The sequence below is a fragment of the Astatotilapia calliptera genome, chromosome 7, assembly GCF_964374335.1.
Source record: "Astatotilapia calliptera chromosome 7, fAstCal68.1, whole genome shotgun sequence".
Lineage (NCBI taxonomy): Eukaryota > Metazoa > Chordata > Actinopteri > Cichliformes > Cichlidae > Astatotilapia > Astatotilapia calliptera.
This window is the reverse complement of record NC_137428.1, coordinates 10686319-10758407: the sequence shown is the minus strand read 5'-3', so window position 1 is coordinate 10758407 and position 72089 is coordinate 10686319. Positions and strand designations below refer to the sequence as shown.

At 39.7% G+C, this 72089-nt stretch overlaps 3 protein-coding genes and 1 long non-coding RNA gene across 7 annotated transcripts; 3 read left to right on the top strand and 1 right to left on the bottom strand.

The window, feature by feature from the left end:
• The first annotated feature begins 5206 nt into the window (after positions 1-5206).
• On the top strand, positions 5207-16122 carry pnp6 (purine nucleoside phosphorylase 6). Of its 2 annotated transcripts, none has more exons than XM_026172966.2 (6): positions 5207-5366; positions 7884-8047; positions 8137-8240; positions 11328-11503; positions 11595-11785; positions 14402-16122. In XM_026172966.2, exons 1-6 carry the CDS (start codon positions 5332-5334, stop codon positions 14632-14634), a joined length of 903 nt encoding a protein of 300 aa, XP_026028751.2. In that variant the 5' UTR covers positions 5207-5331; the 3' UTR covers positions 14635-16122. The 2 variants fall into 2 exon arrangements, with proteins under 2 accessions (XP_026028751.2, XP_026028753.2); XM_026172968.2 differs by having other exon boundaries at positions 11595-11703; positions 14402-14547.
• A 3768-nt stretch (positions 16123-19890) lies between these two features.
• On the top strand, positions 19891-40594 carry calb2a (calbindin 2a). The gene is made up of 11 exons (XM_026172969.2): positions 19891-20187; positions 24389-24465; positions 24550-24639; positions 26548-26628; positions 28678-28734; positions 32177-32254; positions 33618-33673; positions 33811-33850; positions 35306-35359; positions 38049-38120; positions 39789-40594. Exons 1-11 carry the CDS (start codon positions 20094-20096, stop codon positions 39903-39905), a joined length of 816 nt encoding a protein of 271 aa, XP_026028754.1. The 5' UTR covers positions 19891-20093; the 3' UTR covers positions 39906-40594.
• A 5542-nt stretch (positions 40595-46136) lies between these two features.
• LOC145429949 (uncharacterized) lies at positions 46137-49997 on the bottom strand. 3 transcript variants are annotated; one of them, XR_013910303.1, is made up of 4 exons: positions 49214-49997; positions 48693-48845; positions 48235-48325; positions 46137-47640 (listed from the first exon to the last, which is right to left on the bottom strand). It is a non-coding gene; the product is annotated as an uncharacterized LOC145429949 (long non-coding RNA). The 3 variants fall into 3 exon arrangements; XR_013910302.1 differs by having other exon boundaries at positions 48693-49997; XR_013910304.1 differs by having other exon boundaries at positions 48235-48320; positions 48693-49997.
• A 9451-nt stretch (positions 49998-59448) lies between these two features.
• Positions 59449-67215, top strand: LOC113025343 (C-signal). The gene is made up of 6 exons (XM_026172970.2): positions 59449-59680; positions 62894-62945; positions 63254-63441; positions 64639-64812; positions 65152-65262; positions 66299-67215. Exons 1-6 carry the CDS (start codon positions 59528-59530, stop codon positions 66410-66412), a joined length of 792 nt encoding a protein of 263 aa, XP_026028755.2. The 5' UTR covers positions 59449-59527; the 3' UTR covers positions 66413-67215.
• Positions 67216-72089: the final 4874 nt, after the last annotated feature.

Below are 72089 nucleotides of genomic sequence, written 5' to 3'. Positions count from 1 at the left end.
TCTCTATAACCCACAGATACAATAAAATAATTCTGATTATATGTCTTATACTATGTATTAAATACAAAATCCTGCTCTCTTACACACAGACACACAAGCAGTCACCACCACATCCATTAAAACCAAACATCAGCTGAGCACTCTGTGTTCAAGAGGGTCATTGTGCAGGCATATGAGACACAAAAGGAATTTGAAAGCCCAGTGAGCACGATTAAAGGGCAGGAAGCTCCAATTAAATCTGCAGGTCTACTTTATCCCCCCTGACTGATTACTCATGACTTACAGTACATATCTGAACTGATTTGGTAGATGAGACACTTTGATCATCTTCTTATTTTGTCATGGTACCAGCATTTCTAAGTCTTAGGCTTTTGCTTAAGTTTCCAGTTTAAACATTTCTATTTCTAGTTTTCTTAGTTACTATCTGCTCAGGTTATATTTATAGTTCTAGTCTTTAGGTTTTTGATACTGTTCCTCCCCCGTTTTCCTCATTTCATGTTTAGTCTCCCTTGTCTTCATGTTCGTTTATCTCCTGTGTCTGATTTCTGTGTTTCCTTTCTGTCTCCCCAGTTGGCTATGTCCCTATGTCTGTCTCATCCCCAGTCCCAGTGTCAACCCCACGTCTTAGTGTGTGTGCATGTTTCCTGTTTTATTTTGATAGTCCCATGTCCTGTGTTTATTGTATTCAGTTTTGCTTCCTCCCTGTCATGTCTCTTTCTATTTAGTCCACCGTCTTCCTCTGCCTGTTGTTGTGTTGTCTCACATTGCTGTGTATTCCCCTGCTGTCCTTGTGTCCCTCTCTTCTCTTAGCTTTCTCCCCAGTTCCTGATCCTGGTTTTGAGTTTTCAGTTCTCAGTTTCCAATCAATGTTAGGTTTTGTTTACATGTATAGCTTAGGATTTTGGCTGTTCCCTGACTCAGGCTAAGGAGGCACTGAGAGCTGGCCCAGGTCATTGGTCCTCCTCTTCTACAGCGCTGCAGCTTAATTCCTCCATTACTACCTCACCACAGCAGCAGGAGTCTCCTATATCACCACAGCTGCAGCGGCGGAAGAAATTTTCCATGTCTCTCCTCCTCCAGGTCCCAAGTTTTTTTTTAAAGACAAAGCTGTCCTGATCTGAGTGTTTAGATTCTAAAACTGTTTATTCTGACGCAGTTTCCTCCATTTAAAAAAAAAAAAAAAAGTTTTCATCATGCTCCTTCCAAGCCTGGAAGTATTACTACAGAGACTGGTAACTCCAGCTCAGAGAATTTAGAAGACTGTTTTCTTCACACTCCTCCCAAGCCTGGAAACTTTATAGCCCCTTTTCTGTCAGTACCTTCGCGCATTGACTCGGCACAGTTTACCACAGTTTTCCATTAGGTCATAGTACCTGGTACCTGGTACTTTTTCAGATCCAAACGATCCGAGCAGGTACTAAAATGTGATGTCGTCACACTGCATGACACTGATTGGCTGGTCAGTAGTGTCACTCAATGAGTCATGAGAGCTTCTCATTCACGAAAGTCAAAAACGTCATCTTTGAAACCCAGCAACGAGGGAAATAGCTCCCAAAAAAAAGAAATGCAGTGATCCTTGAGTCTGACGAAAAGCCACAGACCAAGCAGTAGGTATATTCTTGCCTGAATGTCCACCTTTAGTCTTCGTATCGCACATTATTGATGTCTTGGGACGTGCAGATGCATTGCTATGTTGACAAGCATGCACACAAGGTAGTACTAGGTTGTAATGGGAAACCAGTCAATCCAAGCCAAGTTGTGGTGATAAGGGGGTGAGTCGATCTGAGTAGCTGCTAATGGATAAGGGCCTTGAGATTGTTTATTCCAAGGCTTTGTTACCCAGTTCCGGATAATAACAGTTTTTCTGGAACTGTTGTGTAGCTAAACTGGGCCAATTACAAACTGAAACTTTACCCAGGCGGAATTCAGCAGTGTAGGGACTAACGCGTTATTAAGTAATGCGTTACAGTAACTACGTTATTATTGTGATAATGAGCACGGTAACTAGTTATTATGCCAAAATCAGGAACGCGTTAATCGTTACTGGGATTTAGATAGGCTCGTTATTCATTACTTCTTGTGGTGGCTATCGCGGAGCATCCACAGATTCATTAGCAAGTGGTGGAGGCCAGCAGGTGGACGAGGGAAAGGGGAGGCAGGAGGAGCAGAGACCCGAGGAGTCCGAGTGTCAGGTGAACTGAACTTCAGGTAAGAAGTTATGACCTGCAGTCTGTCTGGGTCAGATATAAACTAAGTTTAGGTGTAGTATACTTTCGTTATGCTGACTTTTTCTGTACTGCGTACTAGCTAGCATGACGAGTTTCTATACAGCTGGATGGGTGCTATGATGTTAATGATGTTGAACTTTATTTTGTTCATAAAGTTAGTTAGTAGAGTTTCCAACCGTCCTGTAAAAACAGAATCGTCTCATATTCAGAGAAAATATTATGCGTTTCGTATTGCGGTGAAAAGGAACAGTTTGTCCCGGACTTCAGCTACAATGAAAAAGGCACAAAGCTGAAGTTATTCTGTGTCTTTGCTACACAGCTGCCTCTTCTTCTCTCATTCTCTCCCCTCCCTCTTCTGTTTCTACTTCAATAATGAAACTGATCAATGATCAGCTGATCGGCTTTTCTGACGCAAGTCCCGTCTCTCTTGTTTGTTTATCGCCCACTTTGCGCCAGAAAGAAGAAACCAGCGGATGTCGCGCTAAACAACAGCAGCACGTTTAAGCTTGATCAGCTGTTGTTAGAATTGATTTAATATTGCTTTCTAGTATCAGCTGATGTTTGCTGGAGCCACAGCTGTAAAAGCTGCTGGTCATGATATCGGTTTGGTTATCTGGTGAGAGGGAAACATGAAGATGAAACCAGGAGATGTCCTTACTGAATCATCAGAGCTGAACAGGTGATAGAGAAACAGGTTTACCTTTTAGGTGACATGAATGAGTTGAAGGGAAGTTATGAACTGTTTCTGAGAGACAAATAACACCAGGATCCTTTTCTATGTAGCTGACAGCTGGTAACTGTGCAGGGGCGGGTCTAGCAAAGTTTTGCCAGGGGGGCAGGTAGGGCATTAACAGGGAGAGGGGGCACAAAGAAATACTTTCTTATTTTCATTTAAAATATCTAGCTTTAAAAAAATAATTATCTGAATCTTACAACAAACTATTGATAGATTGATACATATAAACCATCAAGACAGTGTACATCACAGTCAAAACAGGGTTTGTTTTCATTCAAAGGCTTTATGATTTTTCCTATAATGGCGGCTGTTGTCTAGTCAAAATGCCCGGGCCGATTTTTTGTCCCAGTCCAGCTCTGTATGCAGCTCATCTGCAGTCTGGTGTTACCTACATCTTCCTATTCGGAAGGCAGAATTTCCGAGTTCTGAGTACAATCGAAAGCACCACAACTGCAGTTTTCGTGTTGGATGTAAAAAGCGCACGTGACACTGTGACGTAGGCTAGAATCATGGCGGCGGTCAATGATGGTCCAGGCGTGGGATTTCACTCGTGGAAATATGCACATTATTTTTTCCTTTCTATTGGTAGGTGGCACAGTGCACTTGTGGCAAGTAAGCAAGCTAGAAGACTGGCAATCTCGCTGGGTATCCAGTTACGGAAGCAACACATTAACAAGAGAATTCTGAGTAAAACCAAAGTTACTTTCCCTAGTAACTAGTTACTTTGAAAGTAACGAGTAACTTGAAGTAACTGAGTTACTTTTGAGAGAAGTAACTAGTAATGTAACTAAGTTACTAATTTAAAGTAACTTACCCAACACTGGAATTCAGAGACTGAGTTTGAGGCCTTAGATTGTTCTGGTCCCCCGGAGGTTCTCGTTTCATTCTCTGCTGGGGGCTCAGCTGAGGCGTCCCAGTCATCTGTCTCCGCTGGGGGTCAGGCGAGCTTGCCCAGCTAGCCATGGTCTCCACATTGCAGCCTGAGCCTGCGAAGCCTCATGTGCTGTGTAGCCCTAGCCGCTGCACCCTTAACAGGCTGTGTACCCTGCACAGCTCCAGCTAGCCAGAGCTCTTTGCACTTTCTGGTTCTACTCCACCAGAGGTCCTTGCTCCATCTGGTTTATCTCTGCCTGAACCAGTGGTCACTGCACTGCCCAATCCTGCACTGCTCAAGGGTTCCCATCCCTGTCAATACCAGCCACCATTCAAGCCGCCCAAGGGCCTCCGTCCGATACTACCACCACGCCACACCACGCCAATACCAACGCTGGCCATTGACTTCTCCTTGCTTTCTCCCCAGTTCCTAGTTTTTTATTGTACGTTTCTAGTTTTCAGTTCTCAGTTTCCAATGTTAGGTTTTGTTTTCATGTATTTAGTTTAGTGCTTTGTTGCTGCAAATAAAAGCTGCCTCTTTCAGTAATCTCTTTTGTGTTCGAGTCTTGCATCTGGGTCCAACTCCAGCCTGCTACACAACACCACCATGACATGTTTTTGTTTCTAACTTGTCCCATGTGAATAAATGAAAAAAAAATAAATGCAAAGAAGTTGCATTAAATAGGAACTATTCATATTTAAGTTGAAATGTTATACTAAACTATTTTTCACTTTTTCTGGAATGTTTATGGTTTATGAGTTGTTGGCTTTAATCCATAACCAGACCTGTTAATTGTAAACTCGTGATTTTTTAAGATAAAATATTAAACAAATAAGCTTTGTATTTACCTTACTTTATCCTGTCTCTGTAATTACATGCAGTACATTGCCCCCCTTTTCTTATGCCTTGTGTCACTGCTTTGTATTAGGTTTTTGTGTGTTTTCACGTTCATTCTTTTCTACTAATCCCTGAGTCAGCACTTTGAATTGTTAGTCAGAGCCACTATTTGTACAGCATGCTTCAGACACATGCGGGATTTCCCCGAACTGGTGTTCAATGGAACATCTGAAATCTGAAATGTTTGTTTATATTTGTGGGGTAAAAAACAATAACAAAAAAAATCCACAACATTACTGTTTAGATTTTATCTTATTATTATTATTTCCTTATCTTTTCCTTTCCCTTCTTCTCTGTCGCCCTCTCACTGTTTCTCCCTCTGTTCCCGGTCTTGTCTCGTCATGAGAAACGGATCAGTAAATTGCCCAGTCGGCTGGAAAATTGGATTTTGTATTCTTCAAAGTGCGACCGGCACTCTGTGTAAGCCCCGCCCCATCCCCTACGAAATGTCTTGACGTCAACGCGCAACACCCCCTCCGCACTCCGTCCACCCAAGCAGAAGAGTCTCCATCGGCGGCTTTAACTGGCTTACCATACACGGGAAGCACCTGTGAAAATAAACACTAAACGGGACCTTATCGTCGCCATCGTCGGATATGGAAGCGGCAAACCCCTCCAGCAGTCACTGCAGGTAGGAATGACAAGGCTGGATGACAAGGCTGGATGTTAGTGAAAAGAGCCTAATGATTGTCAAGGCCACTACGCTGTCTAATTGGAATGTGGACGGTGTTGAAGGGGGTCTAAAGAATAAATCCTAAGATTTACATAAAGCATTTTGTGCGTTTTGAGAAACGTATAATGAAGGCAAAAGTGACAGGACGCTTATTTCTGAAGATTAGACCAGCCAATGAGGGTTTTCCTCTTATGAAGTGAGCTTGTCGTAATATGACAGGTGGAAGCCTTTACCTACAGCGTGAGGGAAGAATAACCTGCATTGTTAATATATAAAAATGCAAATGTCATTGCTATCTATCATAATGATCTAGTCAGACTGGTTGCATGTTCGCCTACTTTACAGGCCTGTCTTGTGTGTCTAATTCAAAGCCTGGGGCTTAGCAACTACCGCGACTAGTCAAGCTGCCTTTTGTGTTTTCGGGACTTTGTGTTCGGAATGCCAGAAATATGTGGCAGTCAGGCTTCAGAGCCTGAATACAAATTTCCCGCAGCACCACGGACAGCTCCACACGATACCAGCCCACCAGTTCAAGGGAAGGAGAGCCCTTACAAACTCACTTCCTGCTTGCTGTTGTATAATTGAACATAATCACAAAGTGAGCTCAAAGACAAACGTAACCTAGATAAACATTGAGCTCAATTGAAAGGCAGGTAGGAGAAAAATCGAAATAAAATGTACTGGCTTACCCATATATTACTCTATATGTTGCTAGGTAGCTGTGAAAAACTACTGCCACAGGACTAAAAAAGTAAATAACATCCAGGTGTTATTAGCTCTACAAAAGCAGAAGGCTTTATAGAGGTTCTGCTTTTAAGATTCTGCTCTGTAAAATTAGAAGCTACTGTAGAGGATGACACGGAAAACAGCTACTTTAACTTATTGCAACTAAATTTGGTTTAGCTAATGAAACATGGATTGTACTGAGTTTTTCACAGTTTTTTTACAAGCTGTCATTTTGACATGACTTTAAAATGCTAACACATAGTAGAAATTGTAAGGTTATTATGTAATTTAAAAAACAGGATAATCTAACAGATTAACACCATCATACAAAGATGGCTAAACATCAAGTTCTTATAATTGTTATTTGGTAAGTCTAGTTGGCTACTCAAAAGTAAATTCATCTTGTTTATGGGGAAAGTTTACTTCCCCTTAAATAAAAGGTTACAGCAGAATTACAGGAATGAGAGCTGTCATCATGTTCTTGCTGAATAAGAGATGGTTTTATTGCTATGCTACATATTATACACCCCTGCTGATGTCTCCATGTTTCCATTGCTTGGGTTTATAAATCACTGATAAAAAAAAACATGCAATGGTTAAATAACCTGACATGCTGTCATTTATTCTCCACCTTCTAATCCAGCAGACGTTTGTACAGCCATGTGTTAATCTTCCTGACTGGTGTTCTTGTACAAAGCTGAAAATTAGTTATTATTAGAAGAATTAGTTATAGAGCCACAATTGCAACTGACAGACTGGATAATGATTCAGTTACTTTCAGTTTCTTTCTTCTGGATAACATTTTTGATGCATAGGCCCCTGATATATTTGGCAGCTGGCCTACTTTCTTACTTCATGGAAATTTTATGACTTTGACTGAACTCTCCATCCTAGTTGCCAAAACTTCTACTGTTGCTAAAATAATTCCATGCTAGGTTTTTAGCAAAGAAACAGGTGGAATATGGAAAAGATAAGCCAGAACATCTAATTCTAATCAGATATAGCATATATCTTAGATGGGATTTCTAGAGTCTTTGGGCTTTCCCCTGCTTCAGCTTGATCTGGTAAAGGCCACGGCCTGAAGTGTCCCTGTATTTTAACAACAAGGCTTGACTTGAGGCATTGAGGGAACATTACCAAGGTTATAGCTTTACTACCACATTTATAACCAGAATTACAGACTGGTTCAGGCTTTATATAATGTAGTACCTTGGGGCATTCCCAATCAAATCAGCACCCCTGAATTATAATTTGCCTGGTGCACTCAAAATAGCAAAGTAAAAGCCCTTCAGTGTGTTGCACCCTGCATCATTGAATCATATTTTTACAGTGTTCATTTCTGTGGGCTTTTACTCCCACATTTCTCCTCCAGATGATCTTTTCACTTATTTTTAACATCGCTTTTGCTGAATAGTGGGTAACTCTACCAGTGCAATCAGTGAGACAATGAGCATTAGCTTTACATGAGTTGTGGAAACTTTGTCATCACAAAGGGACACACTTTAGCTGGATAGACAGGTCAGGCTAGTTGATCCACACAGAAAAGCCTTAACTGAACAAAACTCATTAATCTTTCTATTTTTTAGAGTTCTGACTTTTAATGATTGCCTATAGAAGTTAAAACAACTTTCAGTTGAAGCTGTTCTGCTGGTTCTTCTGTTTTCAACAATGTCTTACTTTTGTATTCTCAGTTAAAGCTGCACATGTTGACTTGATATTGTTTATGTTCCTTAACACTTTCATATACAGTTATGAAGACTATAAGGAGACAGCGGACTGGCTGCTTAACCGTACAAAGCAGCGTCCCAAAGTGGCCATCATCTGTGGTTCAGGCCTGGGCGGTCTAGCTGATCTGCTGGAGGAGAAGACAGTGTTCAAATATGAGGATATTCTACATTTTCCCACCAGCACTGGTAAGCGGTTTCCTAAAACTCATTATTACTGTCTGGACAGTGTGCATATTCATGCCAGCAATGGCTAATGCTACACGTGTGCTGTGCAGTGCAGGGTCATGCAGGGCAGCTGGTGTTTGGCAAGCTGAATGGCTGCGAGTGTGTCTGTATGCAGGGGAGATTCCATTTCTACGAGGGTTACAACATACAAACGGTAAGCAGCAGTATGTAGAGATAATCTACTGCTTGTGGTACCTTTTATTACCCAGATTAGACCATCTTTTTCTTTTCTGATGTCACATTGGCTACAGCCATCTTATATAGAGTGTATAGTTATTTCACAATAAAAATAAGTAATAAATTACCAATATTTAAACTGGCGTTGTGGGATTACAATTATAAATAGCTGCAGTTCTAAGAAAATGTTGGTTCCACACAAAGCAAAAGTTAAACTATTTCAGTCTGCAGTAAATACAGAGACATGACTGTTTTTAATCATCTAAATAGCAGTGAGGCTAGTATAGCTAAAAACAGTCATGTCTCTGATATGAGTTTTATATTTGTTACAGCCCTAGCAAGTCTGTGTGTTGTGTGGGTGCGTTTTTCTCATCCAGTAGTTTAGCTTCCACCCAGCTCGCCCGAGGAGCCAGTGGACAGCTGGCTTTATTCAGCAATCAGCCACCTAGCAGCATATAAGCAAGTGAAGAGCTGGTTAGTCAGTGTGTGGACCAGTCTTGTGTGGGGAGCTTTAGTTGCGTATTCTGCTTATGTTAAGAAAGCTTGGTGTTTTCTTTGAGCTACTGTGAGTAGCAGATACCTGGTGTTTACTCTTTGGGATGTAACCCATTAATTGTCCACTTCCATGCTCTGCTCTGCTGGGATTATATTTGATCTAACTGCATTTTGAATGGCCTCCATGTGAAAATGTGCAAAGATATACATTTATTTGTTATTGCTTTGCCTCATGAGCAGCTTTCTGTCACAATTTCTATCCCAAATTACAGAAGAAATCCAGTAACGAAAGAACAAGACAAATAAAAAGCAGTCATCATTCAGAGTTTTCATTAAAAAGGTTATTATATGCATATGGGACTGAGACTCTGGCTCGGCACACAGACGAAGTGGTGTACTCATTTCACATTCATATGGTGTAGTCGTTCCCTCAGCAGAACATTCAGGGTCTTCAAGACTGTATCAATCATGTTTCATAGAATAGTTTCATAACTCATGAATCAGCATTATTGTGCTGTGAAAAAACAAGCAACTCTGGAACAAATACAACATTTCCATTACACAACCCAACTCGCTTCTGTGTCTTGAGACCTTGCTGATGCAAACGATGCACTGTACTGTAGAATTCAGCCAGCAGTTTAAATTCTGACATAGTCAGTCACACTGAGAAAAACATGCAGTTCCAACTGCCGTCAAAATAGATTGTTGCTCTTTAAATTGATGAGTCAAAATCAGACTTTCTTCCACAAAGCTTATATTCTATGAGAGAAAGCTGTTCTCTGAGACAATTAACCCTCTCAGGCTCAAATTAAACTTTTTGTTGCTAATGCACAACCAAGTCCTGCAGTGGTACTTCTGAGTAAAAAAAAAACCTCATAAAATATGTATGTGGGGTAATCAGGTTGTTAGTTTTTAACTGTTGCAAATCGGCAACGCCTGCCTTGAGAGGGTTAAGACTTTCTCCCAAATAGCCTAGTGACTTTTAATAAGCACTTACATAGAATAGAATAGAATAGAATAGAATAGAATAGAATAGAATAGAATAATCCTTTAATTGTCCCACAAGGGGAAATTTGGGTGTATGACATCAAGGATCAAGGATAGGTACAACTTGAGGTAACAATTTACCAAGTTTGTAGAATGATCAGCTGAAGTGCTGAGATGACAACCAGTGTGTCACATTGGATTGCCCTTTGGCCTGTGGAGACTGTATCCTGGTTTGACTTTTATTACCCGCTTTCACATGCCATATCCACATAAAATTCTCCATATGACCCCCCTGAATCATAAAGACACATTTTTTTTATAGTAACAGAAGGTCAGATGCTTTATAGTCCTCTTATATCCAGTTAGAAGTATAGACAAACAACATTTTAAATGTCTCTAGATGAATCGTCTGCATATGCCACCCCCCACCTATGCCAGCTTAAGTAAAATTTTCTACTACAAATTTGCTTTTCTGGTAAATGGTAAAATGGTAAATGGCCTGTATTTATATAGCGCTTTACTAGTCCCTAAGGACCCCAAAGCGCTTTACATATCCAGTCATCCACCCATTCACACACACATTCACACACTGGTGATGGCAAGCTACATTGTAGCCACAGCCACCCTGGGGCGCACTGGCAGAATGTACTGGACTTTGTCCTGTGTTATGGTCCTTAAGTCCTACTTGGCAACCTGAAAAAAATAAAGCCAAGATAACATTAGATGGGATGTTTTTATTAACCATGTACAGTAACTGCATGGCTCAGTGTCACTCTGATGTTTGTCCGCACATTTTAATTGTTCCAGTACTTTGCTTAATGACAGAATATCTGCCAAATTAAAGACACGCTTATCACAACTGTCTTGTGGTTAGGCAGATCAGCTATTGTTACCATGGCAATACACTCATCTGAAACATTTAGTATAGTAAAGATTACACCAGCAATAATAAGTGCCTATAATTGATTACTTTGTCTTATACAATGAATATGTTTTTTTAGAAGAAGTATTCCACCAAACATTATATCATTCGTTTGCTTTTAGAGGTTCTGCAGTCCTGTTATTACACACGGCTCTGCTTAAATTTTGTCCATGGAACAAAGTTTGTTGTGGGCTTATAATATGCAAATCCTATATCAAGCATACCAATGTTCCAAAGTGACAGCACTGACCTTATCAAGATAGCAAGCTACTCGATAACATTTCTGCACTAACTAGCAGAGCACTTTCATAGGCAATTCAATCTCTAGGGGAATGTGAAATAGAAAAAAACAATTTCTAAATGTGACTGCAGTGAAAAGTAGCAACAGTCATTTATGGGCCATCAGTTGCCATATAAAGGTTAGCACAGAACCACCACTGTACCACACATGCGCAAAAACCTACAGTAATAAAAATCTTACTGACATCAGTACATAAAGAAGCTGGCACTTTTATAATGTTTGCTTCATATGATGAATTGTTTGCTTTGCTATTATTCCCAGGTTACCTGTAACTTCCTTCTGTAATTTACTGACAAACACTGAGACCATAAAAGAGTGACAGCTGCTGTCTCTGAAGCATACAATTTTTATCTTTCCAGGTGACTTACCCAGTGCGAGTCTTCTATCTGCTGGGTGTGAGCACTCTGATTGTGACAAATGCAGCAGGAGGACTCAATGACACCTACAGTGTGGGAGACATCATGCTCATTAAAGATCACATCAACATGCCCGGATTTGCAGGACAGAACCCTCTGTGTGGGCACAATGATGAGAGGTACAGAAACACTCGGGCAGGGCAGTGAAAGGAAAATCTGTATCTTATACATTACTCCTGTGTCTCATTCATGCATTAATTATCCCTGCAGGTTTGGAGTGCGGTTCCCATGCATGTCAGATGCATATGACCGTGACCTGAGAGCCCTGACCAGAAAAACAGCAAAGGAACTGGGCTATGACAGCTTCCTGCAGGAAGGGGTATACTGCATGTTGGCTGGCCCAACATATGAAACCATTGCTGAGTGCAAACTCTTGCAGAAGCTGGGGGCTGATGCTGTGGGTTAGTACAGCTCCTTCATCCTCAGTTCAGATAGTGTTCTTTTAAAAGGTACCATAAAGGGTTAAAACTTCATAACAGTACATCTACAAGAGCCACCATACAGACATTAAAAAAATATGAATACGGAGAGACGAATTACTTTGAAGATGTACCAACAGTTAAATTTCTGCAGTAATATTACCCCAACAGTTGGAACTAGTGGAAGCTAACCCATATGGAAAAGATATATATAAATCTTATAAAGTTTGTATCTGTCTTGAGTGAAAACAGATATAAGATCCCTTGAAAAAATTATCTAAATGAGACTTGTATGTTTTGGATACTTACTAAAACAATATATAAAAGTAATGAGAAAGTGGCCACTTTCATGAGTAAATCATATAAGCCTTATATGATTCACTGTATGAAGTAGGCCACATCTTATGCAAGTCTTTTACAAGTTTTTACTATTTCTTTTCCATATGGGAAAAAAGCATCAGTTTTCACCTGATTCACAGGACAGTGCAAAAACAAGCTTATGTGATACTACAGAGTTTTCCTGTCTGGTTCAATTGTCCGATATTGAACCCCAGACTTAAAGGTACACAAGATATGCTGGCTTAACTAAATTAAAGACCTAAAAATGACTTCAAAATCTATGCATGCAAAATGTTGTTTTGTATAAAGGATAGTATTTTTCATTTGGTCCTCCTAGTGATCTATTATGTATTATGTATGAGTCTGTATTTGTTACTTATTTGTTCAGATCATTGACAGACCAACTTGGCACCTGGCTCTCCTGTTATTATTACATAACCTCCAGTTTTTACAAAGTCATACAGTATGAATGACTTTGCAATTCTTCACTCTTGAAAACGCTTCTTCTAATTCCCCTGTTTCTTTCCCCCCACACTTGTTTTTGCACATTATGTGGTAGTATACAGTTACACACAATTATACTGCACAATACTTTTGTGTTTTTGAAGGTGAAGTTGGTTTAAATACAAGCTCTGTTTTCTTATTTAAATAATTCAGCTCTGTGGTTAAAATAATAATTTATACATGCAGAGTCTACAAGTCAACAGTAAATGGTTTGGATTCAGGCTATGACTGGAACAAATCAGAAAAACTATCTGAGTAGTGTTATTTGTGATTTGTTGTTATGACAATACAGAAGGAGGTTTATGTTACGTGATTGGACTTGCTTATTGTTTGCCTTCATTACAGTTTTATTCACTTGTGCTCTTTAGATCCATCCATGAATAAATTCTAATTCTAAATAATTTGGTGGAGATCAAACTGGGAGCCGTAACACTGCCTCCCAGTTTGCTGTGCTACTTCCTCTCAGTTTGTTCCCTCACTACAAGAGATATTACTGAACCAAGAACACATCATAGAGCTCATATGATTCATTTCCACCTGTGCACATGGATCGAGTACCCTGACTTTCTTTAATTTACACAGATAATAATGGCATTAAATTTTACTTTCAAATTCAAACCAATAACTCCTTTCCAACACTTACTGCTCCGCTTAAGGGGCACAACACAAGACACCTCATCACTAAATCAGTTTCACGTGCACCTTTTTCAGTACCAACTTGAAAAATCAGCTATCATCAGAGATCATTTTTTCATCCTTGTAACCACCGGTTCACATCATATACATCACAGCATACACCCTCTTACTCTTTTTTCACTGTATAGCAATTGATGTTTTGTTTGTGTTATTATGCATCATAATGTGATTTAGACTTTCATGTCCTACAAAGCAAGAACTTGATATAAACCAGTTTTAACTACATCAGATCAGTTGCAGTAAATGTAGCATGTTTAATGGTAAATATTTTCTGTGTAGTAAAATTGGCAGAAAAAGATGATACATTTTGAAAGTTGTTACCTGGGTTCATTATCTTTTTGAGTTTTACTATAGTTTACTTTTACATATGTCAGTTCACAGCCAGAGTAGTTGCTAAATTATAGGAAAATATGCCATTTATGACAGAATAGTTATTACAAGATAGCTAATAAAAATGAATGTCTAAGTTCATGAACTTTCACTGCCATAATCCTTTTAAAAAAATTCAACACTTTATGCTACAGACGCAGCAACAAATGGCAGACAAGTTAATTAGGATCTTAAATACATCATATAACGATAAGAAAATGACTCCAAATGAATTCTTAATAAGCAACTGTTTGCTAAAACATTGGATATACCTATGTTTATTTATGACTTTAATAATATAGTCATATTGGCTTGTTTTGCTGCTCAGAGGAGGGCCACTATCACAATTTTTTAAAACTATCTTAGTACTACTTTTACACTTAAGTTTAAGCCTACTTGTTATGGCATGTTCGTCATGTTCTGTGAGGTGTTAGCTTGATTTGGGTTGGTAACTACACATTTATAAGAGAAAGCCAAGCCATGGAGATTAATTAAGCAGGGATGATCTAATAGAAATTGCTATAAAGTTGCATTTTGTGAAATGAAGGATCCTGTGTGACCTATACCACAGTGCTGAAGTCAAACCACCTTTTCTTTTTAACGTGTCTCTTTCAAGGTTCAGTACTAACTGAGATGTAAAGGAATGTTTTTATGTACTCAATTAAATGTCAACCTCTACCCTCTGTCTAGGTATGAGCACAGTCCCGGAGGTGGTGGTGGCTCGTCACTGTGGCACACGTGCCCAGGAGGACGTGGCTCCTGACCGTCGCTTACGTGTCTTGGGCCTGTCCCTCATCACCAACAAGGTTGTGACAGATTATGAGAGCAATGAAAAAGCAAATCACACAGAAGTGCTGAAGACTACTGAGCGCAGGACTCAGGAGCTCCAGAATCTTGTGAGCCGCCTCATAGCCAACCTCTAGTAACATCATCTACTATCTGATGGACCAATTGAACATTTTAGGCCTTACAGTCAAATTTGTGGTGACAGAATAATCATAGCTTTGAACAAAAGGTAAAAATGGTGCTTTGTGGGATAGATTATTATTTGCTATTGGGTAAAGTGGACATTTAGGAGAAGTTATAAGGTTTAAGATTTTAAGGGATTTAGCACTACCTCAGCAAGAGCTGCACAAATCAACAAATGTGATCCAGGAAACGTAAGCCTGAATCCATGCATCCATTCCAGTGTTTCAACTTTCCACAGTCTCAGATATCACAGATAAATAACTGTAATAGTAATACTTTTACAACCACCGGTGTGCATTTCTCTCCTAATGTAAGTGCCGCAGGGTAGCTGGGGTTTTCCCTGTACTCCCTATTATTATCACAGTGGCAGCAAATTCTAATCTGGGTCCTTGTTGAAAACCAGACTTGAGTATCTGAGTGAATCCAAACCTTTAGGATTTGATGGTTAGTTTACGCCTTCCTTCCTCTCTCCCACTCATATTTTTGCTGCATGCATGCATGCTGCAGTTTGTCTTTAGCGAGAGCAATGCGAGCATCTACTACCTATGAATCCACCATTTATCTGTTTCAGGTGCATGTGGAAAACCCTGCTAGCTTATGGACTGGACTTATCAACTGGCATTATTTAGTGGTTTCTTCTTGTTAAGGATGCACTTTTAATAATTATTTTACCTGTAAATCAATGTGGGCATATTTATTATACACTTTAATCAAGAGTTTTATATTTCTAAGCAGGCAGATGACATATCTATCCAATGTATTTATCATATAATACTGGCCTACAAATAAATAGGCCAATCTCTGATATCATTCCTAATATTTAAAGAAGAAATCAATGAGTTTCTTAAAAGTTTGTCAAAAAATGAAAAGCACATGGTTTTAGTAATCTCTTACTGTAGATCAGCAGTTACAGTTATATATATATATATTTATACCATACATATATCATACATAGAGAGAAATCTAACTAATCACACAAAAAGCACACGGTATAGTCTGAAAGATATACCAGCAGTCTTGTTAAATGGTTGTGATGTGTGAGGGTTTTTTTCTTTAGTGGACTGCTTTATTTGCACACTGTGAGGCCTTAACACTGTAACATCAGAGAGGGCTGGAATACCTGCAGTTTTCAATCTTTTCTGTGCTCATCTGGAACAAGTTTGCCTGCCAGCTTGTCTTGACCATCTCATTCACTGGAAAGGCCGGAAAAATAGAAGCTCAGCAGTCCAAATTTGGCAATTTGTTTTATTCTCCGGTTTTCTGGTCTTTCTTGTGGTTGTACTTTATTGGATGAATTAACCCTTATGTGTTGTTTGTTGATCTTATTTAAAGTACTGAGGTCTCAGGTTAGAATTGTATTCACTTATATAACAATGCACTCTAGCAAAGCAATTATTTGCCACACCAGCTTTTGCTGCTATTAAATAAAAATTTGGAGATGACATCTGGGTAATTGCATTTTTTCTTTGCCATGGGTGACTGCACACATTGGTCATTGTTTGTGTGTGTGTGTGTGTGTGTGTGTGTGTGTGTGTGTGTGTGTGTGTGTGTGTGTGTGTGTGTGTGTGTGTGTGTGTGTGTGTGTGTGTGTGTGTGTGTAAGCAGGCTACTACAGGGGTACAGCCCAAAATCAATCAATATGGAAGTCAGTTTCAAGGAGAAAAGGACTTTCTTCCTCTTTCAACGATAATGAGGTTCAGTGAACAGCGAGATAAAGGCAAACATAGCCCCAAACAAAGCACACACCTCATCAACACATCTACACACTCTCTGTCTGCAGCGCCACACTCTTTCAATCCTTCACTCTAAACATACTTCAAACAGATGAGGTCAGAGTCAGATTGAGATAAAGCGAAAATGGCTGTTCCGTCCACCCCACCTCTCCACTCTCTTATATAATTCATCTACATACAGCGTGCAGCCGTCTGTGGAGCTGAAATATTAATACAAATGAGCCCAAGAGCCAAACAACACACCACTGAGCTTGATTGTATTTGCACATACTCGTAAAAAAGAGTCGCAACTTAACTGCACAGCAAAACACAAGACATCTTCAAAGATATGTAAGATTCAAATAGCTCTCTCTCTGCTTTGGGATGAGAGGAAGTGGAAACGGGACACAGAAAAGCATAGATGATGGGAGCGACTAAAAGAGAATAAGAGAGGAGAACAAAGTGCTTTGACTCTTCAGTCCCTACGGCTGCTGACAGGCTTCATCTGTAATGTAATGTTGATCTATCTATTGTTGCTGTGCCAACTGAGGCTGGGGCTCGTTATTGATTATTATAGGGTGAAAAGAGAAGCTGAGGAAATAGAGCGGGACAGCTCTGCTGAGTTGACACTTTTAAACACTGTCACACATTGTCACACACTCAGCCTTTGTCTCACTCACACACCCTGTGCCCTTATAGACTGTCATGTACCTGTGCTCATATCGGGGCAGCAGTGCCCCTCCTGTCCTGTTACTGAATGTGACTCTTACAAACCCGAGGAACAGCGTTAGTGAGGGAATGTCTCTGCTGACTTTCACACGCTGTCTCCAAATCGTGTCAGCTGCCAGCAGTGTGTCAGCACTGTACCAGTGTGCAGGGTGGAGCTGGAAAATTACTGCTCCAACTCTGTGGGGATGTGACAGGTCAAACTCAGCGCTGCAGCTAGTGGCGTGGTTTATCTCAGTTTATCTGGATTATCTCAATTATTTGCCTGCAGCTTCAAGTTGTGTACTGGTCTTGATTGATTGCAACAAAATTCAAACAAACAGCGCAGACAGCACTGTAATGTGCAAATTGTCCCACAAGGGCAAAACCTTGCAGAGCTCTACTAATAAAGCTGTCGATCAGAGAGTGAGAGAGAGAGACTATGAGTCTGGAATATGGTTTGAAGCGTTTGTGTAAAAGTAAACATGGATCCTTATTCACTGAATTTAATTTTCATAGAAAATAGGTCTACCCAGCCTGTGGACAAAAACACTTCAAATGTAGCACAAAAAATTGCAAACTGAATAACCCTGAAGACAACACCCTCTAAATTTGCATGGAATCATGTAAATATTTTTAAAAAGGTGAACCTACTAGCTATATATTCAACTACCAACACCTCTGGTATTCCCCTTTTACTACAGTGTGGGGATCATTATATCATATGAAGCTGCTAGGTACCTTGAACCAAATAATAAACAAATATATGCACTTTCCTTTGCCTACTTATGCCATAAATTAATTAAAAATGTTATTTAGTGCATTTTAAAATTATGATTAGGACTTATGTTCATGCTGCTGGATGAAATGACTTTAGACTCTAGAGAAAGACCAGTCAGGCCAGTTAATTCCACATGCACTACGCGGACAAAAGTGTTGGGCTCCAGCACTTTATCTTTGAATTCAGGCGTTTTCTAGCCCATTGCCACAGCTGTATCAAAAACCAAGTGCAGTCTGCCTGCACAAACACTTGTGAAAGACCTGAGCGTTGTAAAGAGCTCACTGAAATTCAAGTGTAGGACTGTAATACTATGCCCTCATTGTAACAAATCAGTGCGGGACATTTAATCCCTCCTAGATATCCCATATAAAGCAGCGTCTCCTACTTCCAAACCTGCTCTGACATTAACATCAGCACAAAAACTGTGTGCTCAGTGCTTCATGACATCAGATTCTGTAGCAGACATGAAGAATGTGATGTAATGCTTTTGTCCATTTATTATAACTCCAGTCTTTTTACTACACTCGACTAATTACTTCAATCACCAGCTCCCAGTCTGAAGCTCATAGCTACTGGACAGCTTCAAGCTTCTCAGCTGACTCTTAAAAAAGAGGATTAATAAGCTATAATATCAGTAGCCAGCAAACCTAATGCAGCATTTATGTGCTATGGAGACAAAACTTTCCGTTTGGAATCAGTGGAGACCAATGACTGTAGAAAACAGGGTTTTATCAATGTAAGGGTCATTTACCTTACATTATAAAGCATCGTCAGGTAACTGTTGTTGTGAATTGGCACTATAACAATAGCACTGACATGAATTGAACCAAACAGAAGAGCAAACAGAAGAGTGAATATGTAACAAAGTATCCAAAGGTGGCACAAAATGGGATGTTAGATGAATATTATTATTGTAATAAATCTGCTATCTGTTTAAATACTTCAGATACTGAAAGAGTGTTTATATATCAGTTTCCTGTTTGAAAAAGTCCTTAAGTGACCAAAAATAATAAATAATTAAGTTATTTTTTTAACTGATATGAAAAAGATCCTCATTCAAATTCAAATTTTCATTGAATCAGTGTTTAAAGAAGTTTTAGCAGGAAAAAGGAAAAGTTCCGTTAATCACTTAACTAGACTGCAGTCTTTTAAATTATTTCTGCCCCATAAGCTTTATTTTGTGCTTGCATATTGGCATGACTCACTTGGCAACAAGATGAAAAAGAGACATTGTTGATGCTGTAGTTACATCTACTGACTACTTTACAGTTTAAAAATAATAGCTGTTAAAGTATTGACTGACATCTGCCAGGAAGGCTCGAAGGACCCATGTCTTACAGGATTTCAAGCACAACTGAGTACAAAAGGGAAATATTCTTTACTTCATGTGCATAAGCTTTCTTCTTACACATTTCATCCAGCAGCATGAAGATGCTTCTGGGGATGCTTGCCCTCCTGCTCATTATGGTGTTATGAGTTCATTTTGAATATTATCCCCTTTTGCAGCAAATAGTTAAAGAAATATATAAGAGTCCATTTTTCCCTCCAAGCCTCATTCCGCTAATAGGATCTGTGGTCTTGCTTTGCACACAAGACTGGCCATTAATGAAAATCCCCCTTTTTTTTCCAGAATTTACATTTGTTATGGGGGCTAATCACCGCTGGCTGGAGGTGGTGTGGGAAATGTGATTAGTGTGTGAGTTCTAATTAAGTCTGTGAAGCCTCACGCGCTGACAGACAGGCTCGGGGAGCTGCACGCTGGGAAGGAGAACACACACACGTATGCCTTTCCCCTGCATACAGAAATGCGTGAGCTCGCATGTATGCATTGCAACAGATTAAACACACACATGGGATCTGAGATGAATGATGATACAATGGCGAAAAAGTCAATCTGCTCACTATCTGCATCTCTCTCCCCGCTCTCTCACACACATACACACACACTCATCAGCCTACTGCAGTGCCCAAGACGTCCTATCACACAGCTACATCAAGCTTGGAAGCACATACGCTGGGACGCTGAGTCAGATGTACACTGTCGGTGGCAGTGCGCCCCCAGTGGTCGTGCAGCGGTGCTACCGCTCCTGCGCCGAGGTTAAAAAGCGGCGGGCGGCGCACTGGGGCCACAGTGTGGGGCGTGTTTGAAGAAGACACAGAAAAGTTAGCGGATTTTTGTCGCGTCTGACTTGCAGCAGCATCGGTCGAGAGCATCATGGCAAACAAAGCTCAGCAGCCTCCTCACCTGCACCTGGCCGAGGTCACCGCGTCCCAGTTCCTCGACATTTGGAAACATTTCGACAGTGATGGTAGGATTTTATTTCCCCTCCTTAGAAATTAAAAGTTTATTTTTAACTCTAAATTAATGAAATATTAAATGATAGGCTGATTAGATACAACTGGTGTGTGAAGTCATCGATTTAATGACTGATGGAAAATGCGAAGAAAAGGTTGGAAATGCTTTTCAGCCTAAAACCGTTAAGCTTAGCAAAAAAAAAAAAAAAAGATTTTCGCGCAAAAGTTAGATTGTGCAGGCAGAACGACACTTAAGAGATGTGAAAGATTAAAAAAATTAAAAGAAGAAGAGGAAGAAGAAGAAGAAATTGAAATTCTTATGAGCCATCTTTGCAGCTCACAAAGTGAGATTTTAAGAATATGGGACTGTTTTTCATTTGGTCCCGAAGCTGTGGTCTATTCTTTGTCTTCGTCGTTTGCCTGTTTGATGGATAAAGCAGCTCAAAGGAGACTTTTTCTGGTTAGATCATGTTTAACAACTTCAGAATAGATTTTTTTTTAAATCAAGAAATACATTTTGGTTGCATGGATTTACAATGAATCTATTTATAGTCACAGTTATAGTTACGCACGGTTTTACGTTTTTGGTTCTCTGATAAATCTATCAATCTAAATGGTAGGTAAACTAACACCATGTGAAAGTCATTAAAGCGCAATTCTGGTGCATGCTGCACAGAGAAGTGCGCCGCTTTTTAGAAATGAAGGCATTTCATTTAAACGCCTGTGAAATTTTGCAGTCAGCAACTTGTGCTTCCATTGGTCCTTAAACTGCATTCATCTGTGAGCGATGCTGCTTCCACTGAGCTGTATCCGATCACAGCTGATGGACTGATGAACGTGCCATTCCTGAAAACTTCAAAATTGTTACTGACAATTTATTTTCCCATTAATATCCAACATACGCCCTTACGCATTTTTTGTCATCAAATGACTCAGTGCTGTCTTACCTTCTTGTCTCAGTGCTCTTTATATCACTCTTTGTCTGTGTGTGGATGTCTCTATGACAAATTCATCAGCATGTCACCACAGTAGTGAAAGTTTTATAAGCCTGATTAGAGATGCTTTCATTCCATTTGAAGGTCTGCAGACTCCTCAGCAGATTGAAGGCTTTCTGCAAACTGATGGATAGACTATACAGCAGTCTGATAAGAAGACCATCAGTTGCTGCCTGTAAAACCTATAAATTATTCTTTTATAGGTTTTTAGAGTCTTTTTTAGATTTTAAAATAGAGTCACTGTGTGCTTTAATGTGCCACATAACTGGGATCTAATATCAAACTGACAATATTACGAACCCTGTTGAAAATAGTAGTCAGGATCTGTCATCTCATTCACTTTTTCATGAATCTCTGGCAGTGATGTAAACATGATGAGGCTACAACTGGCCATTATTTTAAAAATATACAGTCTACTTCTCCAAGATGTCCATATCACACCTGCAGATGAGGCAAGTGTGCCACACCTATTTGCTTTAAACACATCCTCCCGAGAGTTTATTGTCACCATGATGTGTTTTGATGCTGGCACACTTGCTGAACTGCTTTCCATAGGGAAATCAAGGTGGAGGGACATTTCGGGTGGGGCAGAGAGGTTCCACAGCTGAGCTCCTCCATATGAGCCGCTGTGCAGAGAAGGTTGTTATGGCTCTTATTGCTCATCATGGTTTCAGCGTATGGATATTAGTCCAACCACCCAGGTACTTAAGTTCTTAAGCGGTGGTATTTTACATATTTTGCTCTGCAGTGAGCCACTTTGCAAATCAAATTTAACCAGTACGCTTCCACAGATTTGGCTACTGAGTCTGATTTCTGCACTCATTAATGGGAGTGTCTTCTGGCTCAGCAGAAAGAAACGAGAGCTAATTTGTTTGTTCAGGTTGAGTAAATATCTCTGAGTTCGAGATAAAAATACATGAGAGGCGATGCACCTAGAGATGATGAAACCACATATTCCCCTGGTTGGCCCAGGATCAAATCTCATCTGGATTGCGTCTCTTGCAGCTCCTCTGCTCAAGCGTCCCTCTCATCTTTCCCTGCTGTCTCCTTCGAGCCTTTTCAATTCAGTCACTTCAAAGCTGGAAAAGGAAACAACTGCAGTTTCGTTTGCTAATTATAGCAGATTTGCTGTCAATTATTTCTTATTGACCTGGATAAAAACAATTTGGAACACTAAGCAGAATCTACTTCCTGAATTGACCCAGCTGTGAGCTCAACACAAAATATTTGAATAGACAGGGCTCCACTTTCCTTTGAAAGGCAAATGCACTTTATATAAGCTTTAAATATGCACTTAGTTGGCACAACTGGCCCCTTTGAGAGTTTTTCCCGGTCGGGGTTGGATTATAGAATAAATAACCAGAAGTAAAATCACTTTACCAGCTTGTCCCAATGGTCTAGTGATGCATTAAATGTTTACTAGTGATGAAAAAGTGTTTATTTGGGTCTAAAGTGGTTTTTGTGAACCTTTTACAGTATCTGGGTGCTAGGTACAAACTTTAAGTGCGTGTGCAGAAATACAAAAGTACAAGTTGGCAGGAATGTTCTCATTGCGCTGTGCAAAGTATATATTTGACATTTGAGCAAAATTATCTGGGAGTAAGGTGAAATCAGCCATAAAATGTAGCTGCTGGCAATGATGCACATTCACATACTGCTATTTGGTCTAAATGTCTACACTGGAATTGGGACACTTCAATACAATCCGTACATACTGACGTTAGTCAGCAGCACACACAGCATTTCATACCTTAAACATACTGTTGTTATTTAAAGGCTGCTTGAAACAGAACTTGCTTATCCTGCTTTTGAATAAACAGAGTGTGAAAGCATTAACAGATGGTGGTTTGCACAAATGAATGGGTCTATTGCTGCATCTATTGAGCATATGAGCGCATCCCCAAACAATCATTTCATATATCTGTTTTTATTACATTTTTATGCCATTCGTGTTGTAGTTAATCACATCATACTTACTCTGTTTAATTACCAAGCGGGCCATTTCTCTCTACAGTGCTAAATGTCAAATAAGAGGCACAGGAGGGAGGCTCGACAGCAACAGAGCATTTCACTGTCCCACATTTTCATTAAAACAGCAGAGTTTGTATTCATGAGTTTTGATAACATCACTGAGGAATGCACACGCACGCACACACAATTTCCTTGGATAAAAGATGTTGTGAGTTTAGTTGAATAGAGAGAAGGAGTTAGATTGAAAATGACAGAGGGAGAAAAAGAGAGACAGAAAGTTAGAGAGAGGCGGAAGGAAGTGGATGGCATAATAATCTTTGTTAGCGTTTAATGAGGCAGCACTGCCTTCCAGGGTTTTATTGAAGCAGCTAGTCACATCGTTTGGAGCCATCTGTCCGGCCATTCAGCAGGAGTGTTGAAAGAATATTGGCACCGGTTCACATACTACCTGGGTGAAGCGGGCACCCTCATTTGTCCTCCGAATAGGAACTGTCAGGGCAACAGAACAACAGGAACAAGAATAAAATAGGATGAGAGAAAAATGAAAATCAACTCTGTGGCCACCGCAAGATAAATTTGTCATTAAAGAATCAAAAAAGTGTGATTGACACGATCACAGATTAAGCGCCGCCTGGCAAAAAATGACACTCATGCCATCAGTCATTATGACAGCTTGTCAAAATGACTGGTGGCACACAGCAAACCAAGGTTAAGATATTTTCTAAAGGATTGTAGAAAGCCACACTGTTCTTGGCAAAATATCACTTTCAGAGTTTAAGTTATCTCAAATAAAAAAGCATATATAGGCTAGAACTATATCTAAATTAACCATTTATTTTCGTCTGCTTAATATCTGCCAGATTGCCACTGAATGCAGTATTGATCACTACTGAATAACCGAAGTGGCCCATGAATCATCACCTTGAATATCAAAGAAAAGTTATTTCCCATATATAGCCTCTCCTGGCATCCAATCTTGTGAACACAAAGTCTTTTGAAGAGTGATCACTGTGGCAGTCAATAATGAAATCTTTTAGAAGGAGAGGAAGAGAGTTACTGTTGAAAGGCTCGTGTTTGAATCAATACCAGGGCAAACCCAGGCCACGTTGGGATCTGTTTGACACTGTGACCGTGTCTCTGTTTGGGAACTTTTTGCACATCAGCATTACTGGTAAAAAATAAAAAAACAGAAAAACAATGCCATTTGTGATGTTGCATTAACATGCAATTATGGTCTCTCTGTTCCAAGGTAATGGATACATCGAGGGGAAGGAGCTGGAGAACTTCTTCAAGGAGTTGGAGATGGCTCGGAGAGGAGCGGGGGTGGTGAGTTCAGGGGCCAGGAATTAATCACATATCTCCACACTGACAACTCAGGCTTCACTTATGTTGAGTAAAATTGTTTCCTAGGACCCTACAAATCCTACATTCAGAGAAAAGATGAAGGAGTTCATGCAGAAGTTCGACAAGAACAAAGATGGACGAATTGAGATGTCAGAGGTAAGGCCTCAGAGGACCTCTTTATTTTATAGATTTTATTTAACAGAACAGCTCGACTGCCTGGGAAATATGCATTTTTGCTTTCTTTCCCTGATTTGGATGAAAAGATTGATACAAAACGTTTATATGGAGCTTCACAGTTTAGCTTGGCATAAAGATTAGAAACAGCTAGGCTCCACCAAAGATTGGTTTGACTTTTTGAGAAATATACCATCACAACCTGGACTCAGATATGCAGCAGAAAATGGATAGATGTATGGGTTTTTTTCACATTCTTTACAATGATTAAGATAGAAGATCATTGCTCCCACATAAAACAAAAAGAAGTCGTTTATCTTAGCCTAGCTTAAAGATATAACTACCAGTAATGCAAAGAGGGTGGGTACCCACTTACAAGAAGAAGACAATGAGAACCTAGACTGTCCAATAATGAACGACTGTCAGCTCGGACGACAGGATGATTTCACATTCTCTTTTTTGACAAATTTACTGTAAATAGCCAAACACTGACTACGCTGACAGTTAGCTTAACTTAGCATAGAGTGCATGAGTAATTACTGGTCACTTAAATAGGATACACTAATCAGCCACAACATTTAAACCACCTACACAATATTATGCAGGTCTCCCTTCTGATGCCTAAAATGTTTAACCCAGAAAACCGAGGCCACAGAATCTCCATGAGTGTCCAGTGGTTTCTAGCACGGAATCATTTTGGTGTTGTGGCTCAGCTAGGTGGGGCTTCTTGTGAATTCTCGATCACAGTGGGCTCTGGGAATTTTGGAGCCAAGAAATTTTGGTGCCAAGTTAACAGCTCAAGGAGCTGTTCCTTGAACCATTCCTGAATAGTTTCTGTGGTGTGGTGGAGCACATTGTTCTGCTGGCAGTGGCTGCTGCTGACTGGGAGCGCCATATGGAGCGTTGCTTGGTTTGCAACAATGTTTAGTTGACTACTACTTGGCAAAGTAACATACGCATGCAGCACTTCTTGGACCCAGGGCCCAAAGTTTCCCAGCAGAACATTTCATTGTAATGACATAATTAATGTTTCTTGCTTCACCTGTCATTTTTTTTCAGTATGTAAAAATTCCGAAAACAACAATTTGTGGCGTTACATTTACATTGCATGTTTATTGTGATCACTTTTAGGCCTATTTCATGTGATCTTTTGAATTTTTAACTGATCTGGGAAACCTTTAGTTCAGATAGCACTGCCACAGTCAAAGGAGGATTGTTATTTCCAGTCATTTACATTTGGCAGAATGACTTTCTTGTGGAAGCTCACTGCCCTTACATGTGCAGACATGGAAAGCTGGGGGCAAGAAGCTCACATGACACACCGTATATGAGTCTTGTGCATTGGATATCAGACCATAAACAGACTGCAAAATAAAGGTGAAGGTTTTCTGCTCATTGTGAGTGATGAGAAAAGGTTCAAAAAGAGAGCTCAGATAACTCAGAGATCCAAAAATAAAGACCCCAGAAGTCTGGTCAATATTTAACTGCTTGCATAAATGCGGTCTTCGTGATGTTCTCTATGGACCATCAGTTTGGGATATTGGTTTTCCTCGATTTGACCACTTTCACAGTGATTTGACAAAGCTGTGAGAAATAGGGCTTCTGCAATATCAATAATCCACTGCTGCCAGAGAAGTAAATGAGTGTGCAGTCCACTTGGTTGTGTGAACATGCAGTTTATAGTCTTTGTCTGAACAGCTAAAAATATGTATTTTAATAAATATTTCTAACTTAGGCATAGTTGTGCTTCTGAGGTTGTGGCTCTCTATTATTTATGCTGAGTTGCCCATTTGAGGCCTTGCAGACAAAAAGCTTCCCCAGTCTCTCCCAGAATATCAACTGTACCATCTTGTGTTCTCACCACTCCCATTTCCCTGTCACTTTTCCTAGCTGGCCCAGATTCTTCCAACTGAAGAGAACTTCTTGCTCTGCTTCAGACAGTTTGTCAGCTCCAGCGCTGAGTTTATGGCGGTAAGAGTGTGTTCCTGAGAATATCTGTCATATATTTTTTTCATAAGAACCTGCCACTCCTCTTGACCAACTTAATTATTTGATCTCTTCTTTAAGGCACTTTTGAACTTTTTGCACAGGAGGTTCTTGTTCACCGTTAACATTGGCCAGGGCGTACTTACTTCACTCAACCATAAAGTTATAGGCCAGAGTCAGTCAGCCTCAGAGGGCTTTAGTAACTGGAAAAAGCTTTAGTAACTTCATGGTGAAAACCATGCCCAACAGGAAGGAAAACTATCACCCCCACAGTATGCAACTGAAATGCTAACAAAATTGAGCCGTAAAAGGCTAATACTAACTGTGGATTATTTTCTGGAGACACTTAAAAATAATAAACATACAACTTTTGCTTATCTTACAGAAACATATGAAGACATTGGATATTTGTCTTATCAGTGATGATGCTTGCTGCATCCCCATTCCTCCTGCTAATAGCATCTATTTAATTCAATTCAATTCAGTTTTATTTATATAGCGCCAAATCACAACAACAGTCGCCTCAAGGAACTTTATATTGTAAGGCAGACCCTACAATAATACATACAGAGAAAAAAACAACAATCATATGACCCCTGTGAGCAAGTACTTTCGCGACAGTGGGAAGGAAAAACTCCCTTTTAACAGGAAGAAACCTCCAGCAGAACCATCCATGGTGGGGTTGGGGCAGCCATCTGTCGCACCTGGCAGGGATGAGGAACTCTTGAGGAACCCAAGGGTGTAACTTCTGGCAGAACCATCTCATGTCTTATAGTCACAATCGATGTGTTTCTCCTGAAAAACTGCATTTTTTATTCAAAGTTCCTAAAAAAAATACTTCTTGCTTCCTTTTTGCTAACAGATAGAATTAACAGGAGGCACTTTCACACAGTCGAAATTCAATAGAGACCAGAAACAGAAATCAACATTTACCCAAATTTGTGGGAAACTTTTGTCTCACATTATTAAATGGTTAAGTGGAAAGTGGAGAAACTCTGCTACCATTTATACTAAACATTTTCTGAAGTTTAAGTGGCACTTTGAATTTTGGATAATAGGTGAAGAGAAGTAGCAAAGAACCCTCGAGACCGATATAGATTTATATCCTGAAAGGTAGCAGAAACAGAAAATAATCTATTCTACCAAATATCTCAAGAAGATGAGACAAAATGGCAGATTTCATGTTAGATCTGCTAAATGGAAAAAATGAAGCCAATTAGAAACCAATTACATGTGAGGAAGAGGCTGTCCTTGTCTCTTGTGTCATATTGAGAAGGAATAATGAAATGAGAGAAGGGAAACGAATGAAAGAGAAGGTGTGCAAAGAGAGAAGGATACAAAGGGCAAACGAGCGAAAGCAGGAGCAGAGGAGACGTAAATGAAATGTCGATGGGAAGTTGAGAGCCAAAGTTTGAGAGCATAAAACAAGAGAGGGGAGATTAATCAGTCTTTGCTGAAGGGTGCAGGGAGGAGGAAGGGGGCAGAGACGTTTTTAAAGGGTTAGAATGAGGAAGCGGAGCCTTCTATTTTCAGAGTCATATATAATGGATAACACCACTGTAGCTCCTCTCTGCAGAACCCAGAGGAGGAGAGGAGGAGCAGAGAGAGGGGAGGAGAAGGAGGAGAACAAGAAGGGGGAAGGCCATCCATCTTTGATAAGGAGCCCTTCTCTGGACAGGGACAGCTGCTAGATTAAAACATTCATTAAAATGACTTTCTCTCCCCTCTTTCCTCTCTTTGTCCACTGTTGCCCTTTGCTCTGTATGTGGGCAAATAGGATTGTATTGAAAACTGTATGATTACAGTGATGGTCCAGGCATTTGTGGTCGGCTGCTCTGGAATGATTTCTGCTGTGCACCAGAGAAAAAAGGCAAACCCTTGGCATAGTCAAAGAGTAAGCTGGGAGTTGATCAGAGAGGATTTATTCAAGGGGAAAGAATGTAAATCACTCTGGAGACGAGCTTCTCTGTGCTTTTGAGCTGAGAAAACGCTTTCAATCGATTGCTTCAGTTTGTTTCGTTGATTTCTTTTTAGGCATGGAGGCGATATGATACAGATCGCAGTGGCTACATTGAAGCAAATGAACTGAAGGTAAATTCTCAACAACATTAAATCAAATGTTAAGAAGCACTGACACATGTTTATTCATTTGATCATATGTGACCAGTAACATGCAGTGTCTCATTTATTACAAATATTGCTTTAACCTGTTGTCATACTTATTTTATGCATTTTCTTCTCTTTTCTCCCCCTACACACATTCATTTGCACATCAACACACACAATAACAGAGCACACCCCCTAAAATGTAATTATCAAATATTATGAACTAGGAAACTGCACATGTCCCGAAAATCTTTAATCTCTGTATTTTCTTACACCTTTCATTCCAACATTTTATTGACATTTTAAATATATACAATATATCTTTATGTGTACGCATACTTGTATGTATATTTCAATTTTGCGTTACACCTGCATGCTTTGTTTTTGGTATCAAATAAATCAAAGGGGGAAAAAAATTTGTGTCATTATCATAGACTGTATAGCAAAGATGGGCGTACCTAGCGTAACCCATTGTTTATGGAGTCTGGTTTTAGGCTTTGATTTTGGGATTATGGCTAGTTTTTAAACAGTCTATTAATGCTTTTTTGTTTTTTGTTTTCGAAGCTCGTAGCAACCAAATTTGGCTAACAAACCCCAAATACAAAGTTATGAGCTGATGCTAGCTTCATTATCAAGGTGCTTTTAGAGTATCACTCTTCAAAATTGCATCACAATCCAATTTAAAGAAACAATATAATTACATTTAAAACTGTTTCAAAAAGCAGCAGCACCATGAGCACAGTTTAAAATAATGAGAAATCCTGTTCAGTCACCTGAATTAACTTGAGTAAATAGCTAACAGCTACAGCCTGTCAGTATAAACATCTCTAACAAGATGAACTTTGATTTACCTGCATATATTTTGACAAAATTCATCTTTGTATAGTTTTGATCAAGGGGAAATAAGCTAAGAGACCAAAACAGTTTTTGATCAAACTGACTCACTTTTGGAGCCAGCCTCAAGTGGCCACAAGAGGAACTACAGCTTTTGGCTTAATTTTTTTTAAAGAAAAGGATACAGCCCTCGTTCTTGCACACTCACTGTGTCAAGGCTGAATGGCCGGTGAGTGGTGTGGACCCAAACGCAGACAAAACGAGGCGTGAAATGTGAATAACCAAAAGGGGAGCTGTTTCATATAGGCTGAACAGAGTAACGAAAAGGCTGAAGTGAGCTAAACTATAACTAAACCTGACAAAGAACGAATGACAACTCACACCATGAATACAGAACAGGGTAACGAGGGAAGAGGAAACACAAGGGGAAGACAGCTGGAGTGAATAAACATAATGGCACAGGATGAAGCAAAACCGAACACACTGAACACAGGATGCGACACTGTCAGAGTAAACAGGAAACATTACAAGTACGCAGCTTCACATAGGACCAGGAGGAAAGAACAGACAGGAGACCAAGACAGACAGGGGGAGGCAAAGGAAGGTGACACAAAAAGGGAAACACGGAAACAATTAAGGAAGACGAGACACAGAGGGAGAGAGAGAGAGACGAGACAGGTTGGGGAAAACATACATGACTGCACATGACAGACAGGGGAGAATGGAATGAAACATCAGGAGGGCACATGTAAACAGAAAAGGGAGACAAAACACAAAGACGTGACTTGGACCTGGGGAACAAGGAAATGAGACACAGAGAGAGGAGAGACGTAGATGACATGACAGACATAGAGGACACAGAGGAGAGACCAAGACACAAGGGGAACCTAACAGACAAGAAACTAAACTGGGAATACAAGGAACTCAGAACATAGAATAAACTCAAGACTAACCAATGAACCTTAAATCACCATAAAGCATATTCACCAAAACACAGGAAATTCAAAACGCTGGGTCAAATGGCCCAGAAGCTCGAACCGCCATCAGTTATTAATAATCAGTTTAGCATACATTTAGGAAGCAAACATAGGTACTGTTTGCCCAGCACATAACTTTAAATACCTGATAGAAGTAGAAATGTCACATTCATTTATGTTTTTCTTATAACTGAATGTGGCATTCTTTTGAGACGTATAAATTGTTTGCCACTGAATATTTTCAGTGTGTCATCTGTGAGCATATGGATGAGCCTTTTGACTCAGGAGAGATAAATGTCTGCTTCACAGGAAATTCCCCACTGACCTCAAGTGTTTTCTTTTTCTTTTTTATGTAGCGAGGATTCAGATACAAAAAAAGCTTTACTGATTACACAAAGGTTAGTCATTAAAACCCTTCTAGGAAATGTTTTGTCAAATTATATAAAGGAAAGTGCACCACAGTGGCAAGCTGCGGATTAATTGGGGTCAGTGATTACTCGTTGTATACAGATTTGGCTGCTCGGGTAGTTGTGGGAATAAGATCTCTTCCAGCTGACCAGGTGCAGATGAGTTACTCAGGTGTGGCTTTTTGAAAGCTTTAGAAAAAGTGCAGATGAGATCTCAGGAAGCAGACATGTGTCTCACCACATAATTGTGAGCAGGCGCGGAAAATATTGACTCAAGTAGCACATAACTGATACCTTTGGTCTAATGCTACTGGAGTACTTTATTTATAGAAGATGTTATACTGTGCTAAGTTCAGAAGGAATTGTAGTGTTTGCTGCTCTACATGTACTCTTCAATTCTAATTTCAAAACAAAACACCAGATAAACCAATAAATCAAAATATAATTTAATAATTCAGTGTCTCGTTTTTTTTCTTCCTTTTTTGTCCCGTTTTCGTCATTTCTTTCTCTTATTCTTGCATTTCTCTCCATACCTAATTTTCACATTTTTTCTTTGTCAAATATGGTAAAGAAAAAAACCCAGCCAGCCCAAACTTCAACACTCATGAATATAACTTTATTTTGCAAGTTTATGTTTTTTTGATATGTTAGGGTTATATTCTCCAGGGCTTATTGCAGATGTTTTGAGTGTTTTAAGTTTTTCAGATTGTTAGCATATGTTAAGTAAATGTAAATGCATCTTCATCTAAGATCTCTGTATTTGTTTTCTGGACATTTTGCCTCAGCTTAATGAAAGACCAGGCACAGCCGCTGGCTCTTTTTACTAATCCATGGGTGCTTTTCATTATGCCTCTTCGCTTCAGTCTCTCGTGTCTCTTTCTCGCTTCCTAGCTCCTCCTGGATATAAGAGAGAGATGAAAGGAAGAGATATAAAGGCGGAGGAGCTAAAGCTGCTGAATGCTTAGTTTTAGTGTAATTTCATGTCACGGCATTTGATAAAATTCTTCCATATAGGATGCGCATATGTTTAATTGCAAAAGCTTTTCCAAAAGCCTTCTCTCCAGTCACTCCTCATCACCCAGACTTGCATTTTAGGGCACTGCAAGATCCTCCATGATGGGCAATGATTTTTGGTTCATGGGAGGAGAGAGAATACAAGGAAGCACAAGTTAGCATAATGAAAAGCACCCTGTGTGTCTCTGTCCTCAGGGCTTTCTGTCAGACCTGCTGGAGAAAGCTAACAGACACTACGACGAGCAGAAGCTGCAGGAGTACACACAGACCATAGTAAGACTTGCTCTCTTGCACATTCGAACACTCAATCACACAAGCTCAGTTTAACTGGACAAACTTTACACTGGACAAACAAAAAGCTGACAAACTTTAGAAGTTGCTTCACTTGAAGAAAACTAAACTGTATACATTTCTGATAAAAGGCAAATGTCTAGCAATTTGTGGAGGTACTCAGTGGCCTGTTATAGTGGTGGCTGCAGCCCTGTGCGGCTCACTGGTTGTGACCCATCATGTCCTGCAGGTTGTGAGACTGCAGCCCAGATGTGCTAACATCTGCTTCTTCCTGGAAGCCCCAGAGCTGAGCTGACCTAATTTTCTGAAGCAGTTTCTTCATAGACAAATTTATTGTTACTTCATCTAGTGCAGAAGGACATATTAGAGATAAAGCAAAAAACAGAGGCTGAGATTAATGTAAAGAATGAGTCATTTTAATCAGCATACTGCTATGATGCAGGCAGTGTTGCTAATTTATGAAAAGTAAGGTGTAAACTAATGACTAAAATTAGTCTTGTAATGAAAAGGAAATAATACAGTACTGCCAGCAACAACGGGCATTATACCCATGCATGATCTCTACTTGTGCAATCAGATTCACACATCGCTGTTCACATCTGTGTCACCTTCAGTCTCCAAAGAATCAAGCTGACCAAATGTTCTTAGATTTTATGCACACACTTATTACATTTAGTTATGACATATGTACAGTCCAAATTTTGACCTCCAAAAGGGTCCAGGAAAAACACCAAACCTTCAATGGTGACATATTTTCCTCCTGTCTTGTTACTCAGAACAAATTAGACCACAGACATGTTGTCAAATGCATCCCACGCTACCTCTCGAAGTAGTTTGAGTGATCCGTCAGTTGTTTTTTGGGTTAATTGTTCAGCCAATAAAAATGCTCATCACTATTTGCATAGACCATAGTGGCATCAAGATGCCTTATTGCATGTGACAACAGTGCAAAACTTCTAGGCATTTTTTACTGTGTGTAGGTTTTCATTTAATAAATAATTTAACACTCTTCGATGTAAAAGAGTGGGTAAGTCTCCATTTTATTATTCTTTTCCTCCAGTGTAACTCTCTTCTAAACCTTCTGACTTATTGTATAAGGAAAACCTGCCATACTGGCTGAAAAACTGAAGCAAGGTTTATAGACCGCTGCTTTTAGTGTTCCTCTGTTAGACATGTAGTATTAAGGAGGAAAAAAAGAAGTGGTGAATATATCATAAATTTATGGCTACTCCTTCGGCGTCTCAGCCAATGAAATGCACGGAACCACGTGTACCTTTACTTTGACAGAGTATACCTATAAAAAGCTTCCTTTCACTTTCTCCTCTGTTCTACTTCTGCTTTGTAGCTCAAGATGTTTGATCTGAATGGAGATGGGAAGCTGGGCCTGTCAGAGATGGCAAGGTAATATGTAATTTTGCTTGTTTTTGCTCATTGTGTAAATGTTGAAGCACACTGCCCGCTGATGCTCATTCACTGTCAAAGAACGTGAATAATTTAACAACTATTGTGTCCACTAATGAAGTCCTTCTCTGCCGCAGGCTTCTTCCTGTACAGGAGAATTTCCTGCTGAAATTCCAGGTAGGGGACAAACATGGGGCTGAAATAAAAGCAAAACAGAAATGATATATTATACTCGGAGAACGCCACTGAATTACATAATACACTGTAACCATTTTATAAATTTATGATTCATAGTCCTGTTTTTGATGATGGTTAAAGTAGATATTCATTGACTCTTCAAGAGTAGCTTTGTATAATTCACAGTTTAAAATAATCCTTATATGTATTATAGTGGATCTTACTGCTTCATATCAATTCATCCACTGTCTGAAAGAAGCTGTTGTAGCACCTCCCACTTGAAGCCAACTTTCATCTGATTGGCTGCCCCTCATAACCGACGGGGTGGAAAAGGCTGTGGGCAGGGCTTCTCTGCTTAGAGACAGAGCTGTGTGCCAGACCATATTAGAGATATCCATCCTCAGCTGACATACAGAGTCAGATGTAGAGAAGACTTCTGTGTGAAATCAAGCTTGAGGTTTTGGCTAACAGCAATTAGTTGACTATAAACTGCCCTCCTTATTTGAAAATTTCACCATGTTTCATATGAGCATAAACCACAGCAGTGTTGGTCAAGTTACTTGAAAAAAGTAATCAGTAACTAATTACTGATTACTTCCCCAAAAAAGTAATCCCGTTACTTTATTTTCAAAAGTAATTAATTACTTAGTTACTTAGTTACTTTTTAAAAACACGATTTACAACCTGAATAGGTAATAAAGCAATAGATCTTTCAGCCCAATTCTACTTTTTCTGCATAATCCATCAGAAAAAGTAGAATCATAATCAAATGGAAACGTCTCTTTTTAAAACTTGTTTTATTAGTTTTAATCTTTTAACTTTATGCATCAAGCAAAAATTAAATTATATGCACCATATTATAAAAATATCAGTTAAAGAATCCGCGAGTTTCTCTGTGAGTTTCCCATCACGTCGTAGCGCACTCGGTGCTTGCTCGGAAGTTTAGGGGGTTTTTTCGCTGTAAAAAGAAGTTTTCTTCCCACGCACAATGGACACTAATGTCACTTTTTATGGAATCAAACTCAAAGTAAGGTCAGTACTTCCACACTTTAAACGCTGAATGCTCATACTCTCTCCCGCACTCGATATATGATCCATTGTTGATCTGCACACAGCTATTGTCACAAATGTCTTACTCGCTTACGTCACTGTCATGAGACATTCTCGCAAAGAAATCATGGTTTTAGTAACGCAGTAACACATCGTTTTTATGGGAAAGTAACGGTAATCTAATTACCATTTTTGCAATAGTAATCCCTTACTTTACTTGTTACTTGAAAAAAGTAATCGGATTACAGTAATGCGTTACTTGTAACGCGTGCCCATCTCTGCACCACAGTAGGAGTTCATAAGTGACAGAAAACAAAGTATACTGGGTCTGAGTTAGTTGCACATATACATGTCTTTATTGATTTTTTGTAGTCTTGTAATTAAAGTGAAACCTTGTGTTTACAGGGTGTCAAGATGACTTCTGAGCAGTTCAATGCCATCTTCACATACTATGACAAGGTAGGTGACATGTTATCAAAAGTGGTAAACTGAAATTCAATAAATGTGATTTTTTTTAAAGAAAAATCAAAAAAGAAAAAGAACCAAGACTGTGATGAAACTATTTGGCCTTCTTTTATTTAATCAAAAAACAGGTTTGATTTTTTATTTTTATTTTTAATGACTGATAATAATTGTGAGTTGTGGGGCATGTTTTCCAGTCTCAGAAGGATATGTCAGAAAAAGTTTCAGAACAACTGCTTTAGTGTACTTTGGCAAGAATGGATTCTTTGATCTGTCTTTCTGCAACGTTGGGAGCTCTCCCGGGGATTTCCTCCATGTGTTCTGAGCTAGATTGGCATCTGCAACAACAACACACGAGAACCTCATCATATCTAGTTATTTTGTTAGCGACAGCTCCGTCTCCCATGAGTCTTCCCTATGGGGAAACGTTTAAGGCTTCAGGCTGTTGTTACATGCTCGTGAAATCATTGTGAAAATAATTAATGGTTAGTCCACACAAAGACAGACAGAAAAACAGAATGGAAGTGTGTCTGAATAAGGGTGGGACTCTTTACAGTGTAAAAACACGCCAGCTTGAGTCAAGCTGTCTGGGTGACTCAGTGCTGTTTGTTTAGGAGATCCCTTTTTGTTAAAATCATGAATATGTAAATTCTGTCTTTTACCTTGGGCACTCTTCATTTACCTAGGGAAATGAGTCAGACTTGGCACACCTGTCCTTTTGTAAACAGCCCAGGGTGGCTGAGCAGTGGTTTGGTTAATGGGCATATTTTCCACATTAGCAGTAGAACGGTGGGGAGGGACTATGGTACAAGACGGGAGAGAGCAGCGCTCTGTGCATCTGTTATATCATTTTTCTTGTTTATGGTATCGTGTGTGTTTTGCACAGCTGAGGGACCAGCCATAATCTAAGTAGCTATAAGAAGGCTGACTCAGTTTTTTGCAGAAATAAACAATTCAGTTTGATGTAATACAGCGCTGGTGCCTTTTAGCCCAGTTGTTAGCATTACCTTAATGTTCAAAATGCTTTTCATTTTCCCCCGATTTATATTAGTGATGAAATAGAGTAGTGAAAGTAAATTAATTACAGTAAATTAAAGTATGCGCCTTACTGCTTTTTCAGCAACAGTGATTCAACTGCTGCCTGAAATTCATCCCCTTTGTAACCAAAAGATGGGCAATATCCTAATGTGAACTACATGAAACTACAAAATGCAAAACTTTGAAATGTAGCATGTATATTATAATTGCTTCATGTCTTCTATCCTATGACAGAACAGCTACACTGCTCACGTGCAGCCTTGCACACACGAGAAGACAGGATGCAGACACTCAGGGACTTTTTAGGTCAATAACAAAAAAATAAAAATTGGAAATAGTTTTCTGTGCCCTGCTGTAGCAACAAGTAGAAGGGCTGCAAAATGCCCGTTTATCTACTAAGTTCACTTTGAAGCACAAGGCCACACCATGTAAGTCCATGACCTTAAATCATGTCAGTGCACTGACGTTGTGATTAGAAAAAGAATAAAAACAAACAGCTATTCATGTTTTCAACCTCTGTGTTTTTGTGCTCTCTTTTTGTCCCATACTAAGTAGTATGGTTGGCAAATTTGTATAGAGCCGTCCATGGCAGCGATGGGAGGGGGGGGGGGGGGGGGGGGGGGTTGGAGGTTGCGTGCGTATTCATGACTTGAGTCAGACTGAAGGCTTGCACTCTCTTCACTCTCTCTAGTTCACTAGTAGAGGACAGGGTGGAATGTTTAATTATAGATTAGCCACTGCCGTCCATTCATGTAGTCCCCCCTCTGCATATGGAGCACTTGCATTTATGTGTGTAATTAGTTTCATCATTTTGTTATGAGCTCAAGCCCCTGCAGCAGAAACACAGGCATCTGCCGAGTGGCTGGGCAAAGTGTGGCCGGTCAGCTGAACACTAACGTGGCTCACAGTGCCATGGCCCCACACTGTGCAAGACTTGAAAATGTCTGAAAAGCAAGATGGCGTGGAGTGGAAGACAGACTGGCTCATACCTGATGTTGCTCTGCTTTCCCATAGCGCTGCAGAGTGCAGAGTCTTTTATCCTTAAAGGGAAAATAAATAGAATTTACACTTTATTCCCAAGATCTAGGACACTTCAGTCTGGCTTTGTGAACATCAAAGAGCATCTCCCAGAGTTAAAAAAAAATATAAGTAAATTGGCAAGACACTCAGCTCTGAAGTCATCTTGAGACCGAGCCTAGATGAACAGAACATGTTTTGTGCCATTTGCCAAGGGAAAATGTCCAATAATTTGGGCTTATTTTCTGGCCCTAAACTCTCTAAACACGGCTGTGAGACATAGCTCATTAATTAGCAAGGGGGCTCCGTATTAACTTAGCAACTAACCCCATACACAGAGTTTTGAATGGGAAGTCTTTTTTAAATGATTTGCTGATTGCTGCCACAAAATACTGAATGAATGAAGTCGAGCAGCAGCGAATGAATCAAAACATTGTTGACAAAAGGCTGCCTTTACTTTAAAGAATGAATTTCACGAAGGGAATGAAAATATATATGTGACATCTATATTTTCAAAAGCTGTGGTAAAATTTGGTACAGTATCATTATTATTAACGGTAATTACTTGCCTCCATTATGATTGTTTGTAAGTGAAAATTACAATCATGATGTTTTTGGTGACTCCTTCCAGGATGGAAATGGCTACATCGATGAGCAGGAGCTGGACGCTTTGCTACGAGACCTTTACCAAACAAACAAGAAGGTAAGACGGGTGTTCACTCAAGGTGATCAGACCTACAGCCTGCTAGTGCATACTGAAAAGAGCGCAATGGGGAGGTTTAAAAGATCCTATGATGTATGGTTTGGAGACAGGGGCACTAATAAAAAGAGAGGAGGCTGATCTGGAGGTGGCAGAGTTGAAGATGTTAAGAATTTTATTGGAGTGACTAAGATGTGCATGATTCATGAGAAAGAGTTGGAAAGGCAAGGCTGATTTGGACATGTGCAGAGGAGGGATAGTGGATAAGCTGGAGAAAGGATGTTGAATATAGAGCTGCCAGGAAGGAGGAAAAAAGTAAAACCTAAAAGGAGGTTCATGGATGTAGTATGTAGATGTAGATATGCAGAGGGTTGGTGTGAGAGATGCTAAGGATTGGGAAAGCAGATGATTTGCTGTGGTGACCCCTAAAGGGAGCAGCTGAAAGAAGAAGATTGGCGGATACTAAGATAAGCATATGTGTATGCACCACATGTGGCTTGCCTTTGAACTCCTTAGTTTTTATTTTGGGTTCTTCAATCCAACGTGTTTGCGGTCTAAAAAGGTATTTTAAACAGAGCATTCTGCTAGTCCATGGTATGCCTGGTGCTGATTTAAGGGTAATAATAGTTTATCGCCTCCCTCAACGATGTATTTATTAGGCTAATTAGAAGTGAGCGTATATTACTTTTTGGCTGACATCACAGTAAGGCATACATTAAATCAAACTAAATGTGGGTGGCACAGTGGTGCAGTGGTTAGTATTAATGTCTTAGAATTAAAAAATCCCTTCCTAAGCTGAACCTCTTGGTTGGCTTAAGCCTTTTTGTGCAGAGTTTGAATGTGCTGCCTGTGTCTGCGTGGACTTCTATCAAAACTGAGCACAGACTAAGGATGAGAATGTGGTAGTCCCGTGGAATACACCAGCGACTAGCAACCTGTCCAGGGTGAGACAGAAAAGTTTCAAGCTCTTACTTAGTGCATTTAGTATTCTAGCAAAATGAACTGCACATAACTGGAACATTTATAGTCTACAGAGTGTCTCAGCTCTTTTTAGCAAAAGGGCTGTATATCCATACAAAGCCTAGTAGGTTTTTCCTTCAACATTAGCTACCAAAGCTGTTTAAAGCACTCTTTGGAAAGATAAACACTTGAATTCAAGCCCAACAGAACCCCATTTAAATTATCCTGAGATATGTAGATTTTTTCTCCCCCTCGCCAGCAGTACTACAGAGTGATGTTTTGATGAGTGAGTGGCCATATGCTGAGCTCCGGCAAGCAAATGTGGATACTCTAAAAACTGGTCTTTGTAATATATTACAGAAATGCTCCATAAACAAAATGTTTTAGTGAGGAAAAAAGATGATTGCAATCATAAGTTCTTATGCTTAAAATACAACTCGGAATACTTTTCACTATTTTGTTCCAAACCTTTTAACTTCAAAGAGATAGAACAATCAAAACAAAAGAACTTGCCTTGGATTTACTTTTCTGTCATTCAGGTTTCTAGTCAGAAACATAATAACATTTTTTAGTTTCCTCAATATCTTGAAAATAATCAAAACCTAATGCTGGGAGGAGAGTAGGAGAATATTCATCAAAATGAGCTATAGGATCATAACATGTTGCTTTTTGGCCTCCTCAGTGTATCATATCACCCTGTCTCTCATTCAGGAGGTGGACCCCACAAATCTGTCGGGCTACAAGCAGAGCATCATGAGCCTATCTGACGGAGGGAAGCTCTACCGTGGCGAGTTGGAAATTGTCCTCTGCAGGGAGCCAATTGTGTGACTCTTCCTTCTTTCTGTTCGCATATCATCATTTGCTCTGCCTGCCCCACCCTCTTCCCCTAGACCACATCCACTTCCATCTGAGTGGCAACATATGTATATCAGGTGCATGTGCCAGACACCTCCCGCCCCAATCATTACCTAAGCCCCTCCCCTCTCTCAAAGTAACAGGTTCAGATTGAATGATAAGTGCACTGTCAGCACCAACAGCTCTTCTTCTCTAAACCTTGTTTTGTTTTTTGCTACCTTACCTCTAATAATCATGACCCATCTGAATCCCTGTAGCTCTCTCTAGTAACCCTCCCACATCTTCCATTTCTGACCTCATCCCTGCCCATGCTGTGCGTGACTTGCAACTGACCAAAAGTCTCCCTAATGCCACCAAAATGCCCTGATGATAACTGCTATACCTTAACCCCAGCTTTACTGACCCCTTCGTTCCCTTGCTTTTTCAACTTTGCATTAGATACAATATAGTCAAAGAAAACTGCAGACAGATGTGTTTGAATTGATTGCATTTATAATCTGTGATGGAGCTGATATTAATTTTCCATCTCTGTTTTTCCTGAAACTATCTTGTTCAATTAAAACTCTTGTGTATCATTGCCATGAAAGGATTTTGGTTTTCAGTGTTTGTTTTTTGGCTGATACTGTCAATTGAAAATATTAATAAAATATCTTAAGATAAAATCATCTTTGACATGATTTTGTGTGAGTGACTGAGAGTGGTACAATACCATGCAGACCTCCCCTTGCCTATTTCAGCTATGCAGTGTTTCGCTATTCTGTCAGTTGCTTGATACATCCTGTTGTGGTGACCTTTTGCGTACCAGCTTGGCCATTTTTATCAAGGACTCCCAGCTTTTCCTGCTCCCCCACCTTCAATCCGCAAGCCGAAGTGTAAGAAGGATTAACGATGGTTGCAAATCCCAACAAGAGTGAGACGGTGTGCAATTTAAGGCTTTAGTGAAGTTACTTTGGAGACATTCAAAAACTGGAATCAGTTGATGTTAGCCTGCAGTATTAGGCTAAAGCAAGCAAGGGGTCTAATGTTTTGTTTTTTTAACTGTAGCTTTAGTGGGCTAAAGATGATGAAGGGAACTTAGCTGCTGTTATTTACAGGATAACGTCTTTCCTCCATTTGCATAATGAAAATGACTGAAGAAATAGGTGGCAATAGGTAAAATAAAACAGCATTACAGAAATCCTCCACTCCATAGAGATGCAGAAGTAATTCTGGACTGTTGCACAAAACACAGCCTGACCTACGGTTCTCGCTGACATGAATTTAAAGTGAAAATGTAACTGGCTTTCAGCCTTATTCAGTTCTGTGGGAATTAAATGTCAACACCAAATAAAGGACTTTTGAAGTTTACTTAAGTCCAAATATACTGATAAAATATGTTGAGGATGGAATAGTTATTGTGGCTTGATTGAGGTTTATAAGTCACCGGCTAAATTATGTCATCAAGGAGAGCTAATAGGATTTGACTTGACTAAAAAAGTAACTGAAAAGCTTTAAATGTCAGTAGAAACATGTATGCGGAGCCTGTTACATAAGAGCTGCAATAAAATATAACTACAGAACTTAACCTTAACAATTATTTAAACTGACAGCCTTAAAATTTTGGCTGAATTCCAGTACAGGAAGCATTCAACTCCTCCAGTTGAATACAGGATAGGAGGTTTTCCCTGCAGCTGAGCTGACATGTTACTCCTGAGGTAGTAGGACAGTACAAGATATTTCTACTAAAACTCCTGTAATCGGTTTGACATGCTTTTAAAGCAATGTGAATAATACAGCAGCCACACAAGCGCCCCATCATACTGAGGAACTGGTGCAAATCCACATCAGTTAATCAGGAGCATTTAAATCTTTATACACACATCTGTACTAGAAAAGTGTGTAGATCACTGGCCATAAGTAGCAATCATAGGAAAATGTTAAATTAATCACAAATTAATCAAATCCTAAATAAAGTCACCTGTACAGAAGGTACACCTTACTAGTAGCAGGTTGGAAGCCCTTTTTGCCTTCAAAATGTCTTTAATTCTTCACAGTATATATTTGACCAGGTACTGGAACCAACCCTCTTAGATGATGGTCCATATTGGTATGATAGTATCACACAGCTACTGAAGACTTGTCAGCTGCATGTCCAGGATGCCTGTCTAGTTCCATGCAGAGTGCCATCAAACCCCAAAGGGAGATCCACAATTTTTAATTATTTGAATATATATGAGTGCTTGTGTATAAATACACAAACAATACACACATGCTTTCAATTGTGTAATTTAAGTGATCAAGTAGCTCTGTTTTGGAAGTTCAGTTAACGCTAGAAATGCGTTTTGGAGTTTGTACGTGTTTTGTCTCTGGGGGCCACCACATATATTTATATATAAACATATATAAATAAAACCACTTTTAACATTAGTAATTCCTTTTGTGCATATTTTATATTATTGTTAATAATAAATCAATTAAAGCAACAAAACAACCTGAAGATCCGGTTCGGAGTCGAAAGAGCCGGCTCTTTTTAGTGAGCCAAGCCGAAAGATCCGAAAGTGTCATGAATCGCTGTGCGGCAGGCAGGAGTTGGACCCAAAGCGCAGGACTCACAGACTCAGGGAGGTGAACTCAAAACTCAGCTTTATTTACTGGCAGGGAAAAAAACATACAAACTAATCTAAACTGGGAACTTGGAAAACTCACAGAGAGACACACAGGGAGATCCACACGCGAGGGACGACGCGACACTGGCTCAGAGAAACACAGGGTTTAAATACACTGGGAAGTAACGAGGGGAATGAGACACAGGAGGGCACAGCTGGGAGAAATCAGGACTGACGAGACAAGCAAAGCAGGACGCATTCACATGAGACACGGACCATCAAAGTAAAACAGGAAGTATCACACAGAGACGCGAACTTGACACAGTGGAGACAGCAACTAAGAAATACAGAGACATAAACCATAAGACAGAGGTCTAAGAACCAAAATACACAGGGAAATACTCAGCTGGGAACACAAGAGACTAGACTAGAGAGAGTAACAAAAAACCAACCATGAGAACATAATGCACAATGCAGAGTGACAGAAAACAAGAAACTCAAACATGCAAAGACACACAATTACACAGAACAGAGGGGACACAGAGAGACATGAAGGGCAAGGGATCAAAACTAGAAGCCATAGAATAAATCACACACAAGTACAATAATACAAAAATCACAAAGAACTAAAAACGCTGGGTCAGGAGACCCAGGACCGTGACAGAAAGAGCCGGTTCTCTAAGAAGAGTAAGAAAATAAATATACGCTTTAGGACGAGGGGTAAACGGATCAATAACAATTTAAAAATTATAATTTACAGTTTGTTGATTTAAAGTCTCACACACAAGCCGTTGAAAGGGGGGGAGAGCTGCTTCCAAATAGAGCACATTTCATTCATAATGTTGTAAATCCAAGCCCATTATGGATTCATGATTTGAATCCTGGGTTGTGTGAAATCCCAGAAATACACCTTAGACAAAGTGAATCTGTGAACTAAGGTGTAGGTCTATTAGGTTATGTTGTGGTGATCCTTGGGTTGGGGGATGGGTGTTCATACTGGAGTGCAAAATTAAAACCAAGATGGACTAGAAAAGTTCAAAGCCATCAGCTCCTCAGTTTAGAAAAACGAGAAAAGAGAAGGAGGAGAAACGAGCAAAAGAAACAGGTAAGCAGATTTGTTATTGGATAATGGCAGAGGAGGTTTTCGCCCAGGGCGCCAAACAGGCTAAGACCGCCACTGCACACAGGTGTATCCCTGCAGTCCTCACAAAAGCTGAAAGCAGCACATTTCTCTCCTTAAATTCCTTTGCACTAGTCTTTAACTTGGAAGCCCTATCTAATTAAAATCACAACTTCAGGAAGATGAAAGGTTGAACAACATAAGTCCCTTGCCAGGATTGTGTAAATAATCCAAAACAAAGACATCATCTTTGCGTTTTTTGGTACCTTTTGCCTAAACACTGGAATTTAGTTTAAACCTGCAGGAAGAGACTGAGCTGAAGACAACGCAGAAGGCAGGATGTATCTACAATCCCTGGGTACAGTCTCTAAGTACTTCCTTCTGCCACCATCTGGGAGTAGATTTTACATCTAAAATCAGACTGTTCTCAGGCACACGCAGAATGAACTTTACTCTTCAGCTAAAAAAGAGATGAAAACGAAATTGCAAATTAAAATGACACAACCTTCTTATCTGACAACAAAAGGTAAATGTAAATATATATTTTTGTGATGAGAATATGATTTCTGGCCGTTCAGCTCATTGTTTTATAAAGGTTTTACTTTACAGTGTGTTGCATTATAGTTTCTACCATGACGTCTTCTTACTTTTCCACTTGTTTTTAATCATATCAGTGCATCATCAGTCATTTGTAATTCCCAGAGAGGCAACCCAGGTGCTAGTTAAAGCTGAGCTTAAATAGTAGATTTACAAGAATAGCTACATGACATCACCATAAAGAGCATATAACAGATTGCCACTGTGGCATGACCTTTTATTTTGTTTACTCCTTTTACATAGGTTTTTTGGGGGTTTTTTGTTTTTTTGTCACAGCTTTAAATCCCATCTTCATCGTAAGATGGGGTTTGTGTGCCTTGATGAGATTTACATAACAACTTTTCTCCCAAGGACCATGAGATAATGTTGACAGTTTTGGGAGAGCTATCTGCTAATTGGTCCATCTGTATCATATTTCAGTGAGAAAAATTAAATGATTTCTGTGTACAAATACCGTAACAGTAATAAAAACTTTTCAGAGGTAGACCTGCTGGTGTGTTTCAGATTAATATAATGTTAAAATGATTAGTATAATATAATGTCTGACTGTTGGTATGATGTGCTTTTTATGAAATGCTGTTTCAGGTTTATGCCAGATATAACATGGCATAAACCTTCCAAAAAGCAAACATTTTCTCTCCTCGGTCCACAGAATATTTTCCCCCAAACTCTTTTGGATCATCAAGATATTTTTGGGCAAATGTGAGACGAGCATTTGTGTTCTTTTGGTCAGGAGTCCCCGTGGATGTCATTTTTACCCTGTGTCTTTCTAACTGTTGAATCATGAACACTGACCTTAAATGAGACAAGTGAGGCTGGGAGTTCTTCAGATGTTGTTCTGGGTTCTTTTGTAATCTCCTGGATGAGTCACTGATGTGCTTCTGGAGTAATTTTAGAAGACACTGTCATTTTCTCCATTAGTGTATACTGGCTCTCACTGTGGTTCACAGAAGTCCCAAAGTCTTAGAAATTGCCTTGTAACCCTCTCTAGACTGATAGATTTAAATGCCATTGTTTCTCAGCTGTTTCTTTAGATTGTAGAATGTAGAATTTGTTTTTTGATATCTTTAGCTTACTTCACCTAGGCCTGGGTGTAGCTCGTGAAATTGACCTTCACTTTCCAAAAAATGAATCACAGTTAATTCATGATTTAACCAGGAGGCGGAATTACTTAATTTCATGTAAGACCAGGTAGGCTTGGATAGCTTTATTCCCAATAATGAATAAAATCACGATTTAAAAAATGCATTTTGTATTTATTTGTTGTACAATTGACTAATATAAAAAAATTCTAATGATATTAAAGATTTAAGTTTAACAAATATGCAAAAAACTGAGAAATGAGATAATAGGCAAATAGTTTAACATTGATATCTAGTAACAAAAGTAATATTAAAGTTGTGTGAAAGAGCCAATCTATGGAAAGCAACTTCAGTGCTTTGCCTTAACCCATATGTTTAATTTCAGTCAGAGAGCACACTGGTGCTGTCAGTGTGAGATAAAACATGATACTCCATCTTAGATGGGAGACTTTATTGAGCCATACATTTTTAAATCAAATGGATAATTCCAAATTATAAATTCATCAGTCCATTTGTTAATATTCTCATTTGGGAACATGATATATAACATGATTTCCTAAAATGCCGGGATTTCTTTTGTTTCAGAATCATAACATGTTGTTCGGTAACCTGCACTATTTTCTGCCTTGTTCTAGCCAAGTGCATTTCCCTCAGGATACTAAACACTGCTGAATCTTGTGTCATGTTTAGTCCTTTGAATGCAAGGGAGAATGCCATTTTTTCCAGCTACTGAACAAACTCAATAAGTGAACAGCTGAGCAGACTGAATAACAAAAGGATACTGCAGTGCATGTAAACACACTCTTTCATACGTCTACACTGAAAAAAATATGTTGTTGGATTTACTTAATTCAATGGTGGACATTTGTTGCACACAGATGTTTTGCTTTGGCAGCAACTTAAACAATTGAGTTAAATTAACACAATTTATTCATGTTCAATAAACTTGTGCAATTTGTGTTGATAAAATGTGATTTAAACATGTTTTGATGAAGTAATTTGAGCTCTTGGAATATTTTAATCCTTCACAATTTTCTCACGTTATCCCAACACGATTCAATAACTTTTACCCAATACTACTTGGTCACTTAAATACTACATGTTATCTTCAAATTACATTTTGCTATTATATTCTAGTATCAAATACACAATTTTCAAATGGAGGCCTTATAACAGATTGTATTGTTCTCTTCCAAGATGGTTGCTGGCATCCACCAGTAACCTTTCAAAACAAAATGTCTAATTTCACTGCAGTAGGTAAAGAATTAAACTGACATTACTCCTCTACTGAATCTATATAAACCAACAGTTAAATAATGTCAGTTCTTCCGTGTTCTCTGGAATCAATCACAGTAAAGAAATTAGACTGTTTCTTTTGAAAAATGTTGGGAAAGAACAAATCAAAACATTCTATTTAAGGCCTCTGACATCAAGATTCAGTTAAACAACAATTATAACTAAACAATTTGAGGTAATGTTAGTTTCCATTAACATTAAATTAGGTTACTGAATTGGCAAACACCTTCCTATTAACACTACCCATTTTACCCCAATAACTAAAGAAATTAGCACTTGCAGGTCAAAACCTTTATTCAAGAGATGCAAAAATAACATTGATACAGTGACTGTCAAAAAATACAGCACTGATCATACTGTGACATCTTGGTTCAAAACAGCACACTTAGAAATATTCAACGTTCTTTACTTCAACTGAATGAAACTGAAAATACCATTTCACACGACCCATATGGGATATTTAGACTGTATAACTGTTCACGCTACATCTCTTCACTAGTAAAAGAAAGAAAAAATACAAAGAGAAATTTAAAAATGCTGCCAAACAGACAAACAGAACTTGTACAGAGCAAAAGGAAAAACAAACAACAACAAAAAACAGCTCGTCCTCATGGCAGTTGCAGTGTATATAAAAATGAACCCTGCGATCTGTTCCTGGAATTGAGCTTCAAAAATGCAGCAGAACAAGTGTGAGATTTAAATGTCCTCTCACCTAGAGCTGGTCACCTCACATGCATAACAGTGAGCTTCGTTGCAGGAGCAGTTTTGTCTTAGTTGTGAGCTTTTCTTGAGAGCTGAGTTGCATCCAACTCCATTACCACCCATTGAATCACCTCAAAAGTGTAGCAGAGTTGTGATGGGTAACTCATGTTGAAGGAATAAAAAAGGTCCAAACAGCATGGCTACTGCAAAGGTCACGTTATCCAGATCTTGAAGAACAACATCAGAAAAGTCATTGCCTGCCGCATCCTCTGGAGACAGATGTTCATTGTGGTTTTCTCAATCTGTGCAGTGGCCTCAGTCAAGTCCTGGTTAAACACAAAACATTTCTTTAAGATTCCTTTTTAAACTCATCTCTTTTGAATCTACCAGTTCTAATGTTAGAGTAATTTAAACCAATGCAAGCAACATAGTAAATAGCTATAGCCAAAGAGTGGCCTGCCATGCTGCCATTCATGGTCTAACAGAGTTTCTAAGAGAGGGTGAAAAACATAATAATTTCAAATGCTTTACATTAGTTTTTGTTAGAAAGACACCGGCCCATCAGAAATCCAGGTTATGTCACTCAGAAGATGTTAGAATTTAGACTTTCAGCCCCACAATTTGGTTAGCTGTTGGTCAGTTGGTCATTTTTTCAAACAAAAGCTAATATAAATATTGGTGGGATTTTCCTTTGTTCATTAGAATGACAAATTTAAAGTTTTTTCACACTGATGTGACCCCTAATACAGGGGTGGGGATGGGGCCTCAAGGGCCGGCGGCCGAGTTCACTACTAGGCCTCATGTGAACTTCAAATTATTAAAGAGGACTACTGGTCCTAACCAGTCCAATGAGGATCAAGTGGATAACTAAATGCATTTTTAAATGTTGCAAAGCCACAATCTACTCATAAAACACTCACCATGAACTCCTGCACCAAGATGTTACAATTGTCTTTCACACAGATGCGGAGCACTTTGATGAGGGACTCCGAGCATTAATGTCATCCTTGACTATTATAACAAAGAAAACAGAGATTTGTGAACTTTTCAGTAGCACAGAAGAAAATGATCCCAGACAAAAACTCTTGACTTTTTAAACCAGTCAACATGCAACACCAGCATCTACAAAGCAATATCAAAAGTTCCTGTTTGACATCAACTTTATGGATATATAGTTTCCAGAACATTTATTTTTTAAAAAAAGATAAATTTTTCTCAGTGGGCCAGTAAATGCATGACGAAAATTATGGCATCCTTTTAGTGGAATCATTACTCACAGGTAATAGTTGACTGTTTCAATGGATGCAGCATAAAAATCTTTTACTGACCTAATGCAATACATATACACTTTGTAGTTAAAGAATTTTAAAGTTCTTACTGTCATTATGGCAGCTACATCCTTTAGCTTTGTGCCCTGTTCCCCCGATCACTTTGCAAACACTTTCAGCAGACTGTCAGAGAGAAACTCAGCTCCGTCAGAAACCTTGACTGTAAAGGCATGGTTGGGATGCACTGGAATGCTGCATTTTATCTGAAATGACATAAAATTATTTTGAAATAACAGCAGGCACTGTGCTTGGTTAATCAGTAATGTTTTGTTGAATAAAAACTGTGTTTCCAGATCTTATGGGATTAAAAAAAATCCAAAGATGTTTGTTTCTGATTTGCAACCCAACAACCCACAAGTTACAACCTCATTTCAGTTCAAGTGTGCATTAATGCGAGTCCAGTAATCACCTTTCTGACAATACATACAGGTTAAACCTATGGCAGATTTTGGATTTCTCAGTTGTATTAATAGGGTGGTCTATTTGAGTATGCATGCACCTAATAATTATAAAAAACCTATTATAATTAAGTTACAGAAACCTTAAGCGAAAATAGAATATACTTTCTTACCATAACACCTTGAACCCACAATCCATCAGCTGACTCCTGGTGAAATGCAGAATAGCGGTCGTCTCTCAATGTGCAGCAAAAAAAACAAAAACAAAAACAAAAGGACAGCAGGTGAGGGCAGGAGGGGTAGGGATGTAAGCTAGCATAATACCGCTGATGATATTAGCTAAAGCTGTTCAATGTCCAAAATCTCACTAACACCACGGTGCAGTAAATACACAATGTAACTGAAGAGTCAGTTGACAAATCTATTCACACAGAAAACCAAATTATGTTATGAGTGCCTCGTAATTAGGTTTAATGTGATATTACGGCTCTTGTGCCAAAGACAAATTCAAATGAAAAAGCGCCAATTCTTTGATAACAGATAAAACAGCAAATAAGCTAACGGCTCTTTTTTAGCATGTTACATGGCGACACTCTAGACGTTTAACTACATTTGGCTGAAATATGGTAAAAATGAATTCAAAAAATCAAGACATACCAAAAACGTAGAGTTGGCTGCTCGACTTGACTGAGATGGATGCCTTTTTTAAACCACGATCCAAAGCCCGCGAGATGAAATCACGCGTGGTTTCACGAGATTTAACGTTGCTATCTTATTGACTTACTTCACCTGAACATGATATGAACAATTTAATACACCCTTTCTGCATATCATGTAGTTTTTACACTATATAGTTACATTTAACTTTAAAACATGAGGCAATTGTGTTAAATGCATGCAAGATGCTTACATAAATCCAAGAGATGGCCAGTCCCTTTTTTTCAGTGTAGCCGACTGTGATAAACCATTGTAATGAAGACCAAGGCAGCCAACTATGTTTTACAGAAGAGTAAGAAATAGGAAAATATAGGAGGATAAAAGTCATGATTTATTCATTGATGAAAGAAACCCTGTTATTTTATTTATGATGTCTTTAAATATAGCTCATGTGAATTAAATAAGTGATTGAGAATGGATGTTCCAACCTAGACTCTTGTGTTACACCCAGGCACTAGCATGATTGGAGTCATCTATTGTGTGCACATAAACACATCAATCACACATGCACACATTCAAAAACAGACATAAGTTACTGATGGGAGATACACTCCTGAGCCATGCGTCAGCTCTTTACTGGCTGACTCACCAACTGGGGGGAAAACTGCTACAAAATGTTATAATGATGTTACAATAAAGTTATAATTATGATAAGTGGTTACTGCTCTTTATGATTAAATAGGCAATTTCTCATTGGGGGAAAAATGTGCAGGTTTTGGTCTGTAGGATTCAAATTATTATCAAAAGCAGGCTGGTGAAATGACATGCAGCTACATGTCACTGGGAGAATTGTCCTTTCACATTCATTTCTCAGTTCATTAAACCCAGTTTTGTGCTGAGCTGACATGTTAGTCTTTATATAGATGAGTGTTTTCAAATAAATTATTAACAAAAGCCAGAGGTCTTATTGTTTTCTTTTGTTTATTTTCAATTTTATTTATCATTATTGTGGTTTTTTACATTGTTAACATGATATTGTAGCTGTAAAACAGCCGGGTGCACCCTGAACAGATTTCTTGTCTATGCAGGGTTAACAAATCAGTATGTGCCAACTACAGTGTAGTGCCTCATGTTAAAGGATTTTATTGATTTACACCAATTAGTTATACTGATGATCCAATTTACTTAATAGGATGCAGCAACTTAATTCTGAGGCTCAAACAGAGATTTATTTGGTAAAAATAGCTCATGAATGTCTCTCCTGAAAGTAATGTTCCCAACACCTGACACACATCTGTATGATAAATGTGGAGCTTCTCCTATAACTGTAAATAAGTAAGATTTTGGCTTAAAAGATTTAAATCCAACTAACCATGCTAGAGGTCACAGATAAAGATGTTATAGGTTTTTTAAATCAAAAGCAAAACTCAATCAATCAAAACTATAAATAATCTGTGAATAGAAAATACATGTGTTATCATTCCTTTTGACTGTTTCAGAGGTTCGTTTATTTTATATTTTTTAGCTTTGTTTATTTTCAACTTTAGCTTTAGTTTTTTTGTTTCTACCAAATCCTTATTTGTAATATATGCAGCTCTTTAGCCCACTGTGTCTGTTGTTAACGTGGAAATTAATGCTGTTCAGCCCCTTTTTACATGCTGACATTTCATTCGATACAGTCATGTGAAAGTAGACTTTATGATTTGGTAGTTAGTAGAACCACATTTAGCAGCAAGAACTTGAAGTAATTGCTCTCTGTATAATGTTATCAATCTCTCACGTCATTGTACAGACATTTGAGTTCACCCTTTTCTACAGTGTTGCTTTCCTGAGGCATTACCTAATTTTGGACAAGCTTTAGCTGTTGGACAGATGATCTCACATTCACCTCTAGAATACTTTGGTGCTGTTTCTGATTTTTTGCATCACATGCTGCACTCCATTTTGGTCTTGAATGTCCAAAGACATTGTTCCAGACGTCCCGTTGTTTGTCCTGTTGTCAGATGCAACTTTGCAAACCTATGCTTCTATACTTCTTAGATATAAGAGCCTTTAGTAAACAGCCTGAGCACTGCATGTCACGGAGCTTTCAAAAGAGTTATAAATGCCACCTGTATCGGATGATTCAAAATACCTGACCTGCGTTTTGTCAGAAATTTCACGGTGAATTAAACTGTAGATTGAGTTGAAAAGTTTGACTACATTAAGGTTTTTCTTTTCATGCTCAGATTCTTGAACATATTAAAGTCTAAAACTTTAAAGAGAGCCTTGCACTGAGCTATTGGCCCTAAAGCCACACGGCCAGGTTATCACATTCACATCCAGTGCCTTTGTGTCACTTTGCCATCTTTTTTTTTAATGAAATTAAAACACTCTGATGCATTTCTGATGAGGGTTTTGAGGGTGGTCCTAAATTTTTTATTTTTCAATATTTGAAGTCCACTAACTATAATTAGAGTACTGTCTGGTCATTCATATAGTCAGCATAGCTCAGAGGCAGCTGTTTTAAGTAATACAACTCTGGTGGACATGGACTGTGTCATTCATTACCAGAGGTTTTTTCTTAGAGTCTGTAAATGTGTAAAGTTGCAGTAGAACCAGAAAAATGGAAACACCATGTTCTGCATGTCCCTCTGCTTTGTCCCTGATTACCAGGCAGACCAACTGCAATATAAGCCATTAACTTGCTGTTGTCTTGTCTTTAGCACTATTGTGTGTGCTTAGGCAAGCCACTTAACACTCTCCAGTTCCACGAGCAAATCTCTGCACCACACATTGTACCACTACCTCATCACTTGCACTGTGCGCTTGGTGCCAAAGTAATGTGTCTGTAAATGGAGGCATAGCAGCCAAATTCCAAATTAACTGACCCTGGAGCAGACCCAGAGTATCTGCCGCTCCCAAGCACCAGAAGCTTTAAGAAAATCTGGACTTAGGAAGCTGCCAGAGAAACCATCTGTGTGCTGTGACTGCATAAGCTCCATCAGCTGTGCTGTCACCCTTATCGCTGCGCCTCCATCTTAGCTTCAATATTTGAAAACGAAATGAATGCAAAGAGTAAGTCCCCTTTATAAATTTAGTATTCATGAAGGCCAGACTATCTAATCATATATTTTGACTGCATCAGTAGAATCAAATTCCCTTAAATGTGATTAATATTAGCTTCTTAGATGGTACTCCTTTCACCTTGTGTAGATTCCAGTAAATTTGAGAAAGTAGAAGGAAACACATTAACAGCTACTGGCTTTAATAAGCATTCAAGTGTGAATGCATGTTCATCAGAGCAAATTAATGCATATGCTAGGCAGTGTCTTTTTTTGCTTTGTCACTATTTCTTTTATAAAGGCACTAGTTATTGTACTGTAGGTAATTCAATTCAATTTTATTCATATAGCGCCAAATCACAACAACGGTCGCCTCAAGGTGCTTTATTTTGTAAGGTAGACCCTACAATAATACATACAGAGAAAAAACCAACAATCATATGACCCCCTATGAGCAAGCACTTTGGCGACAGTGGGAAGGAAAAACTCCCTTTTAACAGGAAGAAAGAACCAGGCACAGGGAGGGGCGGAGCCATCTGCTCCGACCGGTTGGAGTGAGAGAAGGAAAACAGGAGGCATGCGATGGAAGAGAGAGAGATCAATGACAAGTACGATTGAATGCAGAGAAGTCTATTAACACATAGTGAGTGAGAACGGTGAGTGAAAAGGAAAAACTCAATGCATGATGGGAGTCCCCCAGCAGCCTACACCTATTGCAGCATAACTAAGGGAGGATTCAGGGTCACCTGATCCATCTCTAACAATATACTTTAGCAAAAAAGAAAGTTTTCGCCTAATCTTAAAAGTAGAGATAGTGTCTGTCTCCCAAATCCAAACTGGAAGCTGGTTCCATACAGGGAGTCCAGAATTATTAGGCAAGTTGTATTTTTGAGGAATAATTTTATTATTGAATAACAACCATGTTCTCAATGAACCCAAAAAACTCATTAATATCAAAGCTGAATGTTTGTGGAAGTAGTTTTTAGTTTGTTTTTAGTTTTAGCTATTTTAGGGGGATATCTGTGTGTGCAGGTGACTATTACTGTGCATAATTATTAGGCAACTTAACAAAAAACAAATATATACCCATTTCAATTATTTATTTTTACCAGTGAAACCAATATAACATCTCCACATTCACAAATATACATTTCTGACATTCAAAAACAAAACAAAAACAAATCAGCGACCAATATAGCCACCTTTCTTTGCAAGGACACTCAAAAGCCTGCCATCCATGGATTCTGTCAGTGTTTTGATCTGTTCACCATCAACATTGGGTGCAGCAGCAACCACAGCCTCCCAGACACTGTTCAGAGAGGTGTACTGTTTTCCCTCCTTGTAAATCTCACATTTGATGATGGACCACAGGTTCTCAATGGGGTTCAGATCAGGTGAACAAGGTGGCCATGTCATTAGTTTTTCTTCTTTTATACCCTTTCTTGCCAGCCACGCTGTGGAGTACTTGGACGTGTGTGATGGAGCATTGTCCTGCATGAAAATCATGTTTTTCTTGAAGGATGCAGACTTCTTCCTGTACCACTGCTTGAAGAAGGTGTCTTCCAGAAACTGGCAGTAGGACTGGGAGTTGAGCTTGACTCCATCCTCAACCCGAAAAGGCTCCACAAGCTCATCTTTGATGATACCAGCCCAAACCAGTACTCCACCTCCACCTTGCTGGCGTTTGAGTCGGACTGGAGCTCTCTGCCCTTTACCAATCCAGCCACGGGCCCATCCATCTGGCCCATCAAGACTCACTCTCATTTCATCAGTCCATAAAACCTTAGAAAAACCAGTCTTGAGATATTTCTTGGCCCAGTCTTGACGTTTCAGCTTGTGTGTCTTGTTCAGTGGTGGTCGTCTTTCAGCCTTTCTTACCTTGGCCATGTCTCTGAGTATTGCACACCTTGTGCTTTTGGGCACTCCAGTGATGTTGCAGCTTTGAAATATGGCCAAACTGGTGGCAAGTGGCATCTTGGCAGCTGCACGCTCGACTTTTCTCAGTTCATGGGCAGTTATTTTGCGCCTTGGTTTTTCCACACGCTTCTTGCGACCCTGTTGACTATTTTGAATGAAACGCTTGATTGTTCGATGATCACGCTTCAGAAGCTTTGCAATGTTGAGACTGCTGCATCCCTCTGCAAGATATCTCACTATTTTTGACTTTTCTGAGCCTGTCAAGTCCTTCTTTTGACCCATTTTGCCAAAGGAAAGGAAGTTGCCTAATAATTATGCACACCTGATATAGGGTGTTGATGTCATTAGACCACACCCCTTCTCATTACAGAGATGCACATCACCTAATATGCTTAATTGGTAGTAGGCTTTCGAGCCTATACAGCTTGGAGTAAGACAACATGCATGAAGAGGATGATGTGGACAAAATACTCATTTGCCTAATAATTCTGCACTCCCTGTAGAAGAGGGGCCTGAAAACTGAAGGCTCTCCCTCCCTCCCCTCCCAGCTTCACATCAAACTAATGAAAAACTATTGGTAGTTCTGAGAGAAAACTAATTTACCTTCATTTTAGCTTCAGTGTTGTTGTAAATAATTTAGTATAAACTAGGCAGACATGTAAGTGTTTGCAAAATGTTGCACATTTTTCTTATTTTTGAATGTGCTTCAGCACTTTCAGTTCGAAATATAGTAATGGGTTATAAAGTATGAACCAGATAAGATCTTTTCTACTGACACTGAATGTAATCCAGTGTGTATTCTACTTGGAATGGCGAATGACAAAATCAGAGGGAAGTTTGGAAAGCAGCTCTACAGGCTTTTAATGTTCTGTGTAAGGAAGTGTGTCCTTTAGGATCACGGATATGGCCCCATCTAAAACTCAATGGCAGCAGACGGAATTACTCACTGGAATATGTGTCATTAGACCACCTAGCAGGCAAGTTACATAGCAGGGACAATGTGTTTGTATGGTGTACGCAAGTTTGGATATTTCTGCTATTCTCTCATGGGCCCTGGTCTACAATGTAATCAGAATCAGAAACACTTTATTTATCCCCAAGGGGCAATTAACAAATGTAAGCATGTCATTGCTACTTTACATATGAGTATTGCTAACTTTATCTCATAACCAGAGTCTCTGGACTTTCTTTGCCTTTTCTTGGGTTTCTATCACTGCACATAAGTGAAATACAGCCCTTCTGCCTAGCAGAAGTAATTTGGCACTTGTTATGTTTGGTTATTGGGTGTTTTTTTGCCGGTGTGTGTGGTTCAAGTACAAAAATGATGTCCAAAAGTTTTCATTTAGGTGTAGCAGTCTTATCAATATGAGAAGAAAAGAGGTGAACAAACCAAATGTAAATGAGAATATGATTCTTATAAGATAAAAAAAAAAAAAAAAAAAAAACTGGTAATAGTAAAACTCCTGTCATGAAACTAATATATTATAGGTGAGTTTACCAGGAAAGAATATGACCAGTTTCACCAAAATATGACAAGCCAGAAAAAGAAACCAGCAGATTTCTGCGACAAAGTTCTTTGAACTGATTACACAGAACCTGTGTGCCATAAATGGGTGAGTCTACTCCCCTTACACAGAGCAAAACTGAAGGCAAAGGATCGCAGGGAAGATACAAAGATTTTAGATATGTGTGGATCAAAAAGGTAGTGACTGATTGCAATACATTTTCCTAAAACATTTAACCAGCATTAATTATTTTATGCTTTTACCTGCACTTCTGTCTATTATAACAATCAAAATAAAGCAGAGACTTGGGACAAACTCTTATTTCCTCCCCACTCCTGCACCTTGATTTCCATAGTTTAATATTCTTGCTCTTTTTTTAACTTAAAAATTATTAAATAAAACCCAGAACTCTGTTTGTTTTTCCTCTATGATCCCTGAACTTATGGATTATTAGCTTTCATTGAGAAATGCACTTTGCTGCTTAAGTAAAGATGACTCTGCTGCAAACACAGCTGTTTGGGGCTTTCTGCACAGTGAATTGTGGAACTGTTCAATCCAGAGCTTCATAGCAATGAAAGTTAAAGGGGCCCCCCTATTTATTAATTTCATTGTCTGCAGTGTTGACGCCTCTATTTTATTTTTCCAACTACTACCAGACTCTGTTTGTGAGGTTATTCTTGGTCAAAGTCTCAGGTATTGTACACAGTGGCCACACTGGCATTTCAGAATCAGAATCAGAAAGGGTTTTATTGCCAAATGTTGAGCAGGTTTACAACATTAGGAAATTGCTGCGGTACTTAGTGCAAACATACTGTCATATAACGCTTAAATAGACATAAAAATAAGAATTAAAAGTGCTAAGTAGATAGTTATATACATGACTGCAGGTGGTGATCAGTGCCAAACATGGAATGATGCAGTGACACAGCGTAGGGTCATGTGTTAGTGGTGGGAACAGTCGTACGTTTATTGTTCATGTGTCCAACAGCAGAGGGGAAGAAACTGTTCTTATGGCGAGAGGTTCTGGTGCGAATGGACCGGAGCCTCCTGCCTGAGGGGAGCAGGTCAAACAGACTGTGTCCAGGGTGAGAAGGGTCAGCTGTGATCCGAGCTGCACACCCCAGTGTCCTGGAGGTGTACAGGTCCTGCAGAGATGGGAGTCTGCAGCCAATCACCTTCTCAGCAGAGCGCACAACACGCTGCAGTCTCTGTTTGTCCCTGATAGTGGCTCCAGCGTACCACACGGTGATGGAGGAGGTGAGGATGGACTCGATGATTGCAGTGTAAAATTGCATCATTGTCCGTGTTGGCAGGTTGAATTTCTTCAGCTGCCTCAGGAAGTACATCCTCTGCTGGGCTTTCTTAATGACGGAGGTGATGGTGGGCTCCCACTTCAGGTCCTGGGAGATGGTGGTACCCAGGAAGTGGAATGAGTCCACAGAGGTGATGGGGGTGTCAGTCAGGATGATGGGGGGGAGTGGAGCTGTGTGCTTCCTGAAGTCCACAATAATCTCCACTGTCTTCTGGGCATTCAGCACCAGGTTGTTGTGGCTGCACCAGGACACCAGACGTTCAACCTCCCTCCTGTAGGCAGACTCATCCCCGTCCGAGATGAGTCCTATAACGGTGGTGTTTTATGCAAACTTGATTAGCTTGACAGACTGGTGGGTGGAGGTGCAGCAGTTGGTGTACAGGGAGAAGAGCAGAGGAGAAAGAACACAGCCCTGAGGGGAGCCGGTGCTGATGGTCCGGGAGTCCGAGACATTCTTTCCCAGCCTCACATGCTGCTTCCTGTCCGTCAGGAAGTCAGTGATCCACCGGCAGATGGGATCAGGCACATTCACCTGGGAAAGCTTGCCTTGGAGATGGTCTGGAAGGATGGTGTTGAAGGCAGAGCTGAAGTCCACAAACAGGATCCTGCCGTAGGTTCCTGGGGAGTCCAGATGCTGCAGGATGAAGTGTAGAGCCATGTTGATGGCGTCATCTACAGACCTGTTGGCTCTGTATGCAAACTGCAGGGGGTCCAAGAGGGGGGCCGTGAGGGTCTTGAGGTAGGAGAGAACCAGGCACTCAAATGACTTCATGACCACAGATGTCAGAGCCACGGGTCTGTAGTCATTTAGTTCAGTGATCCTTGGTTTCTTGGGGACAGGGATCATGGTAGAGGACTTGAAGCAGGCAGGCATTTGTAGGAGAATATCAGCTTATTTGAGTGTTTGTGCTGTTAAGCTATATACATTCCTGCTACCATTATAGGGTAGAAAAGCAGAAGAAAATGAAATACTCTGTGGAATGAGTCACTGTTAGCACTGTCAACCATTACAACAGCCAGGAATTAATTCAGGGAAGACATCACATTTTTAGTTGCCAGAGATTTACATACAGTGAGGGAAATAATTATTTGTTGCCCCTGCTGAATTTGGAAGTTTTCTCACTTACAAAGAAATAAATCATCTCATTTTAATGGAGAGAGACAAAACATCAACCCCAAATCTCAAAGCTATAAATTGATTTGCATGTCAATACGTGAAATAAGTATTTGATCCCCTACAACCCAAACAGAATTCTAGCTCCCACAGATTAGTGATTGCAGTCAGTTAATCAATTACAGATATTCCTGATCTCAATTTGTTATGTGTATAAAGCACACCTGTCTACAGAATCAATTTCTTCTTTTCCACCCTCTCCTACACCATGGGCAAGACCAAAGAGCTGTCATCAGAGGACACCAGGAACAAAATCGTAGACCTGCACAAAGCTGTCTGTCACCCTTGATCTGGAGCTCCTACAAAAGGATCTTGGCTCATGGATGAAAATGATCATGAGAAAGTTGGCGAATCACCCCAAAACTACACGGGAGAGCTTGTTAATGATCTGAACCGGAGAATGAACCGGTTTTGATTTGTGTTTGAGATCATTGTCCTGGCAGAACACCAAACTGTGTCCAACTTTCAGCTGTCTAACTGCTGATTTGAGGTGATGTTGAAGAACTGGGGTAGAGTAGAAAATAGTCAGTCATTAAAAGTTTACAAATAATTACAGTAACTTACAGGTTTAGAGAAATATCCAGTGTCCAAAAACTGTGGGCAGAGAAGAGAGTGGAGCCATGCGTGACTTTTTGCATATTTAAGTTTTTAGAGCAACTGAAGTAACAGCAGCAATTATGTGACAACAGTGGGCTGCAATGAAGAACTAAAACCAGAAGGAGGCAGTAATGAAACTTACAAGGATGGCAATTTAATGAAACTAGACGAAGAAGAAGAAGCGCAAGCCCCAGTAGAGCAAGCCTTCCCCCTGCTGGAGGAGTCGCGTGACGCCTGCAGATTATCTAAGAGCTCGCGCACAGGGACATATACAGTCCGCCATGAGTGCTGCTATGAATTTTAAAAAATGCGGCTCTGTGCTGATTACTGGAGCCAGCCGGGGCCTCGGGCTGCAGTTAGTGGACAGTCTGGCAAGTGGACAGTTTTCACCTGGAAAGATAATAGCCACGTGCAGAAACCCTGGTAACGCACAGGTAAACACCAACACGAAACTCGGTGTGCGCATTGATGGCGTAGCAATAATGGAATAAAGCTGATGGACCACTCCAAAGACAGCTATTTGGATAATACAAGTGTGTATGTTAACTCCCGAGAATAGTCAAACAGCGATTCTTCGTATTTCAGTGAATGTCGCTTTGGTCGCATTTAAGTAATCCGTCGGCGCATGCGTATTTGACTCATCTGTGCAGACGCGTGAATATAACACGTTGAAACGGAATAATTCCCCCCCTTCGTTAAAAAAAAAAAATAGAAATAGAAAAATATCTTCCAAAAAGTATGAATTGGTTAAAAAAAACCCGCTAAAAATGAACATTTCGTATAAGTTTTACAACTTATTCGTAAAGTAAAAGAAGAGGTTAGGTATTTATTGAACAAGATGTCATATTTTAGTAAAACTATAAGAAAAAAGTGATGTACACTATATTGATCTTTTCTTTAAAAACCCACAATTTAGATTAAAATATGTTCTTAATAAAGATGTGTTAAATTTAAGATTATTTCAAACATTGTCATGTGTAGGATAAAGGCTAAATAAAGATTTGTTTCCGCCAGCGCTGATCCATGTTTAAAGTGTTTGAGTAAAAGATCATCCTAGAAGTTTCCATACACCTATCATGGGCGTGAATGTCATGGTAATTTTGACCCCAAAATGGTCATGGCTGATGGCTCCCTGTCTTCCTGTTAAAAGTCTGCTTTTCCTTCCCACTGTTGCTAAGTGCACGCCCAAAAGGCATCTTCTGGTTGTTGGGGTTTTGTTTATTTTATTGTAGGGTCCTTACCACGTGAATTAAATTCTATTTTATTTTTAGCTAAATTTTTGGAGTTTGTTAATATAAAACAATCTCAGTATACATGGGTAACATAATCGGAAATTACAGTGGCCTGTATGTTATAGTGGAATCTGTGCGTGAGAGAGAGCTAGTCTGGTTGGGATCTCGCATTGTGTTACTTGTCATTATGCTTTTGTATCCTTATCCTATCAGCAGCCTTTGTGTCTTTATGCAGCATTAAAAATACAGCAAAATTTCTTTTAGGTGACATGTTCAAACAACACTCCACTGACAAGGCAAACATGTTGACATTCAAGTAAGGAAAAAAGTAGACTGGCCAGTTATTCTCCTCCTTTGAGCAAACACTGATGGTCACCAGAGGGCTGTACTATGAAGCAGGATTTATAATTTAGCAAGTCATGTTGAGTCTGAATTTTAAATGTCACAAAGGTGGTGGTTTGAAATTGATACATTTTCACTTTTCTTGACAATATGCTCTGAGTGTGATTATGGATTTTCTGAGGAAGAAATGCAATTTGCATAAACAACCTGTGTATTTGTCACATTGCTGTAAGTGCCGCTAATAATTGGAAACTGGTCTTTTGCATCAGAAAATATGCACAGCCGGTAAGGTTTTCTTGAGGCAGCTAACACAAACAGACCCTGGCTATCGTGAGCTTGGTTTGTAGTACGCCCCTCAGTTAACATAGAAATGTTAACCAGTGTGTGAATGTGTGTGTGAATGGGTGGATGACTGGTTGTGTGAAGCGCTTTGGGGTCCTTAGGGACTAGTAAAGCGCTATACAAATACAGGCCATTTACCATTTTATTTATTTAGAAATAAACAGGATCCACACATGCATCAACACTACAATGAGCGGGTGGAGGGAGGTTTGGAGTCTTCTCTCACCCCCGTTCTCTGCGGCCTGCTGGAGTGGGGGGCTAGGAGGAGGAGTTGGCCGTCTGGAGTGTGGGGCCTCCCTGCTGCTGCGGAGTCGGGGCGGTCTGCTTCTCCCCACCGCAGGGAAAAGGGTAACACCACCTGGGTCTGGGTGCAGTTCCCCCCCTCCAGGGGCAAGGGTACCTAGACCCGGTTCGTAGAGTACGCTTGGGGAGTGTGATCGTGTGTACAGTGTCTCTTCATGTCTGTCTCCACGTTGGTTGAGTGTGGAGTAAGTGCATATGAGAGCATAAGGGTGGGAATGGATGTTTGTATCTGTGTGTGCCTGTATTTCTGTGTCTATATGTCAGGTTGGGTGTCAGACGCCACCTCTCTGGGGACATCTCAGGCCCTCCAAGGTTTGGAGGCCTATCTCCCCCTACCACCACTTCCCCTGCCGGTGGCGGACTCCCTCAGACATCGGTGCGTTGGTGGTTCTTTGTGTCCGGGGATGGGCGTCCAGGTATACTCCGGCTCACTCCTTGGCGGCCGCTTATCGGGGCCTGGAGCCTGGGGCTCGCTCGGGCCACTTCAGGGGTGGGGTGCCCCCGGCCCCTCGGCCTGGGGCTCGGTCACTCAGGCACAGCTGGCTGCCGGCGGAGCTCACGGGCGCGTCACTGCAACCCCCCTGGCTTCTGCTCCACGGCTGCTGAGTGACCCCTCATCTGGGACTCTCCTCAGCTCTTTCCGGGACAGTGGCGCGGCTGCCCCTCTGTTGGTCTTCCTTGGTCTCTTGTGTTCTGGGGGCCTCTGGATGAATGGAGTTTTGATCTCCTCCATACCTGCTTCATGCCCTGGTGGACGGGGCTGTGGCCCCCCCACACCCTCTAGCAGATCATTACATGAAGGAACCTTTTAAAAAAAAAAAAAACAAGCGCGTCCATGCTCACAGGTGTACACACGGGTGATCACACACACAAACTACACCCTTTTTGGCTCCTACCTCAAAGCACACTGTGTTCTGTTGATCTTATGTGCTGCACAATAATGTTTAATATTTAGTATTTACTGTCATATTCCCATATATCATTGTGATGTTGTTTATTCTATTACTCTCGTTTTCTTCTGCTTGTTTTCTTTTTTCTTTCTCAGCAGGTGATCCAGGTGATCGATATATGCATTTTTTTTTCTGCTTATTCTGTTGGTTTTTGGTTTTTGCCCTTCTCCCCCGTCCCTCTTCTCAGCTGTTTTTCTTTCCCTCTTTCTTTCTCCCCTTCTTTCCCCCAGTCAAGTCTGTCCCGTATTCAGCAAATGAAAATAAAATAAACAATAAAAAGGTGAATCAAATGGACCATTACGGCAAGGCTGGGATGGTCAATTTGGTAAAGTAAACCCGTTGGGCATCTTTCTTCGCCTTTAGACAACAATTCTGATGGCAAAAGAGCCAAACGGGACAGGCAAAAAAAAAAAAAAAGAAAGAAACAGGATCAAGACATCCTCCCTCACCACTATCCACCTGTGCTTTTGACCTACAGGAACTTCAAGAACTGGCGGAGAAGCATCCCAACATCCACATAATCACTTTGGGTAAGACTGAGAAGAACATTGTTTTCTGTGTTTAGACAGAAAAAATTTAGGAAAAATTAAAACACAAAGTCACAGTCTTTATGACAGGCCATCGGCCACTTTTTTAGATACACCCATTGAACTGCTTGTTATTGTAAATAGCTTATCAGCCAAACACATGGCTTAATGCAATTCATTGTATTTAAGATCTGAGCCACATTTCATGATCACCTTGTCCTTTTATGGTTCTTTAGCCCCCAATTTCTTGTTGCTGCGAGTGTTGCATGATTTTTTTTTTCAGCTTTGATTCGTTTATGTCTCTTTACTAGACGTAGTGAACCAGGAGAGCATAGAGAAGTCTGTAGAAGAGGTGAGCAAGCTGGTGCAAGAAGAAGGTCTGAACTGCCTGATCAACAATGCGGGCATCAAAGTGGTGGCCGACTTTCATTCTGTTACCGCCGAGATGATGATAGAAAACTTCCACACCAACACTGTGGCTCCTCTAATGATCACTAAGGTAAATTTTATTTATATATTGTGTGCCTCTTGCCACCTTCTGTGCTTTGAATCAGCTACTTAGTAGCTCTAAAAAAGTTTTATTTGGAACATCTTGCATCATCAGACAGTGAAATAACCAAAAGAAAAGAGTGCAGCGTTCTGTTTTCCTCAGTCGCCGCAAGCAGGACCCATGAGTGTTTCATTTCCTCAGTGCTGGAAGCCAACATAAAGACACGACCTTGATGGACAGAAGTAACAAAACCCTGTTGTCTGGGGCAGACTGAATGCCATAAATATTAATTAAAAGTCAATTATTTTGTCGGCCGCTGATTTTAGGGTGGACTACAGAGTAAGCCTCCTGTGCTGGTAAAACTCAGGCACTGATCAGAAGCATGGCAGATTGTTCCTGACACACAGTTTGCTTCTGTTAAAGAGCCCTTTCTGCAACTGTGCAAGGCCAAATTGCTGCCCGGACGTCTTCTATAATCACCGTCTGCAAAGTTGTAAATGTGGTTTTAAATCAACACTACATCACACACTTTAGAGCAGACAACTGCTTCTCGGCCCTCTCTGCAGGTTTTGGGAGATAATTACACTTCAGATTGTAACAAAACTGAAAATGTCATCTTAGGTCTTTGTTTGTTTTTTGTTTCTTCCAGAGAGTTTTAATGACTGAATGATTAATCAGTAATTTGAGGAAAAACTTGTTTTAACCTATAAAAACCCTAAAAGGGTGTATCTCTCATTTGTCCTAAAAATGCTTGTTTTTAAACAGTTGCTTTGTGGAGAATCAAGCAGTTTGAAGCTGTCTGACTGTATTATTAGTTTTTTTTGGAGACCCATCGTTGATCTCTGCTTCAACTTGTTGATTTTTGCTTTTTTCTTTTTTTGTTTTGATTTTTTTTAAAGTAAAAAATAATAATTAAATAAAAGCAGAATATTTCAGTAGCATCAGTAAAGTTTGAGAGAATTGAAAAAGTGTGTGTGGAGAATTGTGGCTTTTTGCCCACTCCATGGAAATGCTGCCACCAGAGGGCAGCACTAGCGTCATCTCTAAAGACATACAGTGTGAAATGTGTCAGTCTGACAAGTTCATATTTAAAATGTTAAAAGTATAATAATCAGCATGTTTTTTTAAATAATTTTAAACCATTCATAAACTGTGACTTTATTGCTGCTTCCAGCTATAATGTGTGTGTCTTCTTTTTTCTGCCAGGCTTATCTGCCTCTTCTAAAAAAAGCTGCATCCAGAAGAGGGGCAGGAGGCTCAGCTACAATGGGAATCCAGAGGGCAGCGGTTATTAACATGACCTCACTGCTGGGCTCTGTGGAGCTCACTTGGGGTGAGAGGGCCAACAACTTCAAATGGTACCCCTACAGGACATCCAAGGTATTGTTACTGTGATTTAAAGAATAATTACAGTTTATTTAAGCTGTGAGTATTTCGCATTAATATTGCTGTTATAGGTGTGTGGACCATGTGGAGTTGCACAAAACATTCAGAACAGTAATTATTGGCTATTAGCAGCTAGCAGGAGCTCCCAGCAACTTCCAGGTTAAAGGAAAGAAGAGTTATTAGAGAATACTGCATAATAAAAAGTAACGGACTGCTAAGGGACATCACTTAACTTGGGTTAACTGTACTGTGATGTGAGTATGAAAAGAGGGGTCAAGGTGAAATTAATTTTCTTTGTGTTTCATGGTAATCTGTTTGTGCTTGTCATTTTAGAGTGCACTAAACATGGTTAGTCGCTGCATGGCTGTAGACCTAGAGCCAGATGGGATTCTCTGTATGGCTATACACCCTGGCTGGGTACGCACTGACATGGGGGGGTCAGAGGTAAGGGCCTGCTCTGAATGACTTTAAGATACGCATAATTGATGAGGAAGGAAGAGAGAATGCATTGGACTTATGAACGGGCTATACCACTGTGATATATACCGTAAATGGTGTGTGTGTGTGTGTGTGTGTGTGTGTGTGTGTGTGTGTGTGTGTGTGTGTGTGTGTGTGTGTGTGTGTGTGTGTGTGTGTGTGTGTGTGTGTGTAAAAACATGTCATGGATTGGACTATAGTAGTTAAAAGGACTCAAATATAAGCTGCTGCTTGTAACTATACAAAGTCCAGATCCAAAATAACAAAAGCCTATTGGTTTAACAAAAAAAAACCCCAAAAGAGTGTAAAATACAAAATACAAAACGCACAAAAATAAAAGCAACAGTTGCCAGCATATCCCGGGGCAGATCCAGGACACGCTGGAGAGATTATATCTCTCGGCTGGCCTGGGAATGCCATGGTGTTCCCCCAGACAAGCTGGAGGAGGTGGGCTTTTCTGCTTGGGCTGCTGCCCCCGCGACCCAGCCCCGGATAAGCGGAAGAAGATGGATGGTTAAAACACATTATGATGCAACAAAGAACACAGGCAAACTGGGGCTAAAAATAAACATGAAGTAATGAGGAGAGCAGAAACGTAAGAGAAGCTAAACACAGCTGAGCACAGTTAAGGTAAATGAGGAGGTTAAACTACAAACAATACACAAAGAGTGTGATTAGTGAAGTAAAATAGAAACTTATAAAGTAAATCTGAGTGAACTTAACTCAGGACAATAAGATGGAGGGAGACACTGAGGAATCAAATAAACTCTAATACAAATAGAAACTCAAACTGTGAACTAAAGACTGAAAATGCTAAGTAAAAGACGTGAAACCTGAAAATGTAGATGTTATAAAAGAGACCCAAAGAGAGACCTAGCCTTATAATAAACAAGAATGAATTTGAATAACACTCAAAAACACACAAATACCCTGAGAACAGACCTGGGATCATGACAGAAGCGTGTGTTTCATTTGCTTTTCTGTTCTCTCCATCTCTTTCCAGGCTCCACTGAGTCCCGAGGATAGTATTTCTTTCATGTTGTCTGTGATTGGAGGGCTAACTGAAAAGGACCATGGCTCATTTCTGAACTTTACAGGAGAGCAGATACCTTGGTGAACTTGATGTCCATCAGTTATGAGAAGGACTGAGAATTCTTAACTCATCCTAATGGTTATTACTTTTACTCTAACTATGCAAGAATGAATGTATCTACGGCTTTGATTGTGCTGCATGCCACTTTATAGGAGCGTATCTACTAGAGCTTTTTCCAAACCATTTTGCTCTGTCCCCTTCAAAAAGTGCACTGAGCCCTGCGGTCAGGGAAGCGCATGTTGTGTTAGTAAGAGAAAATCACAGACTAGATTTTACAAATGTTAGCACAAACTCCATAAACTTTTCATCGCTCAGGGTGGGCCTGCTGTGTATTTTGGGGGGCTTATATAGGCTTTTGGATTGTCTTGCTGTGAAATAACACCAGCCGTGGTGCAAATCGGTTCTCAGTCCACCAGTGTCTTCACAATGATTACATGTACAACAGATAACCAATAAAATATCCTACATAGGGACTATGTCTGTGAAGGTTCTCAGTCATCCAGGTCATCTTTGCAAGCTTTCTTTGCAAGCTCCTTTGACTACATAGGGACTAGGTTATGATGTTTAACAGCCGTATGATAATATTTCGTATTAGGATAGAGAATTTAATTTGCTCATAGTCATCTTGGTTTCTTGGAGAATAGGTCAAGCTAGTGCACCTTTCCGGTTTGTATTGCTTCAAAAGAAGTAGGGTTTGTTAATTTATTTTCCCCGTATTTTGTTTGCTCCAGTGGGAGACTGTAAAAAGACGGAAGTCTTTTTACACATATTTGCTTTAAAAATTTGTTTCAATTTTCAGTTCTAATAAATAATTTACTAAAACAAAACTGTCTTTTGGTTTATTCCTTAAAGAGTTATTGTAAATAATATTTATTTAGAAACTGAAATGAGGTGAAAGGATGATGTTCATTTCTTCAGGGTTTTTTTTTTTGTATAATTTTCTAAACACATAAAGCAAATGACACCACAAAAACAGACAGGCAAATGCACAAAACAGTTATTCTGTAGACTGCAATGAGTTCCTAAGACTAGGACAGAAGCGATAACATTCATCAATACCATTAAGAATGCTAAGTTTATATATGGGTGCCACTGTTTAAGTAGTGGAAATGGATGTAAATGTTAGTTTTAATATAGTCCATTGAGTTTTAGGTTGTCTCGATTTATCTACTTAGTTTCTTGAGTTTAAGATGATGCATTACTTCCCTCAGTCATTGAGAGAATCCAGTTCAAAGTGGCAAATGTAATTTTTGGCTATTTTTTATTCCTAGGAGATACCTGTTGTTCCACAATAGCAAATATGGCCACAAGTGATTGTTTATTTAGTTGAATAGTTATTTTAAAAATGTGTGACAGTGTTTTTAAGATTCAACTCCAATACATACAAAAATTAGGACACTGGCAAAAAGACCTTCAAAGAAGCTGTGACCCAGTTTCAGTCCTTTGCATGTTGAGTGTGCTTGTAGACATTTTAGTGGATTTAGCTTTGCAAAAATAAAGGTGTAACAATTGAAGTCCACAATGCCGTTAGTTATTGCACCTAGAAATTCTCATACCATTGCAACCCCAATAGGGAATTAAAAAACATTAACAGCTACAAAGAATGTGGGAAAAGGTTGTAAAAGTACATGCTCTCTTGGCACCCTACTTCTGACCCCACCGATCTTCATACATCTCCATCACCCTGGGTAAACAGACCTGAATAAAATGATTAGTTCATTACCAGGCCTCTGGAGAACTTCAAGACATGTTGAGGAGGTCATTTAGCCTTTTAAATAAGCTGTGTTGGATCAAGGACACATCTAAAATCTGCAGGACACCGGCCCTCGAGGCCTGGGCTCTGTCCCAATTCAGGGTCTGCACGCTTGAAGTACGCATTTCATAATGTGGATTGCACAACACTGGACATTATATTCTTCATTTCCAGTTAATACTTGTACAGCTGCTGTTATTGTGTATATATTTATTTATATTTCTTCATACATTCTTATATAGTTCTTGTTGGGGGAAAACTCTGTAAAAAACCCAGGAGAAATAAAGACACAATGAGACAAAGTTACTTTCTTTATCAAACGTGTACACGGGTGAGCTGCTAAGGACAACTCACACCATGCACAGTGGCTTGGTAATTTTTATAGGAAAGACAGTGAGAACAGGATAAGAAAATACAAAACAAATAAAATAAACAACTCCATATGTGGCGCTAGTCTCGTCAGCAGGGAGCTGGGAGAAGGCTGTGAGAGATAAAACAATCTAAAACAATATGTCCCAAAACAGTATGTCTTTGCTGAGAAAGTCTAAAAAGATAATTCTAAACTAATCTAACCATAGACAAAAGGGCATGCTTGCACATTTAAAAGAAGGTAAAGAAACGTAGAAACATTTTTCCTGTAACAGTTCTATATTGTGTATTTTGTTGTACAGTTATTTTATTTTCAACTTTAATTTATATATTTTCTTAATCTTTCCCAATTAAATTTACCCTTCATTCTAATTTGTGTTGTACAGTTACTTCATTTTTAACCTTAATTTATATTTTATTCCTCCCTAGTTAAATTTACCCTTTTTAATTTTTCATATTTATTTCCTATCTTATTCATAGCCTTTTCCTTTTCTTTTCTTTAGGTCACGAGCAGTTGTCCAAGCATTTCACTACATATGGTACTGTGTATGACTGTGTACGTGACAAATAAAATTTGAATTTGAATTTGAATTTCAAGTGCGGTTATGTCACCGCCACGCAACGACGGCTGTCCCAATTCGAAGTGTACTTCAAATGCATACTCCAAATGCGCCGTCGATTTCCCCAAATATCAAGCGTGGTCCGTGAAGGAAAAAATGTCCATCCCGGTTTTCCCTCCAAGGCACGAGCGATAAGCAGAGTTCTGTCCTTTCCTTCTAAGATTCCTAATTATTTAAAGTAACACTCAGGTATGCCATTCAGCTGGGTTAGTTACGACGTCGGGAGCAGCTTGGGAGAACAAGGAAACACAGACTGCTTCAGGTTGTCTTCCCAAATCGACTCAAAGGTTTATTTAGTACATAACAGCTTATATAGAGGAAAAAAAGGTTCGTGTGTCAGCAAGTTCTCAGTTCAAACCGGTACAGACCAAATAAGGAAACGTCTTCCTGCCTTGTGAGCAAAGAAGTATCCTGTGTGTAGTTTATCAGTTCAGCTACAATTTATGATCATCCCAGCAAAATACACTCCTAGACATAGAATACAGAGTTCTTTCATTAGTGAATTCTGAAACAAACCACCTGGCCTTTAACGAGCCTTTTTCTAAGAGATAAAGAAAAAGGGAGGATGGGAGTAAGGAAGTGGTCTCGTCTCTGTGGTGTTTTCGACCTTGGGGTACCAGCCTGTGAGTCTTACACATTAATTCTTGGGTCAGAGAGAAAGAGAAAAACAACTATTAAATGGGCCTTATTGAGTAACTCTTTTCTGTATAATATCACAATAAAACAATATCCTGTAAATGCTACCATGGTATCAAAATATCACAACAGTTCTCTCCTTTTATCATGAAATGATAACATAGTATAAAGACAGAATGTAATAACATAATATAAAGACAAATCATAAACATAAAACAAATCATAAATGTAACTGGTCCTTCGAGCAAGCTTAATATCAAAAATTCTGAGAGCGTATACATGGTATCACACAACAGACAATAATCATCGAAAACATGCTGCAACGGTTACAAAGGCTACAATTAGTTCCCTCCATTTTCCAAACGTGTCCTGTAGCCACTTATCTAGCCACTGACCGTGACCTGTATTGGCAATTAGTTCTATCTTCAATGCTTCAAGTTTATTCATAGCTTGTGTGAATGAACCGTTAGGAGCGGTATTATTGGGAATGAAAGTACAGCATATATCAACGGTCACTAGACCACAGGTACCGGTCCAATTAACAGGTAAAGCTAATCTAAGGGTATTATTGCACAACCAATAAGCATGTGGGATTGCTCTAGTTAGGCGCGTGACCATGTGTGATTTAACTAACTCCCCCCAGTCAGTATCATTTAATACACCGTCTGGGGGAACAATGATCGAGTCTCTGCTTGAACTTCAACTGTGTGTGTGTTCCTCCAGATAGGATAAAACTTCAGCCACAGAGACAGCTAGCCATGTCTCATTACAGCGTGCACCTGGGGAGTCAGAGAAAAATGTGTAGTTATCCTTTGTATAATCTATGTGTGTGTCTGGGCCAGTTAACTTTAGTCTGCGCAGACATATCATACTAGTATTAAAATGGAAAGGGATCTGTCCTAAGGGCAGTGAGGGTTTTAACCTATTCTTAGGGCGTTTCATTGGGGCGCAGGTCCCTGCGGTGTCATTAGATAACTTCAATAATTCGCCTAATGGAGTCTCAGGGTTAGTTGGTGTGTGTGTGTGTCTAAGTAGGCAGTCGAGAGGGCTCAGAGTCAACTGTAAAGTGTCTTTAAGGAGAGCATTATCTCTGCCGATTTCCTCTAGTCCCTCAGTCAGGGGGAAACCGGATATGGGGTATCCTACTATTACCTGTTCTGGATTAGCCTTTGAACAGACATAACAGTTACTGTTTCCTAAATCACGAGCGGCTGTTCTGGCATTTTCATACCAGGCGTTAGCTCCTGCTCTAGAGGGTGCATAAAATGGTTTATTAGTGGCGTCTATGTTGCTATTTACTGATTTTAGGGAACGTAATGAGTGCATTAAGTAGGTGTCTTGCAAAATAGAGCATGAGGTATCGTCAGCAAAATATGACCTGCAGAAATATGAACATGGTTGCAGTCTACAATACAAAATAGCAAAGAAAAATCCTAAGGTTAATGCGATAGATATGATAAATAACCTAAATATATAAGAAAAACAGTTCTTCAGTCGTCTCCTGGCCTGGTCCCAGGTTCGAGAGAGACAGAATAAGCGTCGTGTGATGACAATGGGCATTTCATTTTCTCCATGATCAGGATGGAATGAGTCTGGCTTTATCAGGTTAGACATCATGTGGTACTTTTGGCTTTCTGTTCCTGCTGGATGTTTGAGTACCTTGTTGTTGTTCTTTCAGACGTTGTGTGTTAATCAGTGATTGCGTGTGTGTATGTACATTGGATCCGGGCGCTGGCTCGCCTGAGATGTCATCTACCCGTGTGTTTATTTGCTCTGGTTCCGGGCGTTGGCCCGCCGGAGATGTCATCTGCTTGATCCGACGCCTGAGATGGTCTGATTGGGCTGGTCTTAACCCTGCTGGCATCAATCCACTGAGGTTGTCCGTCCGTAAGGATGCTGGTTCTTCGTCACTGCCAGTAAAGCCTGGGGGCTGGAAAACGCGCGGCCTCCCAGAGTGTCCTTGGTTTTAGTGACTTCTCCAACACGCATCTCCTTGTCTCCACTGGTGGAACTGTGGAGGGGAAAGGCTGAGAGACAAACTTTCTGATAGTTATTATTTAGTTTTTCTACCAGGTTGTGAACATCAGTGGACAATGCAATATACATCACCTTCTACTAGCGGTGCCCCTCTGGAAGCTGACCATGGTGTTGGAAATAGTCTTATTTCAAATGGAAATAATTTGGTTACTGCAGATGGAGTCATAATGTATGAAATGGAAAATCTGGTTGTGGTAAATGCTGATGTTTCGCTTTTGGTTTTCCTACATTAGTTCATGCACATGTTAGACAGGTTGCTAATATGCTTTTTACTGCATGTGATGTT

Bases quoted from the DNA above. Each gene is read 5' to 3' on its own strand.
- pnp6 (XM_026172966.2), top strand. From the start codon at position 5,332: ATGGAAGCGGCAAACCCCTCCAGCAGTCACTGCAG. The intron at 5,367-7,883 runs GTAGGAATGACA...TTTCATATACAG, and splicing joins CCCTCCAGCAGTCACTGCAG to TTATGAAGACTATAAGGAGA. The intron at 11,504-11,594 runs GTACAGAAACAC...TTATCCCTGCAG, and splicing joins TGTGGGCACAATGATGAGAG to GTTTGGAGTGCGGTTCCCAT.
- LOC113025343 (XM_026172970.2), top strand. From the start codon at position 59,528: ATGAGTGCTGCTATGAATTTTAAAAAATGCGGCTCTGTGCTGATTACT. The intron at 59,681-62,893 runs GTAAACACCAAC...TTTGACCTACAG, and splicing joins GAAACCCTGGTAACGCACAG to GAACTTCAAGAACTGGCGGA. The intron at 62,946-63,253 runs GTAAGACTGAGA...TCTCTTTACTAG, and splicing joins CATCCACATAATCACTTTGG to ACGTAGTGAACCAGGAGAGC.
- calb2a (XM_026172969.2), top strand. From the start codon at position 20,094: ATGGCAAACAAAGCTCAGCAGCCTCCTCACCTGCACCTGGCCGAGGTC. The intron at 24,640-26,547 runs GTAAGGCCTCAG...CACTTTTCCTAG, and splicing joins GACGAATTGAGATGTCAGAG to CTGGCCCAGATTCTTCCAAC. The intron at 38,121-39,788 runs GTAAGACGGGTG...TCTCTCATTCAG, and splicing joins TTTACCAAACAAACAAGAAG to GAGGTGGACCCCACAAATCT.